A 72,089-nucleotide genomic window follows, 5' to 3' on the forward strand; every position below is an offset into this window, starting at 1 on the left:
TATGGATTTACCAATATTACATGTCAAATTAAATACAAAAATGTAAATGGCTACCAATACAAATGCCTTGGATTGGTGTCCTGTGGATACACATCATACATTCTGACCAATCAATCTTTTTCTGTTTTTTATTTTATTTTATTTTTTAAATAATTACAGCTCCTTCCCTGGTACCTTTTGTAAAGGCCGTGGCCAAGACAAGAGTCTTCCCATTACAGGAACCATGTCAGAGACGTTTGAAGTTCACTTCGTGTTACTGGCCTCAAAATGTGACCGTACTCCATCTCATAATGATGAGCTGGAGCTCAGCCAGGCAGGCTTGGGGAGGAGGTCCTTAGCCATTATGCTTGACTTCAGTCATACAGAGGTGCTATATATATATATATATCATATCATTCTTTTTATATTCAAAAAGCTGTACTGTCTAAAATACAAGCAGCTTACTACTTAAAATTTCCTTTCCCTTATAAGGTGTCCAGGTTATTAGGAACCATTTTTCCAAAACTGAATCAGCTTCAGGACAGATGGCTTCTTTACAAAGCAACAGGTAAGTTGTCACTAAACATATTCCAACAAAAACTAATAGATGAAAAAAGGAAGGAAAAAATACTATACCTCAACATTGTAATTGTGCTACATCCTTTTTTTAAAGGTGGAAAGGGGAGGAAAATGTTTCCAGTCGCTTTGGACCCAACGGGATACACTGGATCTGCTCTCAGAAGTGCCTCAGGAGCGGGGAAAAAAACCCTATATATAGTTCCACTTCAGGATGAATTGGACCTCACTCCGCTGCCACCCGACGCATCAGAGTTTACCCTAAGGCTTGTGAGCTCAAATCTGTAAAAGATTCTCCTTCCATTTGTATAGAGGGTATGCGCATGCACAAAGTGAATGTCAAATCGAGTGGCAGAGTGAGTTTAATGTCATTTAATGCAATCTGATAGGACTTGTCTGTTTGGATGTCGGTGCTGTCAAGGCCAGAGTGTATTTATTTATTTATTTTTTGCCACTCAGTAGGTGTTCCTGCTTAATGGTGTCATGCGCATTCCCTCTATTGTTTTACATTTTTAATTCTTAACCATGTTTAAAGTACAGCAAAACAGATTAATAGGATACATTTTGATGTTTATAGGATGATGCAAAAAGGACTAGGGGTGGTTTCCATTTTGGTCCTAAGGATTCAATTTAATCAAAGTATTAAGGCTCTTTTCCACCGGCAGCGATAACGATGACGATAACGATTTAAAAAAGTGGGTTTTCAATTGAAGTGGATCGGCAGCATCCACCCAACACCGATAAAGACAACGATAGCCGACAACTACATCGTTAGGATCAACAACGATGTGGTTAAGATCACAGTGATATGGAACTGGGTCTCTGACAAACAGCTAGCGATGCGCTCTGCGCGAGCGGCTGTTAATTGGCGCCTCTTCACATTGATGTCCGATAACTTTATCGGACATCAATGTGAAGGCATAATTATCGCTGTGATATTTTATGGCTATCGTCATCGTTATCGCTGCTGGTGGAAAAGGGCCTTTAGAATTGCATACAATAATGCACGTTAAAACTTCAACACTCAATTACATGCATAATATACAAAAACGAGGGTTGTTGTCCCATTTTACAGCAATAGGTAATGTGAACCTCTAGTTCCTGCTGTTTCTGACGGGTACCTTCTACAGGTGCTTGCTTTAGAAGGAATCCCACTTGTTTTAATTGTCTCCACCAGCCGAAGGCATGGGGGAGAATATGTTTTCCCCTCCGTCCGTCCGTGTGTCCGTCCGTCCGTCCGTCCGTCCGTCCGTCCGTGCGTGTGTCCTCGCAGTTTGTGTGCAGCTAATCTCAGTCGCCGTTGGCCCGGTCGCTGCCAAAGTGAGCACACACATTCCCTGGATGCCAATCTAGAACCTCTGCCTTAAATATTTCAAATGGGCTTTTTCTAGCGCCACCTAGTGGCCGATGTTCGCAAGACACATTTCTGTGCACTACTCTTACAGATTTTGTCCATAAATCCTACAAATCGGTAGGCAGTATCTCGACAGTCATATGATCGACACGGATTTGTCCGATTTTTCAGAATTCCATCCTGATTGGCTAAGATTGGCTTCCAAAGTTTGTAGGATTGAGCCATTTGGAACAAAATGCCTCAAATCCCAAACGCAAAGTGCAAGTATCATGAAATCGTGCACACACGTTCCCACTAGGTCGAAGAAGAAATGCCACTTCAAATTTTTGAAATCAGCCTCATGGTGGCGCTATAACAGGCCGATTTGTGGTTTTACCTATAACTCCATCGATCGGTTTCAAACTTTGTAAGCGCATTCCCTAGAGGCCAAGGAAAAACCCTTTCCCTGCATTTTTCACATCAGCCTTTTATAGCGCCACCAGGAGGCCGACTTATGTAAAACACAATTTTTCCTATTATTCCTTGAGATTTTATCCAAAAATCATGCAAATCGGTACACAGTATCTCTATAGTCATGTGATCAAGTCCGATCCGTCTGATATTTCATATTCCATCCTAATTGGCTAATATTGGCTTCCAAAGTTTGCAGGATTGCTCCATTTTTGAACAAAATGCCTCAAATCATCAACACAGCTTGCAATTACCGTGACATTTGCCACACATATTCCCACTATGTCAAGGAAAAAATGCTACCATTTTCACATTAGACTGTTATAGCGCCACCAGCAGATAGACTTTAGCAAAATACATTTTTGGAACACAATGCTTCAAATCATGCATGCAGCGTCCGATTGCCATGAAAGGTCTAAGGTGAAGAACATATGCCACCCTTTTTACATTGGCCTATTATACAGTAGCACCACCAGGACGCAAGGCCTGGTGGAGACCTGTGCTCGGAAGAGCACTGCTTCTAGTTGCTACATGTAGGGCATTCCACATTGAGATGGAATCCGTGTTTTTGGGTGTTTAACCTTGTGTGTGGTCAGTGTAACTTGAGATTGATATTTTCTGAGGAACTCCACCCCAACCTCAGCAAATCTTGTTGTTTTGTTTTACTCCTCTGCTCAGGATGCAGATGTCATGTTCCTGGAAGGGGCCAGAGACTTGTCTGTCAAAGGACCGTGTCCTGAAGAGTCCTGTGGACAAAATTGCTTTCAGCAGGTACAGCAACTGGGTCAAACGTTGACCATATACTGATCCAATCGGCAAGATATCATATGTTATATGTATAAGTTGTTTTACAAACTAGTAAGTCTTACTGCAATTCAAAATGCTTTTATATTTATACCTTCAGTCTACTTTATTTCTTCTGTTTTAGATTGGATATGTCAGTCAGTGGCTGGGTTTTTAGGTAGATTGTCGTGGCTGCGTGAATCGGCGGTGGCTAGGTTTTTTATTTTATTTATTATTTTAGTGGATGGGAATAAGCTTTGGTTTCATAAATGTGTGCATTTCTGATTATCGTTATTTTCCATGTCCCTACATATAGACGTACACGTTCCAAAGTCCCATTTGCACCAGAGGGTTACATGTCTCAGACAACAGAGAACATGCTGCAAGCATCTATGACGAAAGGTGATTGTTTGATGTTATCATAGCTTGGATATTAGGTAGTACAGTTTGGTTTCATTTGGTTCCATCTGTACACTGTCGGAGTGAGACTTTTAACTCTGACTTGAAACCTCCCCCAAAGAAATCCACATTGATTGTAGATTGTAAACTCCATGAGTATATTTACATGACAGGAGTAAATGTATTTTCTTTGTACCTTTAGTATGGGAGAGGACTTTTGCCAACTTGAACCGCTGGAAACGGACGCATGCTTCTGTCCGGAAGATCTGTCTTGCCAGTTTGACACAGAGAACTTGGATTGTGTATCATGGTAAGCAATTTGTTATGTAACATTTCAATACTTAAAGTACAGTGCACTATGTACTTAATTTGAAACTTTCAACAGTGAAGAAGACGTCCTTCGCTTCTTGAAGGCACAGATAGACTCAACGAAGGATTTCAACATCGTTGTGTCAAGAGATAGTATGGAGGAGAGAGGGTTGAAACTGTGGAATCGCCGTAAAAAGAACGGTGGCCCACTGAACCCTCTGAGAGTGACCTTCCTTGGAGAAAAGGGGATAGACACCCGAGCATTAAGAAAGGAGTTCCTGTCCAGTGAGTTGTATTCATATTGCCAATATGTGATACTGGGATATAATATCCTTAGAATAGATTAAATATTTTATGATTGCTACTGTATGTCATTTGGGGAAAAAGATTCTATTTTATTTTAATAGGGTTAGTTTTTATGAGGTTTCCCCATCCATTCCCTAAGATGGAATAACTTAACACAAAGTTGTTTAGCTACAGTAATACTGTTTTATTGTTTATCGTAGCAGTGATGGCTGGTCTTGAGAAGAAGCTCTTATCCCCTAGTATGTAGTATTTACCATAGTAGGTGCTAGTTCCTGATTTACCTATTCACTTGATGCATTACCTCATGTTTACATTGCTTAGTTTTGGTTGCTCTGGAATAAGGACATCTACGGAATGCCTACTGTATTTAATGGCATTAAAAAACTTAGTCTAAGTCTTAGACATCTAGAGCAGGGGTCTTCAACGTTTTCAGGCCAAGGACCCCTTAGTTGATAGAGAGATGAAGCAGGATCTCCACAACCTGTTCATATTATAGTTTCATTGTTTGACAGCACAATCATCAGTGTATTTTGGATTCATGTCAATCTGTGTTTTCAGATATTTAACCACTTGAACCGTCAATACTTAATAAACTTGACCATTCACTCTGTACTTGGTCTGCACTTTTCCTCCCTCTACACCAAAACCAAAAAATAGCTTCTAGATCTGCTATTTTTGGCTAAAGTTCACAGAATATGGATATATCATATATATATATATATCATATTTCATATGATAGATCATATATCATATGGAAAAGGAGATTTATTTTTCCTCTATCACTCAAAGATTTGGAGGACCCCCTGTAGTAACTCTGAGGACCCCCTTGGTGTCCCGGACCCCCAGTTGAAGACCCATGATCTCTAGAGCATTAATATTTATGCAAAAAATGACATGCCTAAAGCTGTAATGCAATTACAACTTAGTTCAGTGACCATCAGAACATGATCCAACACCAAGGAAAAACTCACTTAAAGCTAATAGAACATAATTTGAGGTCAGATCAAAGTGACAAAGTACATTGTACACTGTGTGCTACAATAGATGCAAATTATTTACACAGAGCAACGTGCCCCCTTAAATAAAGATTCATCTATGATAGGGAATATACGGTGAGCATCTCTACTTTGTTGCCATGTATTTACACTGTGGCCAGCATCTGTTGAGGTAGATGTGCTCCGCTACCCGATCGCACATGAAATGAAACATCTTTGGATAGAGAGACGCTTGCAAATTGTATAAAAAAAAAGAAACAGTTCGACACATATTTACATATAATAAACTATTTAAGGTATGACAGTTAGACTGCCCATGAAATGACCATAAAAACAAGTGGAGAAAATTGTACCATTGCCACAATGGTACAATTGGTCACTGAACTAATGACTGATGGTCACTGAACTAAGTTGTAATTGCATTACAGCTTTAGGCATGTAATTTTTTGCATAAATATTAATGCTTTAGAATAGATCATGGGTCTTCAACAGGGGGTAGGAGGAACTTCCCAGGGGCACTTAAGCAACGCAGTCCAACAGAACATTTAGGACCATATGGGGATAAAGACTGGGAATGCATAATAAATAATGTACTGTATATTCTCCATCAGGTGGAAGCCTTGTATGTCCAAAACCTTTACTTCCAGGAAATGGGGGGGAAAATAACCTGTGTTCAAATAGATCCAACATTCAGTCACAAGCCCTTGTTAATACTTTAGATCAAATAGATCTACAAGGCATCACATCCTGGTGCATTTTGAGCTTGTAGATTGTCTTGTACAACAAAGTATGGCATCAATTTATGAAAGAAATATACAAAGATAGGTTTTCTGGCCAATATAACCAGCAAGACTCCCTAATCGGGAGATAAGCGACCATCAGGTCGCATGTATACACTGCAAAAAGCAGTAGGGGCAGTGGCAAAATGTGTTTTGCTGAAATCGGCCACATGGCGGCGCTAGAAGATGCCCATGTGCAGGTAGATGTAAAGATTTTAAGTGGCATGTATGCCTATGTGTTGATGGAATGTGAGTGGCTAATTGCAAAGAAAAGGCAAGTAGTGTTTATGTGCGGAATTGTTTTGAAAAGGGAGCAATCCAGCAAACTTTAGAAGGCAATCGATGCCTGTGTGTGGGTTTCCGTCAAGATTGTGCCACTCCGTTTGAAGCTGTTCATTCCAAGGATATAATTGTTTATCTGTTTGTATACATTTTAAAGAAAAACTATCACAAAATTGTCTTGATTAATTTATTTTATGTGCACTCTTGGATATTCTGCACGAGACCTTTAGAATTTATGTGGGACAGGGTTTTTGACTGACCAGTTTAATATATCAGAAAATATGCTGGAGGTACTAAATGGACAGTGAAGTGCAAAATAAGTCTTTAAAGCCACCTTTTAGACAACCCAGTGGCCTGTTCTCAAGTGCTGCCATTAATTTCCACCTACTCGGGATGGCAGCACTGAATAGCACACAGGTTTAATGATGGGTTTAAAAGAGTATTTTGCAGTTCAATCACTGGATCCCTGAGGCCATGTTAAGCATCACAGGAATGCTTTCAAAAGGTGAAATACGATGCTTTAGGCTGCATTAGCTGGATAGCAGATTTCAAAGAGGCTGCAGTTCAACCCAGTTCACATTAACAAGTGGTCTCATCCCATTGTGCAATTTCTGTACCGTCTATCAGTTCCTTATAAAATAAAATGTACTGTAACCATTTACCCTTTTAGTTGTGTTATTACCAAGAACATCTGCACGTAATATCTGTAATTTGTCTGCTGCAAGTATCCATCCTAACTATTAAGACCAGTGGGCAACTATTGAGCAGGACATCAAGCCTGGGGGAACGGGAAGCGAACAGAAGACTTTCAGATGGCCGTTCTACCTGAGCCTCTGCTGATCTATTTGGCACAAGTTGGGAGACAAAACCAACCTACCCATTTGTTTTTTAAATTGACAATTTGCAAAGAAATTACACAATTTCCACTGGCACATACTAGGGCATTCACGAAAAGTGATTTTTAGTATTCGAATTATTCAACCTCAAAGTATTCGAATAGTCGAGAGGCGAACATTCTAGGCTCACAACGCCTCGCGTTGCGAGGCGTGAGCATGTAGATATGCTATTTTCACAATATTTATCTGCGGAACAGTCACATAATGTAATGCCTACAATTCCAAGTGCTTGTCAGGGTGAGGGTCCCCAGTTCAAATATGTTTATTTTGGGGGTCACAGCATTAACAAATTCATCCACCAGGGGCATTGACAACTCATTCTTATGACTTCCAATATAGCCAAGCTTTATAAACTATATATTTTTTAAAGAGAAAACAATACAACATTTTAAATAAGCGAATATTCTACTTCGGTGAACAACGTCGAATAGTGACTTTGATATTCGAATATTTGGTGAATGCCCTAGCACATACCAATATAAACATTGCTGCACGTGAAATCAAACCGATGGTTTCTTTCTCTTCATTTATTGAAATGAAACTGTTTAACAATACTAGTAGTTGGACTCTTGACAATGTTAACCGTCCGTGTTCAGTCTAGTATCAGGATTCGAGGCATCATCTGGCCTGATCTTGCCTACTGTACATTTGACCACCAATACAGTCTGCTGGTACTCGGGGCAGTGTTCATGTTTAATGTATACAAGCGTTAGATCTTTTTTTTTTTTTTCACTGTTCTGAGGAAAAGCAAGTCCCCCTCAGCATCAAAATCGATCACTGGCTTAAGCTTCCCAGTCTGCTTCATCCTCTGCGATTGGCTGTGGGGCAGGGAGGGGTGGGATGACGTCCGACATGCGGGCAAACGCACTGCCGGTGCCGCTGGGTGCTTCGGCCGACTCCCCGCCTGCTGGACCCTTCCGGAGATACCTGGAAAGAGTACAGAGGAATGGATGTTATATTGCTTAAGCACGATAAGAGTAGAGGGTTATGTGTTATCCGCAACAATAAGTATGAATATAGAGGATGTTATACACTACACTACAGTATACGCATGGTAAGAAATAATAGAAAGAATGTTATACAGACAATGTGTACCGTTCCCTGACTCAGCAGTATCTGGATACAGTATTCCTATTTTAAAGTGGAATGCTTACCTTTCCTACGCATAGCCAGCTTATTGAAGAGATCGGACAAAGTCTCCACCACTGGATGCTGCTCCCACCGCAGAGAGAGAGAAGAGAGAGAGAGAGAGAGACTGTCACTTATAAAACATGCAATCAGGTTGTATTACTCTCCAACTCCTGTTCCCGAGACCCCCTGAGACCTGTGCTTTGCAGCGGAGTGCATTAATTACAGCTCCTATGTTTTGCTAATGAAGATGTCAGCCCTGGCGTGTTAACAACTCTCCACTCCCCAAAAGTGAAATGTTAGGTTGTGACCTGTCCAGCCCACCAGAAAATATTATGGGCTCACAAGCTCACAACGCCCCGCAGAGCAAGGCGTTGTGAGCTTGTAGATCTGCTATTTCTGGATACAGTTATCAGAATATGGCCACTAGGGTTCAAGTTGTTGAATATAAAAAGGATTGCCTGCTTTAAGTATCTCATCTTACATTGAAAGACAGACGGATAGAACATAGTACTTTATCTAGGATAACATCAATTCCAAAAGCAGAAAGAGCATAACATCAAATAAAAAGGCAGGAAAAAAAGGGTTGGGGGGAGCATGTCTTAGTCTATTTACAAGTCACAGGTAGCAGCTGTCTGAAGGTGACTTTTCATACCAATTTTGAAGGAGGCTAGGGATTTGCTCTCCTTTAAGGCTTGTGGAAGGGCGTTCCACATGTTGATGGTATAGCAGAAGAACAGGGTTAGAGCCTTGTTTAGTCTTAAATCTACGTTGATGATTAGTGGAGCTGCCTCTGGTGTTGTGATCGTGAACATCCTTGACCTTTAGGAAGTAGTTTGTCAGGGTATCTTGGAGGTGTAGTGCATCTTGTACACCAGGCCCATTGCAAGATGCTGTACTCCGTCAGCTACTTTCAGCCATCCCACGTTTTCGTGGTGGTGATCGGTAAGGTGGGCCAGAGGAGGAAGACCAAGCACAACCCTAATTAGTTTGTTCTGAGCTGTTTGGAGCTTTAACTTTAAGGCAGCTGGGGCATCGTGATACCAGACAAGGACTCCGTAATCAATGAGGGGCCCAATAAGAGCACCTCCTAGGGTCTTTCGAGATTTAATATTGATCAGCAGTACAACCCTTTGCAAAAAAATGATTTTTTTGGTTGACTTTATTGATCATGTCAACTTTTTACAGCTTTGTTCTCACAAGCCTGGGGTAAAGTGTGATTTTTTCTTACCGGACTTTCTGAGTGAGATGACTGTCCTTTGCACTCCCGATCATGCGGTTCCAGCTCATGCAGCGGCATGCAAGTTGAGCAATGCTTGCACTTCACTTTTGGCATCATGGCGAACTCTGGTGCGTCGAGTGCCAGCGGTGTTAGGTCCAACTTATCTTGAAGAGGAACGATGAATAAGGACTGTTTTCCTCCTGCCGAGAGCGCTCTGAGGACAGTTCCGGTGTATCCGGCTTCGCCATGCACCGGGTACATTTTCCTCCTGCCATTTCCACCTTTAAAAGCATGTAACTCAATTAACCCATTTAGACCTGTGGTCGATTATAACAATGCCTTCTAAAACCATTTAAATTTGTATCAAAAACAAGTTCCATTAATGATGTTAATATATGCATAGCAAATACTAATTCTCAAATACTAATACTGTATTCTCTATCTGATGAACTTTGTTGGAATATGTATAGTGATGACTTAAAAGCACACCTGCTGCCTTGTATAAAAGCCATCTTTCTTGAAGTATGTTTATTTGGGGAAAGGTGCTCCTTAATAAACTTGATAACTGATGAGGGAAAGGAAATAAGATGCTTGTAATTAGACAGTACAATAGTACAATATTTTTACTACACAATATTCTTGATAGATTTGAAAATTCAGACATCACACCTCTGCATGACTTAAGTCGTGGGTTATGGACACTGTACTGTCCTCTTTCCTAGGCCGGCCCGAAGTAGCTCCAGCTCGTCGGGGTGAGTTGGAGTAGTGTCTTGTTTGCTGGCCATTAAATCAAAGGGGGGAAATTCATTCTAACAATTTTATTTTTGTCTTAAGAATGTGACAAATACAAATAATACAATTGAACTCTATGTCTGCAAGGCATAAGTAATCAATAGAAAAAAATCACACCCGTGTGAACTGAGCGGTGGTTTACCCACTGTATACTGTACCTAACTGTACTGTACTGTACATATTCTGTGTTCTATATCTATGAATTCTATGTGTTCTAGATCTATGAATTCTGTCACCCCCCCCCCCCCCAGGCTAGTTTCAACAGCACCCTCTTAAGCTTCCCCCCCCCCCCCTTCCCCCCTGTGTGTGTGTGTGTGTGTGCGCGCGTGTGTGTGTGTGTGTGTGCCTGGCCTGGCCTGAAAACAGCGCCCCTCCCTTAACATGTGTGGTCAAAAAAGGTACAGCAGGCTACATACAGACACGGACGGAGACATACCCACACACATACCCACGCACACGGCCACGTATAGGAGACGGTGTGACCACCGCTCAAAAAGTCATTAAGCCATTAAATGCATTTCATAGCACTTCTGTATAGCAACATTGTACAAACAGCTTGATCTTTACCTGTGCATCAGTGTGTGGCCAGGCATAGGCCAGCTGGCCCTGCTTAGGCCGTAACTAGATGTTGGCTCGTCAAGCTGGAATGACAATTAAGTCGCATAGGTTAATTAAACTAGAACGATACAACAGCCTCACGCATATTTATAATTTGTCTCTGTTGCCCAACTATGACCCGTCCTTACCAGGGCAGGAATTTCAGGGAGGCCATGAAGGCCATGGCCGTCGTTGCCCCTCAGTTTGGCCTTGTGCCCCTCAAACCAATGGCATGACCTGAGGCCACAGTGACCTTAATGCCCCAGCTGACTGTACCACTTTCTCCTCTGTCTCTTTCTGGTCAATATGTAGACAGTCTGACAGTAGACACCGGTGTCTTTTGTTGAGATTCTGAAATCTAAACTCCCCCGCGTCCCCATCTTTAAACCAATCCGGTGACTTTGATTAGTGCAGGGCTGAGCATGGATCAGATTGTAAATACCATCATTTATCTATTATTCCACTGCAGATTAGGTTATCATCCCTAACCCTTAAATTCAACAAATTCTTTCAATGGACTAAAATCTTGTTTTATTTGATGGCCTTCCTGCCCTGGCATTTGTGCCCTCAAAAAACTGAAGACACCAAAGGCCAAGTGGCCTTGCCCCTAAAATGAAAAAATTCCAGGCCTGGTCCTTACATAAGCCTGTGGTCTGACTCTGCGTATATTTACCTGTGCATCGGAGGAGTGTGACCAGGCACAGGCCGGTTGCCCCCGCTAGAGGTTGACTGCTCGTCAAACTGGAATGATAATCAAATCACTACGGTTAATTAAAAGTGTTACAATGAGAGCACAGAGCATAAAACCCATTCATGATTAGTTACAGTCTCTGTTGCCCCACACATGATGAGCAGATGTATGTGAATGAATACGTTATCCATACCCAAGCCTGGGGTGGTCTGACACTGCCTCCTGGTGGGTTCTGCATTCTGCCATGGAGACAAGGAAAAGTTATTGTCGTGAAGTGAAAAGGCAAGACCATAATACATACAGGGCAGTGGTTCTCAAACTTTTTCATGTCAAGATCCCCCAAACTGACACTTAATAGACTGTGGAACCCCATTTGAAAAGATTTGAAAGCGACCCCCATTAGAGAAGGTTTTCACGACTCTAGCAGTGGTTCTCATTTCAAGGGCCCCCAGTTAGACATGCATTAGTCTATGGACCCTTTTTAAGGGTATTTCTCCCTCTAGGATCACAATTTATATTGTAAAATCTACGTTATTTTAATTCTGAGTGTACAAATGGGCTAGCCTCCATTTGGTTCCAGTTTTACATGCATTAGGCTACGGACCCCCATAGTAACATTTCCATCTCTAGGATCCCCCAAAAAGTTGTAAAATCAATGCTAATTTAATGATATGTACATTGTACACAAATGGGTTAGGGTCCATTTGGTTCCAGTTTGACATGCAATAGGCTAGTATGGACCACCATTAAATGGTACCTCTAGGATCCACACTTATATTGTAAAAGCGATTAACATCGCTTAATTACATTAACAAAGTCTACAAATGGATTAATAATAATCATCATTGACTTTATTTGTATAGCACCTTTCATGACATGAAATGCAGCTCAAAGTGCTTTACAGGGAGAAAACGAAGCACAGATGCTTTAACAGAAAAGCAAAAATGATAGGGTCCATTTGGTTCCAGTTTGAAATGCATTAGGCCCCCATTTAATGGCATTTGGGGGACCCCGGGGGGCATTTGTACAGTGTACAGTGTAGTTTGCGTTGGTTATGGTGATTACAGTGTATGGTATAGTCCTACAGCAGCAGAACTTCCATTTCGTTGTGATTATGTTCAGTACTAATACTGGGTTTCCAGAAGAACTATTCTATCAACAAGTTTAGTAAAGTTTGCAACACACGGGGCTATGGATAAAAGTGAAGACGACCTGCACGCTACACATGTGTTTCAGCGCACGGCACATGCAGCGGCCAACTGTAAAAAACTATCATTTAACGAAATAAAATCATACTTACGCATCGACTTTCTGTGTGGAGAGTGGACTGTGGTCGAGTTGAAATAAGCTCCCGCAGCTGCAGCGGGTGGAGGCTGCGTGGGGTCCAAGCAGCAGCAGGAAGTGAAAGAACGCTAGCCTAGCCTAGCATAGGGCTGTAGAGGTGGGACGCTCGCGAACGAATCGAGTCTTTTGAACGGCTGTTTGAAATGAACGATATGATTCGGTTCACAGTAGGGAGCGCCGAGCCGTTCCTTTCTAATGAAACAGTGGTGGGAAAACATGTATATAGGCCGGGGGCCAATTCTGAAATTGGCACAAATTGGTACCACCCAAGGTGACCGTACGTTTTTTACATTTTCGTCTTCGTACATGTCTCTAGTTTACATTTTGGTATGATAACTCTTCCAATCGCCCAGCTTATTGACAGTTATCACTCCCTAAACAAACCAATATCCATATGAAACAGTGATGAGTATATACTGTATAGTGTGGTACGATGTGTACTTCCGTAGGATTTTTGTGCTAATTTTTTATTTTTTTTGCAGATCCTGGTTCTAGAGAGTCCAAACTATGAGAAAATGATGGGTGCCAACTTTTCCGGACGCCCACCCCCTATCTGGGGGTCATCTAGTTTGGGGCCTCCCAGAACAGTACGCCAGCCAGTTAATATCCAATTTTCTTAATATTAGGGTTGTTTTCTAGGTTTTAAAACATTCTGAGTTCATTTATTACAATTTTGAAGCAGCCAGAATAACCTTTCTGACATTTGGTTGGGGTCTTTCCTCACCTGGGACCCCCCAGACGCCGGACCCCTGTGCCTATCTCAGTAATCGCTCTGCTCCTGCTCCAGAACAATGTCATATTAGATCATAATTGAATAAATGTTTTTGTTGCTGGACTCTGAAAACAAAAATGAGTAGTAGCAAATACCAGGGGTCTTCCACAGGGGCTTCGGGACCCCTAGGGGGTCCTCAGAGTTACTACATAGTGTACTTCTAATGATTTTTTTGCGTAACTTTATTTTTTTACTGCTTTGGCTTTTATAGGGACCAAAGTGTCAGAAAATGATGGGTGTCAGATTTTCCCAACCCCTGCTCCTTTTCTGGGGGGTCATCTATTTTAGGACACTGTAGAACAGTATGCCAGCCAGTTAATGTCCAATTTTCATAATATTAGAGTTGTTTTGAAGGTTTTAAAACATTCATATATTGCACTTTTGAAGCAGCCAGAATAAGCTCTCTGACTTTTGGTGGGGGTCTTTCCTCACCTGGGACCCCCGGAATGACTCCTGAGCCTATCTCAGTACTCATTACAGTCCTTGCTCTGCTCCTGCTCCAGAACAGTGTCAAATTAGATCATAACTGAAGCATAAAAGCTTTTGTAGCTGGGCTCTGACAACAAAAATGAGTAGCTAATACCAGGGGTCTTCCACAGGGGGTATGGGACCCCCAGGTGTCCTCAGAGTTACTACAGGGGGCCAGCCAAATCTCTGGTCACCCCAACCTCCCAGTCAGCCAAGACATCTGACTGGAAAATACCCTCCACTCTCTGAATTCCATCCATTTTCTTCAATTGGTGGAAGCTCAGGGCAATTTGTCAAGTATCATTTATACTGCATTGTGATGTAGCTGGCATGGAGGATATGTGGTAGCAGTGCAGCTCCAAGTTCTTTGACTGAAATCCCATCCCATTACCCTGCATTATCACAGATGCGGGGTTGTTGGACCAAAGTGCTCCAATTACTCCAATGTTGATGGAAATAAGTAAGCCTTGCCCAGCCCTGAGGCTCATAGGGCAGGAGTCTATGTCCTGTTTCAGTGAGGCAGCTTGATGTACAAGTACCCCTGGACAGTAGACATAATAATAGTTTGTCACAGGGACATACTAATCCAGCCTTTGATGCTGAGGTCATACATTCAAGATGTATGACAAGATGTCTCTGTGTGTGTGTGTGTGTGTGTGTGTGTGTGTGTGTGTGTGTGTGTGTGTGTGTGTGTGTGTGTGTGTGTGTGTGTGTGTGTGTGTGTGTGTGTGCGTGTGTGTGTGTGTGTGGTAAATGGACACGTTGTTTTGCATGCCCGCTCTGACATCACACTCTGGCTTCACTGTGATGGCACACTAACAGAATCCCTTTTATGACCATATATGGAGTTCCTTGATGTCTTCAATATTAAGCCCATATCTAACAGGACTTCATATGGGAATGCCCATATATGGAGGCCACATCGGCCACATGCCACACTAACAGAATCCATATATGGCCAAGACAGATGGCCAAGACAGCCTATATCTGTTTGACTGGTTCTATAGACAGGGATCTCCATGAAGGGTATTGATGTCAGTTGTCAAATAACTGAGTAAGCATGTTTGGGCTCTCACAGCACATCTCAATATACAGTACATGGATCTGTACATCTGTACACCGATATACATCACTGGTCAGATGCCAAAGAATTGGCACCCTGAGGCATCTTACTAGTAAATAATACTGAGAATACTAATAAACCATCAAGTACACTACATAAACCCAGGATGCATAAAACTAACAGTTTCTAATATTATTCAAAAATAGTTTGCAAATTGCAGAACTGGTTGCAAGAATAGGGCCAAAACTGGAATAGCCATTTGGCTGGCCCCCTGTAGTAACTCTGAGGACACCTGGGGGTCCCAGACCCCCTGTGGAAGACCCCTGGTATTAGCTACTCATTTTTGTTGTCAGAGCCCAGCTACAAAAGCTTTTATACTTCAGTTATGATCTAATTTGACACTGTTCTGGAGCAGGAGCAGAGCAAGGACTGTAATGAGTACTGAGATCGCTCAGGAGTCATTCCGGGGGTCCCAGGTGAGGAAAGACCCCCACCAAAAGTCAGAAAGCTTATTCTGGCTGCTTCAAAAGTGCAATATATGAATGTTTTAAAACCTTCAAAACAACTCTAATATTATGAAAATTGGACATTAACTGGCTGGCATACTGTTCTACAGTGTCCTAAAATAGATGACCCCCCAGAAAAGGGGCAGGGGTTGGGAACATCTGATACCCATCATTTTCTGACACTTTGGTCCCTATAAAAGCCAAAGCAGTAAAAAAATAAAGTTACGCAAAAAAATCATTAGAAGTACACTATGTAGTAACTCTGAGGACCCCCTAGGGGTCCCGAAGCCCCTGTGGAAGACCCCTGGTATTTGCTACTACTCCTTTTTGTTTTCAGAGTCCAGCAACAAAAACATTTATTCAATTATGATCTAATATGACATTGTTCTGGAGCAGGAGCAGAGCGAGCACTGAGATAGGCACTGGGGTCCGGCGTCTGGGGGGTCCCAGGTGAGGAAAGACCCCAACCAGATGTCAGAAAGGTTATTCTGGCTGCTTCAAAATTGTAATAAATGAACTCAGAATGTTTTAAAACCTAGAAAACAACCCTAACGTTAAAACAATTGGATATTAACTGGTTGGCGTACTGTTCTGGGAGGCCCCAAACTAGATGACCCCCAGATAGGGGGTGGGGGTCCGGAAAAGTTGGCACCCATCATTTTCTCATAGTTTGGACTCTCTAGAACCAGGATCTGCAAAAAAAATAAAAAATTAGCACAAAAATCCTACGGAAGTACACATCGTACCACACTATACAGTATATACTCATCACTGTTTCATATGGATATTGGTTTGTTTAGGGAGTGATAACTGTCAATAAGCTGGGCGATTGGAAGAGTTATCATACCAAAATGTAAACTAGAGACATGTACGAAGACGAAAATGTAAAAAACGTACGGTCACCTTGGGTGGTACCAATTTGTGCCAATTTCAGAATTGGCCCCCGGGTTGAAGTTATTTGTAATTATGATCAAAATCTACAAAGTAACCAGTAACTCGAATGAGCCAGTCTTTTGAACGGCTCTTTGAAAGGAACGGATCCCAGAGATCCGGCTCACTTCAAAGAGCCATAAATCCCATCTCTACATGCACTGCAGCACACGGCAGCAGTGCCCTGTCCGTCAGACCCGGTCAGTGACCAATGGAGAAGAGTCTTACATGTAGAAGGCTCTGGGACACGCCTCCTGACCTTGAACTTGCAGAAAATGAATCGCAAACAAAGAAAAAAATTTCGAGACCAAAAACTTAGAAAAAAAAGTCAAAAAAAAAAAAAAATCGCAAAAAATAACTTTATTTCACAAACTGGAAAAACACATTCAAATAATTTGTTTTAGCACACAAAAGTTTTGCTTGATTTTTTCTTTTTAAATATGTTTGCTTAGTTTTAAAAGTTTTGTTCTCAAGTTTTTTTTCTTTATTATTATTATTTTGCTTGCAAATATTGAGTTTAAAATTTTTGTTCTCGATTTTTTTTCTTTATTAGTATTATTATTATTTTTTTGCTTGCAATTATATATTTTTTGATTGCTGTTTGAAATTCTTTGTTTGGATTTATTTATTTTTTGCTTGTGGTTACATTTATTTTGGTCTGTTTTTATTTTTTTTTATCTCTCTGTACTTTTTATTTTGCTTGGATAAAAGTTTTTTGCTCTGTTTTTATTTTTTCTCTCTCGCTTTTTAGTTTTTTGCTCTGTTTTTATTTTTTCTCTCTCAATTTTTATTTGTTTGCTTTTGACATTTTGATACAAAAAAACCTCCATACACGGTGTCCCGCATTCGTCGGCGGGCAGGTAGCCAACGGCGGAGGGCATGGCGCCGGCCTCGCCGCTCACCCGACGGAACATCCAGTCCAGGACGCGGATGTTGTCGCTGAAGCCCGGCCACAGGAAGCCGGCGGTGGGGCTCTTGCGGAACCAGTTGACGTGGAAGATCTTGGGCAGCTTGGCGCCGGGCCGCTCGGCCATGCTGAGCCAGTGGGAGAGGTAGTGGCCGAAGTTGTAGCCGAAGAACGGGCGCATGGCGAAGGGGTCGTGCATGATGACCTTGCCTGGGAGGAACTGAGGGAGAGAGGTTATTAATACTGGGATATTTTTGACCATGTTTTGGTCTCTTATCATCATATTTCTATAAGATTAGCCAATGGGTTTTTGTTGAGATTTGTGTGATATATTCTTTGGTTGAGGCTCTGCTTAGATCTGCTTCGAATCTGAATTCAAGATGCAATAAGCCTGAGTATCTTGCGACTCAATGTTTTGGTTCTAACAATGAAACAATTCCATACCGTTGTAAGTAAATAAGTCTCTCAGACCTTTGGCTCGCACAAGTTTTAACAGAGGATAGTTTAAAAAATGATTTGGAATAGACAAACAGATGACACCTTCCTGTGCAGAACATTTACTAGTCAGCATTACAGACTCTCTGTAGCATTTGAAGAAGAGCTCTGGAAGAGCTGTCTGCCTTGAGAGACTACAAGTAAATTGAGTGATGGTGAATGGTCTCAGACCAGTGTCAGGTACTGACCTTGGTGTTCTGCTGCAGCGGTGGCTTCAGATCTCATTGCTGCTCCCACGAACACTCCATGCTGCCAGCTGAAGGATTCATACACCAGAGGAACTCCTGAACGCACATACACAGAGATAAGGACACGTCAGACTGTGATATCACCTGAGAATAAGCTGCTGCGTTCCACTATAATTACGCCTCAGTCCCCCCAAAATTATATTCTATACTGTTCTGAATATTCTATTGTCTTGTCTCCACTCACCCTCGGGCCTGCGGCCTCCAAAGATGATGGCCTCGATGGGGACGCCCTCTGGGGACTCCCACAGGGGGTCGATGATGGGACACTGGCCAGCGGGGGTGCAGAACCGAGAGTTGGGGTGGGCACTGGGCTCACCTGGAAGAGAGAGAGAGAGGGGGGTTAAGCTTTGTGAAATAATCAACTTTAATTGACTGCACTTCATTGACAGCTATGCTAATAGAATGATGCATTCAGTAATAGTTTGTTTATTCATTGGAGTTTTGGAGTATCTGATCTATTCAGGATCGCATGCATTCTGCCTTGATATTAATCAGTTTTTAACCTGGCGTGACGTCCCTATTTGAGGCTCTGTGTGCTTCTTAAAGGGCCATCATAACCTTATCCATATCCATATCTCCAATCATAACCATAATAATCATACCCATAACCATAAAGATAACCCTAGTGTGAGGAGTAACCACTTCCCAATGTGTTCTACAGTACGTATGTCTTGAGAACACAGTGAAAAGTGTTCGAGACAGACTGCTGGCTCACACATTTTTCATATTGTGAAATGTTGAGTAGAAATGGAAATTATAAAGTTTAGAATCTAAACTATATTGAAGAGTCTGAACGCAGAGCTACAAGGACCCATGGGGGTCCCGGTGTTATAGTTTAAGTCGAGACCAGTTTAACTCGAGACAGCATCAGTCGTCGTCCTAGTAACAGGCTGAAAAATATGGATTTACACATTCCGGAGAGCTTCCTGATGGATAGATAACACTTGGAGCACCTTATATTTTGCATTTGTGCATGTTGTATTTATTTATTAACACTAGCCCTTACCCGTTCAAAGATATGAGCTCCGAAATGATGTGCAGTGTGTGGGTTATGGGATGTGCACTGTGCACAGTATATGAGGGATGGAAAGTAACTTTAACTGGTGCTTGCATGATAATATGTAGGAGCATCAATGTAAGAAATACCCGTTTCCTTTAATGGCTACAAAGATACTGTGTATCCAAGTGTAACCTATCCATCAGGAAGCTCTCCAGAATGTGTAAATCCATATTTTTCAGCGATGGCATGGTCTCCTCAGCCTGTTACTAGGACGAAGACTGATGCCGTCTCGAGTTAAACTGGTCTCGACTTAAACCAGGGGTCTTCAACGTTTTCAGGCCAAGGACCCCTTAGTTGAGAGAAAGATGAAGCAGGGACCCCCACAACCTGTTCATAGATTCCATATAGTTTCATTGTTTGACAGCACAATCGTCAGTGTATTTTGGACTCATGTCAATCTGTGTTTTCAGATATTTAACCACTTGAACCGTCAATACTTAATAAACTTGACCTTTCACTCTGTACTTAATCTGCTCTTTTTCCCCTCGACCCCAAAGCTCTCTTGTGAGCTTGTAGATCTGCTATTTTTGGCAAAAGTTATAGAATAGAATATGGACACTAGGGTTCAAGTGGTTCACAAAAAAGAAGAAAAAAAGTTTCTGTCACTCAAAGATTTGGAGGACCCCCTGTAGTCACTCTGAGGACCCCCTAGGAGTCCTGGGCCCCCTGTTGAAGACCCCTGACTTAAACTATAACACCGGGGTCCAGGGCCGGCCTGAGCAGGTAAACTTATAAAGACACACCAACATTCTGGTGTTAATTTTAAAACCATGGCATGGTTCTGTCATTTTGTGGTGCAGAATGCAGATTAAAGATTTTTTTCTTTTTTTTTTAGAAAGCTAAATGATAATTAGTAACCAAATGGCTATGTATCTCAGACAGTGTAATACAAATGGAACCAAATGGACCCTTATGGGTCCATTTGTACCCTCTCAGAGTAGATTTAACATTGATGAGAAGAGAAGAGAATGCATTAGGCTACAGACAGACCCCGATGTAATGGCATTTCTTTCTCTAAGACTGTGACACCAATTTGTATCGTAAAAGCAATGTTAATTTAACTCTTGAGAGTGTACAAATGGAACCAAATGGACCTGTATTGCTATTAAGCTAATAGCAATGGATAAATGCCCAAAAACCCATAAAGGTCCATTTGGTTCCTAACCTCATTTAGCTGGGGACCCCCTGAAACTTCCTCAAGGGACCCATGGGGGTCCCCGGGGTCTAGGGCCGGCCCGGACCCCACTTTGAGAACCATTGATCCAGAGAGGTTGGATTAGCGTGTCGGCTAAAAGTTGCTTTGTTTGTTTACTTTATCTAATCCTCCGAAATGAAGTAGTATGCAAAGTACAGAAAACAACAACGTTCTAACGCAACCCCAACAACGTTAATAACACCGTGGCCTATTCTGTCATGTTATGGTAAAGTTATTATTACATACCTGCTGCAGAAGAAAGCCAACGCGCATCTGGAAGTATTCACTCTGGTTCACAACAACAACAACGACAACAACTCCAACTCCCAACATGCACTCCATCATGGGAGGAAGGACGTCATTTGATGGGAGGCTAAATCAACAATAATAATTAAAATAACATAGATAACAACAACGTGATGGACCAACTCCGATAACATTCGATATAAATAATGAAACGCAAATTATGGAAACTAAATAAATGTATTATGCACTAAACTAAACGTGTTATTGAGGCGGAAACGGAAACGGATGTGTGAGTTTGTGGGAGCACTTGTCTCGCCATTACATTATCTAGGACAATAAAATATTATTAATTCATTGCTAGATGAGCGCACAGATATAGATCGGTAGATCAATAGATGGATCAATAGATATATAGATATTGACATGAAGAGTGTATGTATATAGACAGACAGATAGATAGATGGATGGATGATAGTTTATTAAATCATTTTGGCAGACCAGTGGTGTAAAGTAACTAAGTACTTTTACTTAAGTACTGTACTTAACTACAGTTTTGACTGAGGTATTTGTACTTTACTTGAGTATTTCCAAATGCAAATACTTTTATTCTACTCCACTACATCTGGGATCCAAATGTTGTACTTTTACTCCACTACATTTATTTGAAAAGTATATAGCCTATAGGTTACTATAGTTACTTTGCTGATATAAATTATAATAAAACATACATATACCACTTTAGCCCTATTTTATACCGTGACTATTCTAAAATAGCCGATCTACAAGCTCACAACGACGCGTTGTGAGCTGCTAGATCTGCTATTTTCAAAGTATTGATACTTTTACTTTAGTAGAAAATGTGAGTACTTTTTCCACCTCTGCTAATGACGTCAGCACGTACACAAGGAATGCGGAAGCAATTTGAAAGTAAAATATAACAACTTCAGAGCTCTAGTTCTCATCCAGTATAAATCAGAGAGTTACCAGCCTGGTATGAAAATGCTCAGAATATTTTTCAGTGTTATCTGGGTGGCAAGGTGTGTTATATAATGCAATCAATCATGTATTTTAACTCACGTTGTGTATTGCTATTGTGTCAATGGGAACCCACGGACAGCACGTGACCGCCGTCGGTCGTCCCTTTAGTCAAACGGTGACTGGTGGGGAGTCAGAATGTGACTCAGCGCCGTTCTGCCCATACGTCAGAATATGACTCCCAGGCAGTGAGACTGTGTTGCACTAAAATCACTTATGAAAGAATAGAAACACTCTAAAAGGGACATTCACTTGCCTATGAAAACAACATTAAGCTTATGTGTGTAATCAGTGGGACAGAGGGACAAGTGTGTGTGTGTGTGTGTGTGTGTGTGTGTGTGTGTGTGTGTGTGTGTGTGTGTGTGTGTGTGTGTGTATTGTATAATTACGTAATTTGTAGCAGGCATGCCTAAGGCTTTCCACACACAGTCAGGCACTAAGCACCCTTATAATACAATGTGGTTGGCTCTTAAAAGAGCCTTTGTGGGTGTGAATATACATAGAACTGACAGTTTACTTCTTTTTGGGTGCTGCCTTCTTTGCCGCCTTGGGTTTGGCAACTTTCTTTGCTGGAGATATCTTGGCTGCTGCGGGCTTCTTTGCCACTTTCTTGGGGCTTTTGGTGGCCTTCTTCGGGCTTTTAGCTGCTACTTTCTTGGCAGCAGGCTTCTTGGCTTTCTTCAGTGATTTCTTGGCAGCTGCTGGCTTCTTTGCTGCCGCCTTCTTGGGCTTCTTGGCCGCTGCAGGCCTCTTGGCAGCAGCGGGCTTCTTTGCTTTAACTGCTTTCTTAGCAGGAGGCTTCTTCGCCTTCACCGCCTCTGCCTTCTTGTTCATCTTGAAAGAACCAGACGCGCCGGTGCCTTTGAGCTGAACCAGGGTGTCTTTAGCGACCAGGCTCTTGATGGCGATCTTGACACGTGCATGCCTTGTTCTTCTCAACATCGTAGCCGCCGGCGGCTAGAGCCTTCTTGACCGCAGCCAGGGACACACCGCTCCGTTCCTTGGAGGCGGAAACTGCCTCGACGACAAGCTCAGCGACGCTGGGGCCGGTCTTCTTGGGTCGGGGTGCTGCCTTCTTCTTGGCTGCTTTGGCTGGGGCGGCGGCAGCTGGAGCTGGGGCGACTTCTGCCATGATTCTCTTCTGGTTGGAGTTTCAAATGCACTGAAAAAAAGTCTGCAGCAGGGGCGGAACTTAAAGTATGTGTGAGAACCATGTAGACTCAACCCACTGGGTCAGTGCTATGTGTGCTGCAGAATACTGAGACAGTTGTGTTTTCTCCCCAACTAAAACCAAATAAAACACAGGCAAATGATTTGATTTAAGTCAAAACAACAGGTGGAGCAGATAGTATACTAGTTGCACATCAGAATCAAATCATGTGGAGCCCTAGGGACTCATGAGTTTTGTTTTGGAATGTTTAAGGCGTCCCATACACATGCAGCTGCGTGAAACATCTTCTCCGTAGGTTGTTTGGTGTTTTGACGTTGCCGTGTCTCTTGGCCAAAAGACAGGCTGTGGTTGAGCTAGAGACACGGCAACGACAAAAAAAAAAACAACCTTCCATTGACAATGCATTAGTACGGCGCTCCCAGTGGCCATTCTCAGACGATACAGAGAAGATGTTTCACGCATTATGTGTGAGTCCAGCCTAAGGTGGCGTACAGACATTTGCGTGAAACATCTTCTCCGTATCGTCTGAGAATGGCCACTGGGAGCGCCGTACTAATGCATTGTCAATGGAAGGTTGTTTGGTGTTTTGCCGTTGCTGTGTCTCTTGGCCAAAAGACAGGCTGCGGTTGAACAAGAGACACGGCAACGACAAAAAACCAAACAACCTTCCATTGACAATGCATTAGTACGGCGCCCCCAGTGGTCATTCTCAGACGATACGGAGAAGATGTTTCACGCATATGTGTGAGTCCAGCCTAAAACCTCGCTACATGGAGAGTTGCTAAATATAGACTAGTGACAATTGACAAAGTATAATAAACATGTAGTGAATCTATATTTTAATTGGAATTATTGTGTATATCATGCCATGCTCCAATATTAAACCAGTTATAACACACACACACACACACACACACACACACACACACACACACACACACACACACACACACACACACACACATACACACGCACACACACACACACACACACACACACACACACACACACACTAACTAACTAACTAACTAACTAACTGCAGACTTAATATTAATTCGACATGATACTTTTTTATGAATCCATGAGTCAGTTTGTACCTCAGAAAGTAATCAAAAACTGCATTTGACCATGTTCATTTTAGCTGGGGTGAGTAGGTGCTTTGTTAATAAGGGTAATAATAATAATAATCATAATAATAAAGCTGTATGTAATTTCACATTATGCAGCATGATAGATAGATAGATAGATAGATGCAGCATGATAGATAGATAGATAGATAGATAGATAGATAGATAGATAGATAGATAGATAGATAGATAGATAGATTAAAGGTAACAGGACAGTAAAAAATAAAAATCACACCTGTGTGAACTGTGCGGTGGTCGTGGAGGCTGTGCAACAGCACTACTGGGTGGGTGCAGCGGGGGTTGCAGTACTTATGGGTCAATGCAGGTTGGAATCCCATTACTGTAAGCCAGGCCTGCTCACACTCTGTTTTCAAAATCAACATTTAAAAATGTCACTCTGACTGTAACAGGCTACTCCTGATATGAGAGAACATAATGGTTATGTATGTGGCCATCCCTGTCAGCCAGTAATCATGTATTACTACACTGTATGCTTTGCTGTCCTATCATGGGACAATAGATCACACAATACATTTATAGCTATGTAATTTCAACAATGTGCCTTTCTTTCCATGTGATGTATTGATGTTTATGTATTTATTTTATTACCATGCTTATTTTCAGTCCTCTGGATTAAGAGTGTCTGCTAAAAGCCTAAATTGAGTGTGGGGAAGGGCGTGTGTGTCATGCAGTTGTGTGTGTGTGTGTGTGTGTGTGTGTGTGTGTGAGTGTGGGGAGCGGGGGGTGGGCCGTGTGTGTGTGCGTTTGTGTAGTGAGTGTGGGTGGGTGGGGGGGGGGGGGGGGGTGTGCGTGTGTGCGTGCGTGCGTGCGTGCGTGTGTGTGAGTGAGTGAGTGTGCCTGAACAACAGCGCCCCTCCCTTAACATGTGTGGTCAGAAAAGGTACAACAGTCTACATACAGACACGGACGGAGACATACCCACACACATACCCATAGGAGACGGTTTGACCACCGCTCAAAAAGAAAAGAACTGTCACTCGGGCACAGCCGAGTGACAAAAACAAACAAGAAAAAATACGAACCAACAATACAGGAGAATCAACCATACAAAGCAATTAAGTAAAAAAAAAAAAAAAATGCAAACTCAAAGAACTTACAATGGTCCAGTCATTCATTCAAACATTAGGAACTACTTATCAACACACTCACAAAGTGCCAAAAATATACACATATACAGTATGCATAAGTGTTTGCACCAAGACAATAATAATAATGCTTAGCCTAAATAAAAGAAAAGGTGCAGAGCCGGAAAAGTGTCCAAAAGTCTGTGCAAAAAGGAAGTGACCATTGTCGAGTCACAACAAAGAAAAAGAAGAAAAAAAACGCAGATATATGCCTCTCTCGCAATACAGGAGGGGGGGGGGGGGGGTAATTTGGATGGCCCGGGATGGAAGTTTGGAACAATATCCTTCGGTCTCCGAGCGTCTCCTCCGCCGTCATGGCCCACGTATGTTATGTGGATCTGACCCAGTTATCAATGACAGATGGAAACTGTTGGGACAGTTTGGACAAATTACGTATTTGTGATCAAACAATAGCAAACAAAACGTTTAAATATTCAATGAACTGTAGGCCTATATGTATTTGATTAGGGAGACATGCTGTAACCAGCACACGTTGCTTTTTGTCATGCTATATATCACATGTTTGTATGATTAATTCACCATTGTGCTCTGTAGGCCTATATCAATCAAATGAAAAGTGGTACTATCGTATTTCTACTGGAAAATGTTATGTCCACCACCTTATACTTATAGCAGCAAGTGACAGAACTGTAATGACAACTGTCACTGCAAACTTTATTGTATTTCATTCAAGGCAGCACAATTTCTCAGCTCAAACTATGGGGGAATGATCTATGTCTGATGTTCATATACCCAGCGGTTATGATGTGGAGAAGAACTCGCGTCAAGATTAGTTATGATGTAACCTATATTGTGATTATACATAGGCAACGCGTTTAAAAAAAAGGCTTAGAGTATATATATATATATATATATATATATGGGTCAGTGACGTGACGCCCCAAAAAACATGTTTTTTAAAAAACTTTAAATAGCAGGCATAAAAATTATTTACTTTTGTTCTACTCACTCTCAACTTTATGGAAACACATTTTGTTTTTAGATATTTTATTGGAATCAGACTTTATTGAGCAGTTTGTTGTACTTGTGCCTAAAACCGTCATCTGGTGTGACATGACAATAATTGTTCATAAAATGAAAATGGAGTACACCTTTCTTAAGTTACTCACTTTATCAAAGTCCTTTATCATAACTAACCTGTGATCCACTATAGTTTTGTGAAAATTAATTGAATCTGTATATTTTTTTCATAATCAACACTCTGTGTGAGGCCCATGTTGTCGATCTTTCAACATATTTTAATTTTATTCTGACAAAAACTTTCTTTAAAATTACACAAATATTTGTGACTCTTCCTGATACTATTTTCTATGTAAACCATACACATTTTTTCGGTTTCATCATTAATAAAGGTATGATTTCTCACTATTTGGAGTGTCACACCAGATGACTTAGTGTCACACCAGATGACCATATCTTCATGTGTCAAAGCAAACTGTGTTTTAACCTACCTATTAGTGAGTACTGAACTTTACTGATTGATTAAACAATTACCCAGGAAAAACAGCAACAGTAAAATTGCTTTAACATTAAATAACATGGCCTTAATATTTCTGAACAGGATAGTATTGTTGGGCCTTAACATAGGATAACAAAGAATTGTAGTAGTAGATGGATGATGAGGATGTGCACAGGAATGCTACGCACACCTAAGTCTTCTGCCGGCCCACGGCAGAAGGATCTTAAAGAGACAATAAGGTGCATAGCCACACTGGGAGCCAAGGCAACATTTTATTAACACCAATTATTGGAAACAACTCAGCATTCAGGTGTATTACTTTTTTCCGAAGTCTCCTGAACTTGAACACAGCATTTTGAGTTGAACAAATTTATTTACGAATCATGTCGTTACACCACATCTCCACTAGCTAAAGAGTGCTGGGTTGTGCAACTCCGAAAATAGCTGATCTACAAGCTCTCGCAGCACAATGCGTTGAGAGCTTGTAGATCAGCTATTTTCGCTATGTTTGTCTCGGGTCCTACCTTACCTCATTGTCCAGTCCAGTGAGTGAAAGTACAAAAGTATTAGATTAGATTAGAATAGACATTTAGACTGCATTGTACATCAGCCAGTCACATTTGGTGAGGGTATAGACATTTAGACTGTATTGTACATCAGCCAGTCACATTTGGTGAGGGTAGCAAACCGTTTGCCCTGTTGCGGTTCTGCTATGCCACAGACAACTTCCTGCTCTTTGTAGAAAATGCAGTCTCGCCCCTTTGGCCAGACAAAACCATTTTTCATTTTTCCAAGTTGATTCATGCAGTTTATCTCTAGCCCCTCCTTATTAATGGTAACAATCTGCCCCACATATGGCTTTCCCTCATATTTGATTATGACAAACTGTCCTTGTGTGTATTCATCTGAGGAGGTGTCTGAATCCTCAGCTTGGGCCTCTCCAATAGATGCACTTGTGTCCAGCACCTGAGTAGAAGACCTTCAGGAGGAGACATTTAAATGTAATTTATTTGTCAGGTAGATTGTTTTTAGTAGTAAAATGTAATTACTAGCAAGTCCTCAAGTTTGCCAAGTATGTTATACTCACTGAAAAGTGTTACCACAATATAAGGTTTAGGTTTCTGTGAAGGGGTTTCTGCTCTGTCTGATGAATTTGCTGTATCACCGAATGAAGCTAAATTAAATTATGTAAAAATGTTTAAAACGTTGTTTTAAACATGTTAAAATGTTTTAAATGGATAAAAGAAACATGGGACTTGTTATTTATTGTTATGTCTGTAGGAAAATACAGTATATATCATCTGGTGTGACAATCAAGTCATCTGGCGTGACAAGCAGATATGTCACACCAGATGACGAAGTGTCACACCAGATGACGTTTTCTGCATTTAGGACTACCTTGAGGCTACCAGGTACACATTAGCATGCTAACAACATGCTAGCTATAACAAAACAACCTAGATTTACATGTAATTATGACCAAAGTTTCAAATAACTTTTGCTTTATTAATGAAAAAGGTGTCACACCAGATGACATCCAGAAGTGCCACACTTGTCAAAGTTTCAACAAGATGGCATTTCATGAAAATGTTAAAATCATAACTCACCTCAGACACCTGTCTTGCAGTTGTGCTGGGAGTGCTGAATAGCCTTACAGAAGAAGGACCTCTCTAGCCCAGTAGGTGTCCAAATTATTGCCTGTTTAATTTTTCCAAACTAGTGTCACACCAGATGATTTTGGTTTGGGGGACAAAATCTTTTTGATCAGAAATGACTGAAAACATTATGCTTGGACTTTGAAAAGATATAGGCTCACAAATAGACATTTTTTTTGCCTAAATTCATTTTTAAATGAATTTTAGCAATTCTTTTTCTTAGTTTTATTCAAGTTCCCACTTTGAGAAACAAGGTCGGGACAGTCACACCAGATGACATTTACCATGTTTGGTTGAAGATTCTGAAGAAATGAGGAATGAAATGTTTTAATCTTGAGTAAGTTCACATAAAGCTTAATGTCCTGCACAATATTCAGAAGGTTTTTGACAAATATATTTTTTATTTATACATGTTTGACACCGAGGACAGCGAAAACGCTACGTCACGTCACCCACCCATATATATATACTGTATAGACCTATATATATATATATATGTCTTTATTTTCTCTATTTCTTTTACATGAGACTGACATCAAAAAGGAATGTAGAACACTGACTGCACACAGATGTGTGAAATTAGTTTTAATGGGGATTGTACCGGTAGCCTATATGTCTGTTTCCTTTCAATGTTTTTGATGCAAATGAGACTACATGCATTTCAATTCAAAGGAGCATTCAACCGTTATTTATTCTTGAAAAATACATTGAGGTTGACCTCATTTGCAGTGCCGTCGATACTTTCACGTGTGTGTGTGTGTGTGTGTGTGTGTGTGTGTGTGTGTGTGTGTGTGTGTGTGTGTGTGTGTGTGTGTGTGTGTGTGTGTGTTCTTCCATAATGCTGCTATTCTACATTTACCCACTAGGCGGGAGTATCTCATAACGTAGCACTGGCTGACCATCCGTGGCTGTCCTGGTCATTTTGATACATGACCTGCTGGCTGAAGTTAATCACTGTATCTATGGGAGGGTGCAGTTTTCTACAGGACCCGGACTCTGCAGGAGAGGATTGAAGGACCGGGAGAGTGGAAGCTATCCATTTTAACTCATGTGTGATGGACTCTACATACCTGTGATTGTGATGCTCTGAGTTGTTGAAAGAGAAGAGAAGTGGTTCAAATACATCATTTTACCGACACACACTACTGGACAGGCAACAACTATCATTTGGAATCACTATCAGAACTTTAAAAAGTCATAGGCCTATATTTTATTTTATTACAGCCTATATATGAATTCATAATGTGTTGATGTGATGCGTTGTGAGCTTGTAATTATAGCAGATCCCTTTTCTTTTGTTGAGCTTTTGGAAGGAGTCCCCATCCAAAAAGTTTATATATCATCACAATCATTTTAACCATTATTTTCCTTCTATATTGGCTAAAAATACTTTGATTAAAAAATGTAAATTCTCTACTTTGGGGCACTTTTTTTTCAGATGGGGAAGGGGTCCTTAGCAAATGAAAAGAAAAGGCTACAGTCGTTTGTTTCATTCTTTGGTTCATGTCTGACCTGAAGAAAAGTCTCTATACCAGGGGTCAGCAATCTTTTTGAAATTATAAGTGCCATGTTTTCATTTTCTAGGTAGTCAGTATGCCATGTCAACATACATTTTAATGACACCCCATCAATATTTCTGACATATTTTGATTGTCAGGACTCTCGGACTTTGTTATAACGACCATTAGAAGCAATAATCCACCTATCTCCCCGACTGTTAAAAGCATATGGTTTTAAAAATGAATTTATTATTTTGATTACGTTGCTGTATGAAGAGTCCACAGTTCAGGTTAATGTAAATGGTGTTTTGACTGAAAGTATTGAAATTAAGGGGCGTAAAACAGGTGTCTGCAGCGCTCTATATTTTGGCTATTAACCCTTTATTAAAAATAATTAAAAATGATAAAAGAAAAACCAGTAGCGGTGAGAGGGTGGTCGGCCTGGCCTACGCTGACGACGTGACCATCACAATTAAAAACCAGTATGAGTTAGACGTTATAAATGAGCACTTGTCACTTTATGAAGAGGCCTCGGGTTCTAAGCTGAATCCAGATAAAACGGAGGGTGTCTGGTTCGGGAGGAGGGAGGCCTTGTCAACAGTAAATATAAAAGACAGTGAAACAATAACAGTCCTGGGTATCAAGTTCAGTAACAGTGATAGCTATGGGAACAATTGGGATGACAAGGACAAAGAGATAAAAGAAGAGCTAGAAAAATGGGAAAACAAATCATATCCTTATAAAACAGATTATAATTATAAAAACATGTATTGTGTCAAAAGTCAAAAATATTATTTAGCAACCATTTTTCCCCCAAAGGACCAGACACTTAAAAAGATAAATATATCACTGGTCAACTTTATTTGGGGAACCACCAGGGAAGTTACTAAAATAAACCTTTTATATAAAAGTAAGCGTTATGGAGGTCTTGGAGCTGTAGACCTGGGACTAAAACTAAAAATCTCCTTGCGTAGAAATGTAGCTGCCGGTTTTAAAAGAAGCGCAGCATGGATTGGCGAGGCTTTAAGCTGGACCAAAAAGAAAGGCTGAGCAAGGAGCTCTTTGCCTTATTTTAAAATAATGTACGGTGATTTGTTGTATTAGTATAATTCTGCTCATCTGAATATCGATTGGACTGAAATTTCGAGCAAGGAAATATGGTGTTATATGTGATGACATGTAATCTGAAATCTGGATGACAATCAGAAGCAGGTGTGTCTAACAAATATTTGGAGTAAAAAAAGAGAGACGTCACGTGGCTGGTGTCTGTAAGACGACTAGCCGTGAGGGCAGTTGTCAAATGAAGTTTTTTTGTAACAACAGTTAAATGCCCTTTTGTGAATTGTGACGAAGATGAAACTATAGAGCACCTGTCCTGCTGGTCGATTGTCTCAGATCGCAATATGTGGGGGAGAATGTCCCGCATTGGTTTTACTGTAAAGTTGACTTATAATGCGGTAATGTATGGTGTATTTGAGGAGAAGCTTTCGACCAAGCTTTTCGATCTAAAGGCTTAGTTTGGACTTGATATTGAACAAAGGGGATTTAAAACGAAAAAAAAAGAAAAAGTAATGCCCTTACATATGTTCTGTACGTGGTTATTATAATGTACTTACATGCCTTTGAATTATATACATGAATGAAAATGCTTAATGATTGTAAACTACAAATCTTCAATAAAGTTTATATAATAAAAAGAGAGGCTCGTTCATTCATTAATTCATTAAGCTAAAAAAACAACTTTTTATTTTATTTTATTAATTATAAGAAACCTGACTTGTTCTAGTTAGTTTCACACCTGTATTGTCCAATTGACAGCAATAATTTAATTTACCATTGCATAGGCCTATGTGTCAAATACAAAATACAGAATTAACATGTGAATGGAGTCAATTAGCGCCAGTCAGCTGCTTTCAAGGAAAAAACTATTATGTGTGAATTGCTCCATGCAGTCAATGGATCAATTAGCTCCCGCTGTGAGATCAAACACATGATGGCCCATGCATCCAAGGATCAAAGGCATTTAAAATGGTTTTGTCGCAACATTTCACAAATCTTGCTGCTGTCATAGATTTCATAGATTTACTGTAACTGCATAGCCTGGATCATCGCAATGCCATGTAGGCCTATTACCTTGCTTATAAATCGCTCTGGCTTAAGAGTGTCTGCTAAATGCAAACATTTTAAATTGTAATGGAATGATCATGCATGTGTGCGTAAATGCGCGCTGCGCATATAGGGTGTGCCAAATGTAGTTCTAAGAGCGGCCATTTCTTGGGTAAACACAGCCTTGCAGGTGTTCTGAGTGGAGTAAAGCATTAGTTCTATGCCATGCATCAAACAATTGAAACACCTGTGTTTTGGCCGTAGCCGCTGGCACACACCTCAGAGCCTTCTACCTATACGGAGAGTTGCGTCACTCCCGTTCACTTCATGGGGCCAGGTATTCTACGCACACATCTATTGGCGTATAGTGACAAATGGCGAACCGTAAGTTTACAAAATGCATTGAAGTCTATGAGGTGTAAAGTGACAATGAACCACGTGACCAGCGCTGTTTCTCACCCCGCAGTGGCAGGACTCTCTGATTAGACGACTCTGGCACACACTATAGACACTTGTCTGATGGTCATCTTCTCCCTGCATGTATGAGCCGGTGATGCAGTCTGTCTGTGTCTCAGTCTAGGTTGGCTATATAATTATTATGTTTGTTATTGAAACTGTCTTTGCCCTGCCGCTCTGTGCCCTCTAGGGAATAACATCACCAAAAAATATCATAATATTAAAGCCCCCAAAATAAATACACAATATTTCCTATAGTCATAATTCATAGCAAATAAATAATAATAACCATAAAGCAAATATTCAAATGGCTTCAACATGATGTGTTTACTGTTTATCGACAGGCTAGCATATAAACACCCCGTGCAGGTTTTCTTTGATGGTGCGCAGGCAGTCTTATTTTCCATTACACCTAGATGTCTGTCTGTCTGTCTGTCTGTCTGTCTGTCTGTCTGTCTGTCTGTCTGTCTGTCTGTCTGTCTGTCTGTCTGTCTGTCTGTCTGTCTGTCTGTCTGTCTCTCTCTCTCTCTCTCTCTCTCTCTCTCTCTCTCTCTCTCTCTGTGTCTCTCTCTCTCTCTCTCTCTCTCTCTCTCTCTCTCTCTCTCTCTCTCTCTCTCTCTCTCTCTCTCTCTCTCTCTCTCTCTCTCAGTGAGCATGCCACTCATTAATCATTGCATGCATGATTGCCATGTTGTGTAGGCTATAATGACAAATTAACTTGTGTGTGATAATTATGTATCCTAGGCCTATAGGCCTAAGACAATCAATGCAACAGCTTTGAGTACAAACGTCATATAGTGTAATGGGAAATAAGACTGCCTGCGCGCCATCAAAGAAAACCTGCATGCATTGCAGGTGTTTATATGCTAGCCTGTCGGTAAACAGTAAACACATCATGTTGAAGCCATTTGAAAGTTGCTTTATTGTTATTATTATTTATTTGCTATGAATTATGACTACATGAAATATTGTGTATTTATTTTTGGGGCTTATTATGATATTGTTGCTGCTATTAGTTATGATGATGTTAATCTATATTCCCTATAGAGGGCACAGAGCGGCAGAGCAAAGACATTTCCAATAACAAACATTATAATAAATAATAAATTACCTTAAATTATATAGCCAACCTAGACTGAGACACAGACAGACTGCATCACCGGCTCTAGTAAGGCTACTCATACAGGGAGAAGATGAACATCAGACAAGTGTCTGATGTGCGTAGAAGTGTCTTACGCACACATGATCATTCCATTACAATTTACAATGTTTGCATTTAGCAGACACTCTTAAGCCAGAGCGATTTATAAGCAAGGTGATGGCATTGCGATCATTCAGGCTATATACAGTATTTTCTGGACTATAAGGCGCACCTGACTATAAGGCGCACTGTCAATGAATGGTCTATTTTCAAACTGTTTTCATATATAAGGCGCACCTGACTATAAGGCGCACATAATAGACGCTACCGTTGCGTTATGCATCCAACAGATGGAGCTGTGCTAAAGGGAATGTCAATGTCAATGAATGATCCATATATAAGGCGCACTGGACTATAAGGCGCACTGTAGTTTTTTGAGAAAATTAAAGGCTTTTAAGTGCGCCTTATAGTCCGGAAAATACGGTAGTTACAGTAGCCTCGGCCTATATGATTATTAATCTATGAAATCTATGACCGCAGCAAGATTTGTGATCTGTTGCGACAAAACCATTTAAATGCCTTTGATCCTTGGATGCATGGGCCATCATGTGTGTTTGTTCTCACAGCGGGAGCTAATTGATCCATTGACGAGCAATTCACACCTATTAGTAGTAATATTTTTTCCTTGAAAGCAGCTGACTGGCGCTAATTGACTCCATTCACGTATGGCACATACATTATTTGTTAATTGTGTCTTTAGTATTTGACCTATGGATGCAATGGGCTTTTTTTTATCAAATACATTTACCACGAGCCCCATTTTGTTTGCAAAAACAGCCTATCTATAAGCTCTCAACACACCACATTGGGATGTGTTGTGAGCTTGTAGATCAGCTCTTTTAGCAAAATTTTCTTTGGATTCCTGGTTAATGAATGTGTGCACCTTTACAACACTTGATTTAAGCTGTGAATAATTTATGTTAGATAAAATGCAGAACAACACATGAGCATTTGAATGAGCAAATATATTTACGTTTACGGTGCAAACATCAACGGTTATCGCTGATTTTAAGGGTGGTTATTAGTATTACATTACACATCGTGCAACTTCTGTCAATGAGTAACACCATAACGTAAACACCGTTTACGTTACAATGCACGCAGTACTCTTTAAAGTCACTTTACAACAGTAAAGCATGTAGTTTTGTTTACTTCATTACAGTTCCGCATCCACCACTGCATCCACCCATCACTAGTCGATTATGGTAAATAGGCTGCTAAAGAAGCTGAGGAGAGGTTTAATGCAGCACTTAAATATAACACTTATTAAAGGGGAAGACCACCCATTTTCAATATTGAACTATGTCATTAATATACCTTAGAGGAGTTGTGTGGAAATAAACAAAAAGTTCCCCCTCTTCTGTGTTGCCTAGAACTGGAGGATTGATTTGGGGGTTTGTATTGCAAATTACAACTTGATGACATCACACATTGTACTTTACAATACAAACCCCAAAATCAATCTTCCAGTTCTAGGCAACACAGAAGAGGGGGAACTTTTTTTTTAATTTCCACACAACTCCTCTAAGGTATATTAATGACATAGTTCAATATTGAAAATGGGTGGTCTTCCCCTTTAAGTTTATCTTAGATACACATTACAAAGTGGGATATAGAATAGCTCTCTGCTCTTTAAATAAGGAGATGGGTGTCTCTTAAAAGAGCCGTTTTGGGGGTTTGGACAGTGACAAAGGTTTAAGCTCGTTCTCCACGGATACGACGGGCCAGCTGGATGTCTTTAGGCATGATGGTCACCCTCTTGGCGTGGATGGCGCACAGGTTGGTGTCCTCGAACAGACCGACCAGATAAGCCTCGGCCGACTCCTGCAGAGCCATGACGGCGGAGCTCTGGAAGCGCAGGTCGGTCTTGAAGTCCTGGGCGATCTCCCTCACCAGGCGCTGGAAGGGCAGCTTGCGGATCAGCAGCTCCCAGCTCGGTGGATTTCTGGTAACGAAGAGCCACTGTACCAGGGCGGTAACGATGAAGCTTCTTCACTCAACCTTTTGGTAGCGAGCAGCTCGCCGAGTCGCTGCGTCGGCTGCGAGCCGCTTCCTGGGCGCTTTACCGCCGGTGGGTGGACTTACGAGCGATCTGCTTGGTTCTTGCCATAGGCTATGTTCTCTCTGCTGAGCCTGTTTGAGCATTTGTAAGTAATTGTGACAGTTTATTTCAGGTGCTCTGAGGCGCCGTCTTTCTCCGATTGGTCTGTGGTCAGGAACCTCCTTGTTTGGGAGGAACCTGAGTTTAGACTGGGAGGAGCCAATCACGCCACTAGTAGTGATTGGTGGGGAGCTCATACACACATTGTTATGATTGGTGGGGCGCACACAGAGTCTGTCCCACCAATGACAGACATGAGCTATTGTCCCGCTAAAATATAGACTAGTGACAAAGAAATACATATAAGGCAGGGGTCTTCAGCAGGGGGTCCGGGACCCCTAGGGGGTCCTCAGAGTTACTACAGGGGGTCCTCCAAATCTTTGTGAGATAGAAACCTTTTTGAACCACTTGAACCCTAACATCCATATTCTGAGAACTTTAGCCAAAAATAGCAGATCTACAAGCTCACATTGGGAGCTTGTAGATCGGTTATTTTAGACAAAGAGGTTTGGTGTAGAGGGGAAAAAGAGCAGACTAAGTACAGAGTGAAAGGTCAAGTTTATTAAGTATTGCCGGAATGCCGGTTCAAGTGGTTAAATATCTGAAAACACAAATTGACATGAACCCAAAATACACTGATGATTGTGCTGTCAAACAATGAAACAATATGGAATCTATGAACAGGTTGTGGGGGTCCCTGCTTCATCTCTCTCTCTCAACTAAGGGGTCCCTGGCCTGAAAACGTTGAAGACCCCTGATGTAGAGTGAATCTACATTTTAATTGGAATCATTATGTATATCATGCCTGCTCCAGTTTCACACACACACACACACACACACACACACACACACGCGCGCGCGCGCGCGATCGCTCGCTCGCTCTCACGCACGCACGCGCACTGGCCAGTTGTGCTTAAAGACATTGGACAATGAATACTTTAAAACAAAAGACTTTGACACATATGTCTTGTTTTACTTTTATTACATTGTCAGACATCTCACCTTGCTGTGCAGTGAATATTGTTCAGGGTAATGTACGTTAAACGTATTTTAAAAGACAAATGACAAATGTCGTTGCTCAACAACATCCATGTATTGAAGATTTAAACGTCCCAAAACAAAACTCAGGAGTCCCTAGGGCTCAAAATGATTTTATTCTGATGTGAAGCTGGTCTGCTATCTGCTCCACTTGTCTATTTGACTATGATACTTTTGTTTGCTGGTGTTTTATTTCGTTTTAGTTGTGGAGAAAACACAAGTGTCTCAATATTCTGCACACATATAGCACTGACCCAGTGTGTTGAGACTACATGGTTCTCATGCTTTGTCAAAGTTCCAGCCCCTTCAGGATGTTCTCCCTTACGTCGTCAGCTCGTGTATAAATATCTGGATATGACTCCGTTAGTGCCACTTATAATTCTTCCTACTTCTGACATTTGGTACCAGAAGACCTTTCCAGAATGGCACGGATGATCGGGCACGAGCACTTCATCATCGAAGCTCTACGCCAAGGCGAAGGCAATAACCTGCCGGTGATGAGATGGGCTGAAATCGTGAGAGAAGCCAACCTGGCGGCTCAAGTCATGGTCCCTGGCTGCGCAGCCCTGGTCGGTGTTGACCTCAGGAACGCCATGAGATCGCTGGTAATGCTTGGTGAAGTCACAATACTACGCCATGGAGAAGATCGCGGCTGGGTATTAGGCGGCCACATCTACTTTGCCAATGATAGATTCTACCTCACCCCCGGCCTCAACATCCACTGATAATTGCCTGAGAAAGCCGCTAAGAACAAAACCAAAGGCTCTTTTAAGAGCCACCTACTGTTTAATTTAAAGATTATTCCTATTCACTTTAATTCTGATCATGGCGCCCAGGAAACAGCTCGCCAGCAAAGCGGCTCGTAGGGCAATGCAGTGACCATCGCTAAAAAGTGGTCCCCAAGAAGAACGATAAAGCCTCCGGCTTCACTATATTTATAACCCCACAAACAGGCTCTTTTACGGGTCACAAACTATGAATACAGTACAAAGGAAGTCTATTATGCCGTCAATACAATGCACATGCACGCAGTTACCGTTGACACTCGACATATTTTAAGTGCTTGTGTGATATATAAGCATACAGTAAGTGGTCGTATTAGATATATTTCTTAGGTAATTGTTATCCTTTACATAATCACACTTCCACTTTGTGTGTGTGTGTGTGTGTGTGTGTGTGTGTGTGTGTGTGTGTGTGTGTGTGTGTGTGTGGGCAGCCTTTCTCTTTATTTTATTTATTCGTGTGGTTTGATTGTTTCACTGATCTTAAATTGAAACATGTCCTTGCTGCTTCTGACGCCGTCAGAGATAACTGATATTCAATATTATAACGCTGTGTGATTATGTATAATCACAATATAGGCTGCCTATCGCAATAATGATGTAATCTTGACGCGGCGAGCCTTGTTCTTCTCCACATCGTAGTCGCCGGCAGCCAGCGCTCTCTTGACCGCAGCCAGGGACACACCGCTCCGCTCCTTGGAGGCGGACACGGCCTTGACGACAAGCTCAGCGACACTGGGCCGGTCTTCTTGGGTCGGGGAGCTGCCTTCTAGGTGTGTGCATAGTGCATACAGATAACGTTGTCCTCTGTAGTGATGATGTTGGGTGCTCGTGAAACATTCATATGAGTAATTTGGGGAAACCACATGGATTTATTTCTATTTCAGTTTCTAAATACAGACTACAGAGACAAACCAAGGTGGGAGGCACACTTTGGTACATTATAATGATAAACAAGCAGAACATGTCTGTGCTATGAATTAGTTATAAAATATATAGAGAGCAATATGAAGCTGATTTATGGTGATGTCTGTTCAAGAGTGGAAAACATAGCTTGGAATTGACATAATCAAGCCATTCCAGATCATAAGAGAGGCACAACAGCTATGAGCCGGTTGTTATTAGCCTGGCCCGGTTTGTCAATGAAGTATCGACCATTTTACGCCAGTCCCGTGGGGGTTCAATAGCCTATCAATTTCCTTTCAGCATACCATTATAACTTTGTTGAAAAGATGGGTGGTCCTTAAAAGGACCGTTGTGTTTAGAGCAGACAGAACAGTTTACTTGGAGCTGGTGTACTTGGTGACAGCCTTGGTGCCCTCAGACACGGCGTGCTTGGCCAGCTCACCGGGGAGCAGCAGGCGGACGGCGGTCTGAATCTCCCTGGATGAGATGGTGGAGCGCTTGTTGTAGTGAGCCAGACGAGAGGCTTCACCTGCGATGCGCTCAAAGATGTCGTTGACAAAGGAGTTCATGATGCCCATGGCCTTGGAAGAGATACCGGTGTCAGGGTGGACCTGCTTCAGAACCTTGTACACGTAGATGGCGTAGCTCTCCTTCCTGGACTTTCTGCGCTTCTTGCCGCCCTTTGCGGCGGTCTTGCTGACGGCTTTCTTGGAGCCCTTCTTGGGCGCTGCTTTCGTACTTCAGGAAGAATGTGTGTGTGTGTGTGTGTGTGTGTGTGTGTGTGTGTGTGTGTGTGTATTATAACCAGGCCCGTCGATAGGGGGGGGTAAAGGGTACTCTTTACCCCGTTCCGGGAGTGGGGGGGCCCCGTGGGTGGGGGGCCCCGGCCCGGGCCCCCTCCCTCCGGCCCGGGCCCCCCTAGGAAAGATTTGCGCACTTACACTGTCAGTTACGGTAGCCGGTAGGCAGGCATTACGTTTCCACTGCGGAATCTTGGAATCTCATTGGGTCAAGATGGCCCACATGACATTTATCTCCTTCGCTATTCGCTCTCATACTAGGACATGCTTTGTTTGCGGAAGAAGCTACAGTGCCGACTGCCGACTCCGAGACAAGTTTGAGTGAACATTAATTTATTGGAAACATATGGATTAACACATGGCGAGGACGAGGAGTTTGCGGGTCGGTAGAAAGAGTTTCAACAATGCGGTGAGCACCTTATATATTGCATAATTGTACATGTTTGGAGCGGCAGTTCATTAATATAAGCGACATCTCTCTCTCTCTTTCTCACTCTCTCTCTCTCTCTCTCTCTCCCTCCCAGAGAGACGCAAGCGAAGCGAAGTTGCACAAAATAAGTTATAGAGTACATATTTCCTTTTAATATTAACCTGAGTAAAATAAGCTAAAATAAGGCTTTGAAATAGGGCACAGTTTAAGTTGCACGTGGACGATGGACAGTCAAATCTGTATTATTAGTTAGAGTATGTTACAGACACTTTGAAACAAGAGGGCACTTGTGTGAGTAAAGTTGGCTAAGTTGTCCAGCCACTGCACACCTATTTGAAGATGGAAAAAAATGGACTGGGCTGTTCCATCCAGAAAGATGAAACACGTTATCATGTGGACAGAGGACACGTTAAAATGTCACCGTGGCTTGAGTGGAATATATCCGAGGAGGCACAAATGCTTATCAACTGAATTGTCCCAAACAGCTGTCCTAAACCAGATGCAGGGACGCCTTTATCTATTACAGTAGCTTGTGAGTAGCCTAAGCCTATATACTTTATTACCTTATGTCAGCTGAAAGCTGAGCCATATTTTGAAGGATTAATCTGAAATACATATTTCTGTGCAGCAGGCTATATGCTTTGTTTCTTATTATGAAGGAAATGTGTTCTCAAAGTAATGCAATGTTCAGGTTATTGAGCAACCATTTACGCACGCCGATGCGCAAATGGTAACATGGTTAATTAATGTATTTGTGCAAGATGGCCCTAACATTTGTGTACATACTTATGTTCAAACAGTACAATCCAACATGTACCGATGGCTCTGGTTCACATTGGCACATTTCACTCAGGGTTTTTCATCTCACTAATGTCACTTTGTCTGCTGACCTCACTCGGCAACAAAATAGCAGTGATCACCCCATGATGTGCACTGCAATGTAGTTTCAAATGCACTGCATTGCAGATGCTTTTTTTTAGAGTAAAAAACTAAAAAAGAAGAAGAAGACACGTGTGGCATACATGATCTGGGCAGATTGCCCAAGGAAATGTGCCAATCTCAACCCAAAACAAAGGTCATGCTTAGGGCTGTGTGCTGCATTTACCCGACCTGCTTGTCATTAAAGGAGCATGAAACACAAAATCACTTTTTCTATAAATATATATTATATAAATGAGTCACTTGTGATAGGGAGCGATAATATGGTTCATTTTGCCCATAGGCTTGGGGTTTCAGAGCTGTCTGCTGGTCTATGCAGCTATTTCTGTTTACTTCCGGTTTCTGGTAGAAAAGAAATCTTTCGCGCCACTCATTACATATTAGCTATCATTGTTCCACGGTGCAATGTGACGTAGGCATATTTAATTAATATTAATGTTTATATCCCATATTTGTATCAAGAGGGCGTGGTTTCATTCTGCCCTCGTCGTGGCGTCCGGTCAGGTGTTGTTCAGAGCATAGACTGTGGGGCTCAGAGCTGTCGCAGACAGCGGGGCACTTGTTGATTAGATTCGGCAACTCCACGTTCTATAACCAGTTAAAATGGGCAAGTATTTTACAAACAAGCTGTCTGAGCTTTTATACATGGACACACTTTCTCCAGCTTTGGACTGTTTACCACGGAACAGAAGAAGAAGGGACGCTAAGCTATCGCCGATAGCTATTTTCTGTGTGTGTGTGTGTGTGTGTGTGTGTGTGTGTGTGCGTCGTGACAACGCCCACACACGAAAAATAGCAGATCTACAAGCTCACAACGCGTCGCTTTCGAGACGTGTTGTGAGCTTGTAGATCGGCTATGTAGCCAAGCTAAATCAGCTAACAGCCGTAGCAGCAGCTTCTCGTGAACACGTTGGTTTCGGCTATTTTGTGACTGTAGTGTGTGTTTGTGCGTGCGTGTGTGCGTGCGTGCGCGCACTGTCACCACACACAAACACGTGTCACACGCACACACACACTACACTGTCACAAAATAGCCGAAACAATTTACATGAGAAGCGGCTACGGCTATTAGCTGATTTAGCTTGGCTATATAGCCGATCTACAAGCTCACAACACGTCTCGAAAGCGACGCGTTGTGAGCTTGTAGATCTGCTATTTTTCGTGTGGACGTTGTGTGTGCGCGCGCACTGTCACGACACACACACACATACACACACACACACACACACACACACATACACACACACAGGCTACACTACACACATACAGAAAATAGCTATCAGCGTTAGCCTAGCGTCCGTCCTTCTCCGGTTCCGTGTAAAACAGTCCAGAGCTGGAGAAAGTTATGTCCATGGATAAAAGCTCAGACGGCTTGTTTGTAAAATACTTGCACATTATAATTCGTTAAAGAACATGGAGTTGCCGAATCTTTATACTTTTTACACCTCCAATGGCTGGTTTTAAAAAATGTTTCCGAAATGGAAACAGCAACTGCCCAGTGCCCACTGCTGACAGCTTCGCTCTGTCTCTCTCTGATTCTGATAGAAGACGCATTACTCCGCCCCCTCCCCCCCACAACGGCAGATAACCACGCCTACATTTTAGAAATCTTTTCATATCTCAAGTCTGATAAAACAAATAAAGAGGCGGGGTTTCTGACCCCTTTAATGCATACAAATATCTATGACCGATATTTTTATCAGATGTCCGGTAAATTTTAACCATGCCAGTTACAGTGATCAACAGTTTAAAACCCAGTTTAAAACCCTAGCACAATCTCTGAACGGTTATGCCGCCATGTAGAACCACTTTTAACCATTTTTTTACTTTGAAAATGAGTAATTTCCTGTGAAATACACGTTATTTCGGCCCGCGCTGCGCGCGGGCCAAAACACGAATACGGGCACGCGTGGAGGGGGGCCCGCGTGGAGGGGGGCCCCGGCCAGCTCTTTGATATTGACCCCCTTGCCAAAAATACTCTCGACGGCCCTGATTATAACTGGTTTTAAATTGTAGCGTGGCATGATAGGTTTATACATAATAATTCCAATTAAAATATAGATTCACCCTACATGTTTATTATACTTTTAACTAGTCTATTATTTTAGCGGGACAATAGATGATTTAGGAGGGAAAACATATAGTGCAGAAACAGACAGTGTAACTCCTCCAGTGAGAGACACATCAAAGCCAATCAAATCATTTCAATTCGCACATAACATTTGCATGGAGCTGCTATAAATACTGGTGCAACGCATACATTCATACATTCGTCTATTCATCCTTGACAACCATGACTGGGCGTGAGATGAACCATTTCGAGCAAGAAATCTTCGGCGTTCTGGAGCTGGATCGTTTCAAGAGTTGGCTTCACATCCAGCAAAACATCATGAAGAATCATGGCGATGCGGTCCCCGAAGGAGGTTGGGCATTCTACATGAGCGCCATGGAGCTTCTAGTAGGGAAGGGCGTGATGCTGGTTCGGCGTCGTCCCGGTGAAGCAGCCAAACTGGGCATGCCACGTGGAGGCCTCAACTACAATCTTCATAGATTCGTCATCAGAGATCCAGCCGTACCCAGGAAGAGGACCCGCTCCTCCCGTGCCGGGCTCCAGTTCCCCGTGGGTCGTGTCCACAGGCTGCTGCGTAAAGGCAATTACGCCCAGCGTATCGGCGCCGGCGCCCCCGTCTATCTGGCGGCTGTGCTCGAGTACCTGACCGCTGAGATCCTGGAGTTGGCTGGAAACGCTGCCAGGGACAACAAGAAGACTCGTATCACCCCCCGTCATCTGCAGCTGGCCGTCCGCAACGACGAGGAGCTCAACAAGCTGTTTGATGGAGTGACTATCGCTCAGGGCGGTGTGCTGCCCAACATCCAGGCTCTTCTGCTGCCCAAGAAGACCAAGAAAGCCGAGAAATAAACCCGCTTCATTCGTTTGACAAACCCCACAAAGGCTCTTTTAAGAGCCACCTACTGTTTCAATATAAAGAGTAATCCTATTTCTATAAATTGAATTTGCATTTCATACCAGCTGATTTCTCAAAAGCAGGAGGTATTTGTAGATTATTCTGTCTTTGAAATGTAGGCAAATACCCGAACAATACAAGATGCATAATAACTTATGAATACTGTGGTCGTAATGATTTGAAGTCTGTTATGTAAAATGACAAGCAAACTAAATTAATAGTCCATATTAGCAGTTCTTGAGGTTAATTTATATAATCTGGAACTGTGAATTGGATGAGTGTAAATTATTTAAAACAAGATAAACCTACTTAATACGTATTCATATACAACAGAACATAATTATATCCCTGTGTCAAGTGTTACTTTTTTCACTTGAATAGAAATGTGTATTTCTTCAACCCATGTCATAAAACATACACAGCAATACATTTTCAGTTTGCTAGAAACTAATAGTCCATAGTATTATCTATTACAGCAGCTCCTATGAGTGTTGGTTCCCCACCAATCGGTAGCCTTGATTTATGGTCCCTCCCAGAGAAGGAGTCTACTGACCAATCAGAGAAAGGCGGCGTCTCACAGACGCAATGAATAGTCGATGTGTGTGTAAAACTGTCTCCGCCCACACAGTGAGGTCTGACTGTCAGTTCACTTCAGAACACACATACTACAAACAACTCATCCACCCACGTTTCTTTTCATAGTTTATGACTTAATAGGCCTTACTCACATATTAAGAACATTCTGTGCATGATCGGTGCTCTTTCAAAGTTGGATCAAAGTCTCTTCCAGAAAATACATATAGGTCTACTTACATAACTTACTGTCATCAACCTACAGCAAACGAAATGTGTTAAAATCTTCAGTCAACTGTAGCATTATCTATGTGATTATGTCACGCATACTTGATGACAATACTGTGAAGGTGTAACTTTGGAACATGTTGTATATTGGCAATTTGTTAAAAAAAGGGAAAAAAAAAAAAATATATATATATATATATATATATATATATATATATATATATATATATATACACACACACACACACATACATGACTTAACTATTAAGTCATGTCATGCTACACAACAATTCAGCAATATCTGGTTTAAGTTATGACTATCATAGTATAGATATGTAAAACAGTTTAATATAAAGACCTGTCTTGAGTGTTTTATTGTCATTCATCATGGTCATTGTCATCTCACATGACAGGCACCAAATAATGTACTACTTTTTGTACTACGTTTTTGGGAGTGAGTCTGTTGTTCTAAGTGCAACAGGGAGTTTATTCACAGTTTGGGAGCCAGGAGGGCAAATTGTCTGACGAGTGGATGTTTGTCCTGAGGTTTTTAGCGAGGGTTCTGTCAGCATCCTTGTCTTCCCTGTCTGTCAGCATCCCTGCCTTAGTCGGTTTACAGGGGAAAAAAAAAAAAAAAGGATCCAAACAAAACTATACATTTCTAAACGATTCCACCCAAAAGCCAAATAAATCTAATAATTATTACTATTATGTATGGATAACACTGTGTCATATATGTAGCACAAGAGGGTTCAATAGTATTAAACCTTGACTTAGACTAAAAACAAAAAAAACAAGTTAGTAAATAATTTGGCCTAAGTCAGTGATTTATGCCATGAAACAAAAACAATCTATTTTGGCCCTCTTTGTCACCTATGGCCTACACCCTACATGTGTGGGAACAGCATGATCCTTTTAGGAATTAGGTGATTATACCAGAGGAGGCCAGTGTCATGAGGAGCTGACTTGGGCAAAATATAATTTTCCTCAAAAGATGACTTAGGTCATTACTTTAATAAGGTGATGGTGTACCACACTATTATTATAGTTGTATAAAGACAGCAAGCCAGCACGAAGCTGAGGTAGGTCTGGTGTTCTTTATTAAAGTGTCCCCCGTTCCAAATACAAAGGTTCCTACAACAAATCCTACCACACAGTGAGCCCACAGGTATCATGGTTGGTATCATGGTTATTATCATGGTCAGTATTGTGTCTCCTAAGGGGGTTCCACACTAGCCGCGGTCACCGCCTCCTAGCAATTCATTTTCAATGGGAGGCGGGCGGCTTTTTCAGCCGCGCAGCGACGTTTTGGGGCGGCGAGGAGAGCGGGCACGGTCCCATGAAATCCCCCGCGAGCGTGCTCGTTTGTGCATGCGTACGCGGGCGGTGAGAGATGGATTGTGTTCATCTTTGTGAAATACTGTGCGGCGTTTACTCACTGAAAGAGTGTGTTTGTGTTTCACCGCGGTGCGGCCACCGCTGATCCTAGCGGCAGCCCCGACGGCAACCGCCTGTAGTGTGTAGGGCACCTTAGTATCATGGTTAATATCATGTCAGTATCATGTTCAGAATCATGGTCAGTGTCATGTCAGTATCATATAGAGAAGAAACAATCTGCACTCACTGTAAAAGTCTAAGGGTCGATTCAGACTCTTATAAGGAGCCTAACTTATTTCGGTTTGGCACTATCTGTCCGGACCCAAATATGTTTTCGACAGAGCTCGTCTCCATCTGGTGCTGCTGGAGCTGCTAACTGGACCTCCAGTCATTCAGCGTGTAGGCACGAGGGCCATTCCGATATGTATCCGCCCTGCAACACTCATTTATCGGCCACAAACGTTTTCATGCCATGGACCTCCAATATTTGCAAGAGACTTCGGTACTAACCCTGGTCACCAGCGTTTTCGCCTATGATTTTTTCGCCTACATGGATTTGGTATTTTCACGTGGCACTTTCGCCGTGGAGGAGAGTGTTTTCACCTAACCTGTCTGGCCGTTTTGCCACCGTTGAAGAGCCATTTCGCCTACGCTCAATTCTGCTGTCAGACTGTCCATGTCCATGTGTCCATGTCCATGTGTCCAGACACCCTCATAGTGACTGCAGTGGTGTCAAACAGGGTAACATGTCATTGGGTTAGGTCGAACACCCTTTGGTCCGACCGCCAAAACCTAACCTTAACCCTAACCCTAACCTCAGTAAAACTATGCCTAACCCTAACCTCAGTAACTGTGACGCTGGTGATTATCTAACCTGCCAACACTGGTGAGTATCTTACCTGCCGACATGGGTGATTTAAAAATAAAAATAAAATAAAGATTTGTTTTTGGGCTTTTTTGCCTTCATTGGATAGGACAGTTAGACTGACAGGAAACAGGAAAGAGACAGGGAGTGACACGCGAAATGGCATTGCCTATATGGTATGCGCCTGGTCCACTAGGCCACCAGGCGCCCATACGGGTGATTAATTTCTAACCCATTTAATTATTTGGACGCACCTGATTCCAATAGCTCTAATCTGTATTAATATGATTTCTATGGAGTGGATCTATAGTGTGTAATAGTCACCGTTTGACAGGTGAGGTGACACCACTGCATGCAAACATGGACAGTCTGAGGGTAGCGAAATGGCTCTTCAACTGAAAAGACTCTCGTCCACGGCGAAAGTGCCACGCGAAAAGACCAAATCCATGTAGGCAAAAAAAATCATAGGCGAATGTGCCTGACACCCTAACGGTCAAGAAAGTATGCATGGACTCCCCCTGAACCTAACTTATTTCGGTTCGGGGAGCCCTCCCGAACCAAAATAAGTTAGGCTCATTATAAGAGTCTGAATCGACCCTAAAGGTGTCAGCAGAGGTATCAATAATACAAATTGCATGTATAAACAGGGCCTATAAAGTGAATATATTGGCCATAGACCTGCCCACTCTCCAAGCGGTTTCTCTCATCAGCTGAGCCTGAAATCAGTCTAGCAAATATAATAAAACTTGGCAATGGTCCATATGTATTTTATATATTAGAAATTCCAATGCCTTGTCTTGTTATGTGACAATGGCGCCGTCTTATGAGTGCATCTGGCCAGAAGATGTCTACCCTTCACACAATTTATCACTCCACAACAATGCAGAAGATAAACTGTTGCAACAGCACTTTATCTGTTGAACAGTTCAAGTCATCTTAAAGCCTTTACATGAGGGTTAGACAAGATAACTAAACAAAGTCATTTGATTAGAATGATTGCGACCGTAGGTCACATTTACCCTGGAAAACCTTGTCGCTTGAGTGACCTTCTGTAATCTTTCTGTACAGGAAGAGATGTCAGTGTGATGTCAGTGAGTTGTGACATCACTTCCTGTACGGGGCGGCTACACAAGACTAAGAAAGACAAAATAAAGAGAAGGATACACAAGACTAAGAAAGACAAAAAAAAGAGAAGAATAGGAGGAGGAGGATAAAGATAGACAGTAGGCCAACTCAATGGACTGAGTCACAGTGATGTAACCAGTACATATTGGATAAATTGAAGAATCTGGAGATTTTCAATGGGTGACATGCTTCCACGAAACAGCTGAGGTACTGCTGGGTCACAACATGACCCAGGAATCACTGAAAATGTTCAAAGAGAATGGCAACACTGCATTTGAAGACATATTGGATAAAGTAATCTCAACAAGTCATGTCTTCATAATCAAAGTCAAGGTGACTACATACCAAAATGAGAAACAAATGAACCACACAGTACTGAAAATCAACTGCTGCTCTGGAACACATGGGTAGTGTTCCAGACATCTAGGCTGATAATCCAGCTTTTGCAGCGTCAGAGGTTCAAGTCCTGACCTGCGACCTCAAGTCCCCATCTCTCTCCTCATTTCCTATCAGCCCACTGTCAATAAAAAGCATAAAAAGCCCCAAAATACTGTCCAAATGACAAAGGCATGGCCCATATCTGTGTGGCTGGTTCAAATAGGGATCTCCATGTATGGGCATAACATATATGGTATGTACATATGGATACATTACTATTAATAAAAGATAAAATAAAAAGTCCATATATGGTCATTCCCAGAAAAAGAAACAACTCTTGCACTGGCCTACTCGGTAACGATGCAACTCATGAACAAAGTTGTACCTGTACAGTATCGCCTAGTATAGTAAACTAGACTCCTCCCTTCTGATATCCTGAAAGGAGAGTCTGGTTTACGAGGCTAGGTCTACCGCCCGTGGAAGAAATGAAGATGACACATTAACAACTTTCCTCTACCCTCTTTTGGCAGTTTAGCATATGCCTATATTTTGTCAAAAATGGTGTGTGGCGTGATGTGTTGTGAATTTCTAGATCTGGTATTAGTCTTACAACGAAGTATAGTCATAATAATAATAACTTGAGCGCTTTTCTAAGAAGGCTACCCAAAATGTGGGGGGCATGAGAAAACAACCAAGGTAAGTAAGGAATTACATGAACAAAATCACCCCTTTTTTATATATATATAATTTTTATCCCACGATTTTGCAACCCATTTTTTCACCCAGTGCTCTGCTCTCCCTCTGCCGCTCCTGGGGAGACAACGGACTGACCTCATGCGTCCTTCAATGCAAACAAACAAACAAAATCACTCCTGTGTGAGGTGATCACTTCACGCGGGTGAAGTGATCATCTTCCTCGAGGGTTTCTGATGAAGATGATGTGGCATTACGCCATGGGATGGGGGGGTCAAATATCACTATTTCACTCCCCATCCAAACACTTGGATATGTGCATAAAACAGTGGGCACCAGATATGTGCTTACAACTAAGCCGTATTAAAGAGCTGGAGAGACAGACCCCTGTTACTGAACAAACAATATATTGCAACTGTAAAAGTATCAATCAATCAAATACATTACGTTTTGGACAGCCTCTGGATCTATAGTGAACTAATTCATGAAGTTGAAGTTGCAGCTGTCAGAACCTTGCTGTATTATGGTTCTTTAATGTCTCTAATCTGGTCCATGGCTGTGTCAGCAACAGTGCATTTCCCATAAACCGTGAAGCGCAATGTCTATCTCTAAACTAAGTGGACACGCTATTGTCATATCAACCAGTTGTATGTGAGTGACTGTGTGACTCTATTGCTCTTCTCTGCCCAGTGAACCAGACCTGCAGAGACCTGACAGGAGAGGAGAGGAGAACAACAGTGGAGATGAACCAGAGGAAGAAGAAAAGGAGGTGGGACTGTTATTACTAGTATAATATTTATATGAAGCTTTACAGCAATAATGTGTTGATAAGCTGCAATACCAGGCAGCACACTTCATACAACAGGTCTCATTCAACAGTAGGTGACCCTGACACACTGACTGACTATTGTAGAAAGAAATGGAAATGCAATATGATAGGCTTCTGTGTTGACCTTGATTGATATCTAAAATATGTGTGAATAGTACTAATAAGTTGATCTTTATTGTCATGTCATGTCATGTCATGTCATGTCATGTCATGTCATGTCATGTCATGTCATGTCATGTCTTGTGTATGCATTGCATGTCCATGTGAGTGAACATAATAGTATTCATATTGTTCAGATAATGTAGCAGTACACACACTATCAGCAGTACACCAGTGTTCCCATTCAGTGTATATGTCACGGTTTGATAGAGAAACAGTACGATCGAGAAATGGAGCGCTCGTCGTGCAGCCCGGGGCGGAACAAGCGGTCGCTTTGATCCACAACAACGTAGCGTCACCGTTAACTCACAGACACAAGACATTTCATACACATTTCCTATTCTTATTAACACAAAGATAGATAGTTCTACCCCATCCTATTCAGCTCTACACAGGAGCAGGAAACCCCGCCTCTTAATTTGTTTTATGGGATTTCAGAACATGAAAAGATATCTAAAATGTAGGTTTGGTTAAATATGTGCAGAGTGTGGGTTGTGGGGAAAGTTACTGTAACTGGTGCGTGCGTGAGAATATGTGGGACAAATGATTTAACATCAAATTTAGGTGAATAGAAGTATGGGGAGGTATGTGCTTGCTCCACACAGTTTTCTCATACCCATTGGAAGATGAGACCCTGAACCATAAGATCCATAAGTCCATATTTCAAAATATTACAAAATTACACAAGACCACTCAAAACACAGATTTATAATAGAAAAATGTCAACTTTCTGAAGTCAGAATTGCTTTAAGTCCAGTGGGAGGTTTCAGAAGTCAGTTATGATTTGGGGTGCTAGGGCATCTGCACTGCTTTTTTCACACAATATTCAAATTTTTTCGAGAAGGATGTTTGTATATATGGAGCTCCATGTACTGTATAAGGAGATATGCAATGGACACGCGCAGCACGCACAGAGCGATCGAAACGCACGCAAACAACATAGGATTTAATATCGGCCGTTATTATCTGGCTTGTTTGAATGCTTGATTCTGATTGGCCAATCGCTGAAATCAGAGGTCCCATATTCCTTGATAACAGACCGCTCCACTCTATAACAGACCTCTGTCTAATCAAACGCTATTATAAACATGTGTGTTATAATATAATCTATATATTGAGGCAGAGAGAGAAAAATATACTTTTGGACACTCTGCCGGTCCGCCCGCCCTCCCATCGGCCAGTTGTAATATAGTAGTGATGTGAATATACTGAACTCCATTGCTTTTTGAAACATACATTTCACACTGGGACGTCTGGGAGGCGTTATAAGTGGGCTCCAACTGTGACCAAATATGGACATTCTAAGACAGCACACTAAATGACATCATAGTACTGACATCATAGACTGGCCTCCTATATAAATGGTCTCGTGTTCAATAAGACTTACAATAAGTCTTACAGCGCAAGGTGGTGAAAGTATAATTTAAAGTATTGTTGTTGCTAATGCTCTGTTAAATGTTGCACTGCACAGTGAAGCTGCAAGCATCCCCAAATATCGCCTATGATGTTGCTGTATCGGTGGGACACAAAGTGTACGCATTTTTTGGAGGTTACGAATTGAAGCCTAGCAGACCAAGAAGAGAAGATCAGATCAAAGTGTACATCTTCAACACAGTGTCTCTGAGATGGAGGACGTTGCCCTCAGTGTTGACTACAACAGGAGAACGACCCCCTGAGGTTCCCTGGAGTCGCCGTTATCACACAGCTGTGCTCATTGAAGATATCGCCTACATCTGGGGAGGAGTGATGGAAGGATTGGTATATTGGGGTGGTAATATTAATAATAATAATGGATTGATTCCTGATTATGACGACAACATTCTTTATGCATTTGATGTTGACACCCTCAGATGGATCATGACTAGGGTTTCTGGGACCATTCCAGAGAGGAGAGATCAGCACTCTGCCTGTGTCTTGGGGAAAGTCATGTATATCCATGGAGGAACGACCCTCTATGAGACTAATGACATCTACAAGCTGGACACCACCACGATGGTCTGGTCCTTCATTAACACCAGAGGCACTCCACCTCCTGCTTCAGTAGGTCACTCTGCCACCATCATCGGGACAAAGATGTTTGTATCTTGTGGCTGGGCCGTCCAGGAAGACAGAGGCATCAACATCAGAGTGTTTGACACGGAGACCGACAGCTGGATGGACACACCTCTTGCACAGCTTCCTGCAGAAGAACGCTGTGATCATTCAGCCTTTGCCTACAATGGAGAGCTGTACATATTTGGTGGTTTGGACTGCAAAGATATGTGGAAATTCAGTCCAGAGACCATCTCCTGGAAGAACATTAAGCCCAAGGTGAATGACTCGTTTTGGAGGATAGAGGGTTGCTGTTGCATGGTGGGAAGTCGTGTCTTCATCTTTGGAGGATATTATTATAAAGACGAATACGGCACATACACACCCACCGATGGCCTGTACATCCTAGACTTGAGTCCTAGTCTTAAGACGCTATGCAAGCTAGCAGTTATTCAGTACGATCTGGAGCAGTCAGAACTCCCACACGACATCAGGTGGGAACTGGCAGCCATAACTTATGGACAGGCCCGTCGCGAGCCTAATCAGCGCTCTATGTGAGCTCTCTCGAATGTGCTCCTCTCCGAAATGCACAATTTCTTTTCGTGCGCGGTATCGCACACAAAAATGTTTTTGCGTTTTTCTTCCATACCTTGGCTACAGTGGAAATTAATAAAATGTACTTCATAAAATAAATCATGCCTATTGCTAAGGATTGAGCCAGAGAGGAGGAAGGTTTTTATTTTATTAGAATTATTTTTTATTTTTTATTAGTTTTGAGGTTTTGTTTTCAATTACAGTTTAGTTTTAATTCGTTTTTAAAGTGAGGTTGCTAGTTTCGTTTCGTTTAAATTTTTTGAAATGCTTAGTTTTAGTTTAGTTTTTATTAGTTTTAGTGTTAGTTTTAGTCGCGGCACCCCAGGGTGCCCCGTCACCCACTTTGAAAACCCCTGGTATACACACACACACACACACAGAGAGAGCTGCAGCCTACTACCGCCACCTGGACAATTACATTACATGGGTTCATATCTAAACCTAAATAGGAAGGATTGTAAAATGAGAATGAAAGACCACTCCGTTAATGAGATACAGCATAGTAGATAGAGATACAGAACACCCTGAAATGATGCCAAGGATACCAAGTTCAACCAATCTTAAGACAGTCAAGTGGAATTGGAAGTGATAAGACAAATACATGCTATTCTACATTTACCCACTAGGTGGGAGCATCTCATAATGTGTGGGAGGGTTCAGGTTAGTAAAACAGGACCCGTGCAGGACTCTGTGGGAGAGGATTGAAGGGCCGGGAGAGTGGATTCTATCCATTATAACTAATTTGTGAGCGATGGAATGTACATAACCGTAATAGTGATGAAGAGAAGTGGTTCACATAGATAATTTTACCAACACTACTGGACAGGCAGCAGCTAAAAGGTGTAATCAGTATCAGAAAGTGAACCACTTAGGTCCTAATAGGCCTATTTTGTTTTACTATAGCCTATTCACAAGACGTGACGTGATGTGATGAGTTCAGTTGTGAGCTTGTAATTATGGTAGATCAGTTTTCTTTTGTTGGAAAGGGTTCCCCAGCAAAAGTAGTTTATATAGCGTCACAATCATTTTAACAATTGTTTTCCATTTATATGTTGGCTATTAAAACATAGCAGATCTACAAGCTCACACTTGTACATCTGCTGTTGTTTACATTATGTATTTTGAAACACTTTTTTTTTTGTTAAATCACAGTAGTTGTTTTCACATATGTTAAGGGTCTTGGAATATATACTGTAGGCTATACATTTTTTTGTTTCCACCAGCCACTGATTTCTTTTAACTATTATTTTGTATTTTTAAATACTGTAATTATTGTTTTCAATATATTTCAATATCTTTGCACTTCTAGAATAATTCACAGTTTGTTTTGTCTGCTTTGGGATCATCTACTTAACATAGGCAGAGGGAGGGTGATCACTGGCACACTTGCATAAGTGTGAGAGAGAGGGTTTTTCTTTAAAAACATTAATATTAAAAGGTATAGTCAGTTAAATTAAGTCCCCTCACACATCTATACAAATTACACCCAGCACATAATTAAACATGAATTTAAACTCCTAACCCTGACTGGGGAGGAAATCTGGGTCTTATGACATTTGAGTCTTATGATCATCACTACATCCTGATGTGAAAGAAAATATTCACAGAAAATGAAAGGTTATGTATAGCCTATTGACCACCACACCACACACACACACACACACACACACACACACACACACACACACACACACACACACACACACACACACACACGCTTGAAGTGTTAGTTCAGCAATTTTTGACATAAAGCTGTGTGAAATACTTGCCATTAAAATAGTGGTTACAAATGTATTAATTGATTACCAGAGTCCCGTGGTCAGAGTTCTGGTCAGTTTCTAATGAATATTAAGTAGGCTAGTTCCAATGGGGTGGGGGCCATTTGGCGTGGCCCAATCATTGAAAATAGATTAATCCACAAAACTAGCGTAATTTGTATTGTTGGCCTATTTCTACCATATAGAGCGAGGTTTCGTTCTGATCAACTGACTGCAAAGCACCTTGTTTTGGGAAAATACGTTGCAGCGGCGTAGTGATACTGGACACAAAAAATAGTACCATGTGACAGAGGGGTCAAAGTTGAACGAAAGTTGGTCTATTTGGTAGAAATAGGTCAACAATACAAATAACGCTATAGTTTTGTGGATTCATCTATTTTTAATGATTGGGCCATGAGCCCCTGCCAAATCACCGGAACTACTTTATATTCATCTAAAACTGACCAGAATTCTGACCACGGGACTCTGGTAATGAATTAATACATTTGTAACCACTATTTTAATGGCAAGTATTTCACACAGCTTTATGTCAAAAATAGCTGAACTAACACTTTAATATGGAAAGTTGTACTTAATATGAAAGCTATCACCATAGTTACATGCAACAATGACCCCCCATGAGAGAGAACGAGGGATATAGAAAGCGAGGAGAGAAATAGAGAGGACATGTTATCATTGCGAACGTCGGTCGCAGTTAACTATGGAAACCGGCACATCTTGTCCACATATCTCTGTCTGTCTGTCTGTCTGTCTGTCTACAGTATCTGTACGTCACGCCTGACACGGTGTTTCCCCTGACACATCACTGTGACATCACAGGCTCAGAGCAGAGATAACGCCTGATACTGTGGTTACCCTGACACATCACTGTGACATCAGGTGACATCACAGTCAGCTACTCAGAGCAGGGATCTCCATATATGGGCATAAACAGGTGACATCACAGTGGTGTGGCTGGTTCAGACAAGGATCTCCATGTATGGGCATAAATGGATTGTATGTTGTGATGTCATGGTCAGCGGCTGCCCCTTCTCAGGGACCTGGTGAGCCAGGCGAGCCAGGAGATTTTCCACCCGGAGCCCCAGCACCTAGACCTGTGGGTCTGGCGCCTGAAGGGGAGAGGCTGAGGGCAGCTGGTCTGGCCCCTGCGGTCATAGACACGATGCAGAGGGCCAGGGCTCCTGGTACACTTGAGGTGTACAGGGGTAAATGGGAGGCCTTCGTCTCGTGGTGCAGGTCTAATCGCCCTTTGGTGGTTCCGGCCTGTGCTTTGATGAATGATCTTCTGGATTTCTTGCAATCTTGCGTGGTCCAGAAGTTGGCAGTCTATACTATTAGAGGCTATGTGGCAGCTATTGATATCTGTCACAACGGTTTCGAGGGTTCTAAGCCTTCTAAGACACCTGCTTCTAATGATATCAACGCACTTAATGCGAAATATTCACGTGCTTTCAGACTCTTCAATGCAGAAAGTATCCAGGATACTTGGATATCCAGTATGCCAATGCAGAGATATTAGTAGTAAAATGTCGACATCTAGTGGTCAACCTCAGAGGAGCGCAAAAATAAAACCTGAGGTGATTCCCAGCCTCGAACCAGATGCCAAGATGCCAAGTATGCTCTGTTCCCCGGTGTAACGCCCCACGCCACAGACCCCGACGGAGCAGCGCGGTATTGGGCGCCGATGACCCCCGTGAGTCGCCACCGAGGCGAGCGCTAGCGAGCCGAGTTGCCGCGACGAGCGGTGGGAACGGCGCCCAATCCCACTCAGCCGCGTTACCGAGTTATGTGCCGTTATGGACAGAATAGTAAATATTCAGTCCCTCACTATCAACATCTACCCCACTATCCACGTCATAGATAAATGCACAAAAAAGGAGTCACTTCATCCGTTCATTAGCTCAGTCAGTAGAGCACGGATGCAACAAACCCACGGTTTGGGTTCGATTCCCCTGAGGGGAACAATATTCAAGGCGAGAGATATCGGCGCATGCGTACTTCAAAGTATCCACGGAGGATACTCCTCCGTGGATACCCAGTGCATATTCTCTGCATTCAAACGTCTGAGAAATGGTGAAAAAGTCGGATTGAATGCGAAGAGAGCAGTCGAAGCCGGTGTCTAAGAACCCTTGGGTGTCACCGTTTTTGGCAGGGGTCAAACGGGACACCGTCTCGGCTAGACCCTTGGTCCCCTCCTGGGATTTGGAGGTGGTCTTAAGGGGTCTTAGTCAGGCTCCCTTTGAGCCTTTGGAGAGTATTTCTTTGAAGCTCCTTAGCTTCAAGACTGCTCTTCTCCTGGCCTTGACTACGGCCAAGAGGGTTAGTGACCTTCATGCTCTCTCTGTGGCTGAAGGTTGCATGAGGTTTTCTGGGGACGACCGTAAGGTCTTACTCAAACCTCACCTCCGGTTCTTACCTAAGAACGGGGTGGTACAGGAAGTTCCGGTGGAACTTCTGGCCTTCCACCCTCCGCCCTTTGCCTCGGAGGAGGAGAGAAGGCTGAACTGTCTTTGCCCTAGTCAGGGCGCTGAGAGTTTACTGTGAGAGGACTGAAGACCGAAGGCGGTCGAGTAGTCTGTTTGTCTCACATGGTAAGTCCACTGGCAAGACAGAGATCGTTAAGTCGACTCTTTCTGGGTGGATTGTGGAAGCCATTATTTTGGCTCATGACAGTGCGAAGGTGGCTAGGCCCTTCGGCCTGAAAGCCCATTCGACGAGGGGAGTTTCCTCTTCTTGGGGTCTCGCTAAGGGGACCTCCATTCAAGAGGTGTGTATGGCGGCTATTTGGAAGTCGCCGTCCACTTATGCGGCTTACTATCACCTGGACCTGGCGCCTCGCTCCTTGGCGCATTCTGTCCTTCAGGTGGCCACTTCCTCCCCTTCCTTCTGAGGTGAGACTCATAGTAGTGTTCTCCCATCGGTTTGGTTTTGTAAGTGTTTTTACACTTTTTCTTCCTCCGCCCGGACCAGAGGGTAGTGGTCGTGGTGGAGGGGGACCCTTTTCCTGGGTTAACCCTTCGGTTATACTTGGGGCAGACTAGGTTTGAGGTGGGTTCCGGTGGGCCTAGTCTGTTCTGTTCCTTAATTCTTTTTTGATCGTTTCCGCTACCGGGAGTTTATGTTTCCCATAGGAATGGAGTGCTGACTGGAGATTCGTAAACAAACACAAGTGTTTCGTATGAAACACCTGTTTGTTAAGAATCGGAAGGAAGCACTCCATTCCGCTTAGGACCCTGTTCGTATCGTTACGCAGGGCTCTCAAGAGGGGGAACATCCGGTGGATGTGGAATTTATAGGGGCCCGCCTCGAGCGGGCACGTCATTTGATTGACAAACCCTTCGGCCAATGAGAATTGTCCTACGGGAGTTTATGTGAGTGATTCTGTTATCTTGGCTGCGCATTAGCGACACCCATAGGAATGGAGTGCTTCCTTCCGATTCTTAAAAAACAGGTGTTTCATACGAAACACTTGTGATTATATTTATGGTAAAGTGTGTGGGTCATAGACAAAATGTCTCAAGGAAAAACATCAGAAGGGCCCCCACAGCCAAAGGAAACCCCTGGTTTGCCAAATGCTCAATCCGAACCACTTAAAACAAAGGAATCAGTGCCACCAGAGTCTACAAAATCTGTTAAAGATGCAGGAACTGTTATTGAGAAACAAAACTTGGAACCTCGCAGAGGACAAAGAGGTCGCACTTTGACTGAAAAAGGAAAAGGGTTGCAAACCAATAAGTTAAAGGGATTGTTGTATATTTTTGATGGTGTTTATGAGTATTGGAAAATACAAGCAAAGAGAATTAAAAGGACTGTAATTAACCAGGCTCCCCCTGAAGTACTGGAACAAGAGATCAATGCGGTTGAGAAATACCAGAAAGAACTAAATGGCACTTATAACGAATATCGAACCATTGATGCTCCACCTAATGACCTGCATCGCAGAATTGACAAGAGCAATCAAGTGCAAATGTTGTGCAGAATGCACAAGTTCTCATTCAAGAGACAGGAGAAGATATTGAATGGGCAGAAGTAAGCACAGTTTTTGACACCACCACTGCTACAACTCCATCTTTACCAGCAACACACCATGGTCAAGAGGATGAGCAAACCCAACAAGAGGAACCAAAAGACCATGCTGCTGAGAACCAAGCCACCCAGAACTTCGGCTGAGCAGGAACTGCAACAACAGAGGCTAAATCAAATGCGTGTATGTGTCTCCAGGAGGGATTGAGGCCGATCGCCCCCCGCTACCCCCGCCTCCCCGTTTTTTGCTCCCAGACCACGCCCCCGACCGTCGCGATTGGCCGGCTGTACTGCTGTACTTCCTGGCCATGTCCAAGGAATGTTAGGCAGGAACAGACAACACCCGAAAGTTGGCACACCATGGGACACCGCCATGACACTTTTGGGTGGCGGAAGTGACGAAGTGCTCATAGACGCTAATGTTATTTTGGGTGGCCACCGGACGTGGCCACCCGCCACCCATGGAGCCTAGATGACGTTGGTGACTGTTCTTAGCTGAGACCTTCTTTGGCCATGTCCAAGGAAGATCACAGAATGTCCTGTGTGTTACTGTTGTTGTCGCGTCGCACTAGTGCTGTCACGCGTAGAAGGATGTTTGAGAGAGATGAGATTCAATTTATTGTCAGTGTACAGTACAGTACAGTACAGCGAAAAGTATTTTCACATCTCATACGTGGAGACGTTTGAATACGCGGAGACGTTTGGACTTTTGTAAAAATGAAAATGCGCGTGATTTACAACGCAGCCGACCGACCGATGACAATATTGTTGTTGTACCGTCGCTAAATACCATCTAATGATGTAAAGTTCGATTACTGTACCACATGAATAGCGTGGCATTACTGCCCACAGAAAAGCAGTGTGACTGCAGGTTTGGGAAGAGAGGGAGAGGGGGAAAAACGTCTGGAGACTGATGCTTTAGTCTAAAGTAGCCAGCGTGGAATCAGACTATTTTGAGTTATTTTGTTATTATTATCATTATTATGAAGGACCGACTGTGGGGGAAAAAATAATAATAATTGCACACCATAGCCTACCACAAGAGATAAAGCATTTACATTTTTTATTTGACAAGCTTGGGAGAGAAGACTTGTAATTGAACGTATGGGTAGCCTAGTAAATACATAGAGATGATTAATGAGGTGTTATATTGATGCTAATTCTACACCACCTGAAAGGTAGATATATGAGCCATCAGAATTCCATCCATTCCTCCTCCTCCTACATTATTCTATAGGCCTATTGTCTGCATGACATCATTGTTAGTAGAGATGCTTGATGAGGCGTTACATTAGATCAGACAAATATACTTCAAAAGGTAAAGGTACATAATGTTCGAAAATAGCAGATCTACAAGCTCACAACGCGTCGTTGCAACCCCTGCTAAATACATAAATTGTACTGTGTGAAGTGCTCTCCTGAGTGATCACTTCATCAATGCAGTGGGAGCAGTGTGGGACTAAAAAGTACTAGAATAGTATACATTGTTTATATAGTATACAAACATAAATGAGGGGACATTAGTTCAGTTTTGATACACTTTAATGTAAAATTCACAGTAAAAATGAATGTGCAGTTACAACTGTTATACCAGGGCAGTGCAACAAAAAGTTTCAACTTCAAATAAAGTGGCAGTAAAAGTTAAAATGAATGTGCAGTTACAACTGTTATACCAGGGCAGTGGAATACAAATGACAAATATACAATAAAAAGGTGTATTTAGCAGTATCTTCAGCAGCAGTGTCACAATGTGAAAATGAAGCAGAAAAGGCAGGCAGAATAATTCACTCATATTCACTTGTAATTCAGTCCATATTTCCAGAGGAGTCGATGAAACAAAGTTCCACCAGTTGAACAGTAAAGTAAAAATGTTGTGAAGAAAGTTACTATAGCAACGACGCGTTGTGAGCTTGTAGATCTGCTATTTTCGAACATTATGTACCTTTACCTTTTGAAGTATATTTGTCTGATCTAATGTAACGCCTCATCAAGCATCTCTACTAACAATGATGTCATGCAGACAATAGGCCTATAGAATAATGTAGGAGGAGGAGGAATGGATGGAATTCTGATGGCTCATATATCTACCTTTCAGGTGGTGTAGAATTAGCATCAATATAACACCTCATTAATCATCTCTATGTATACTAGGCTACCCATACGTTCAATTACAAGTCTTCTCTCCCAAGCTTGTCAAATAAAAAATGTAAATGCTTTATCTCTTGTGGTAGGCTATGGTGTGCAATTATTATTATTTTTCCCCCACAGTCGGTCCTTCATAATAATGATAATAATAACAAAATAACTCAAAATAGTCTGATTCCACGCTGGCTACTTTAGACTAAAGCATCAGTCTCCAGACGTTTTTCCCCCTCTCCCTCTCTTCCCAAACCTGCAGTCACACTGCTTTTCTGTGGGCAGTAATGCCACGCTATTCATGTGGTACAGTAATCGAACTTTACATCATTAGATGGTATTTAGCGACGGTCCAACAACAATATTGTCATCGGTCGGTCGGCTGCGTTGTAAATCACGCGCATTTTCATTTTTACAAAAGTCCAAACGTCTCCGCGTATTCAAACGTCTCCACGTATGAGATGTGAAAATACTTTTCGCTGTACTGTACTGTACTGTACTGTACTTGTACTGTACACTGACAATAAATTGAATCTCATCTCTCTCAAACATCCTTCTACGCGTGACAGCACTAGTGCGACGCGACAACAACAGTAACACACAGGACATTCTGTGATCTTCCTTGGACATGGCCGACATGGCCAGGAAGTACAGCAGTACAGCCGGCCAATCGCGACGGTCGGGGGCGTGGTCTGGGAGCAAAAAACGGGGAGGCGGGGGTAGCGGGGGGCGATCGGCCTCAATCCCTCCTGGAGACACATACACGCAAATCAAATGGAGGCTGAGAACCTCACACAGGTATAGGCCTACAAGAAATGGAAAAGATCAAAATGGAGGTGGAGCGTCTGGAGCAACTCAAAAGGCTAAATGCTGCTAAAGCTAATCTAAAGGTTCCTCAAGCTAATTCAACCCCAGACAATATGAGTCAGCATTATCTACCACCACAAGAGGGTGTCAACGTGTCAGACTTGGTTAAAGTGCTGGCTGAAGCCATTACATAGACTACCCATACCTGAGCCTGCCGTTTTTACTGGTGATCCTTTAAAGTATAACCTATGGAAAACTTCTTTTCAGACCTTAATTGAACGAAAACAATGTACCAACAGCCGAGAAATTCTTTTTCTTACAAAGGTATATTGGAGGTGCTGCCAAGGAGGCTATTGAGGGTTACTTTTTAATGGAAACCAATGAGGCTTATCATGCTGCATGGGACCTATTGGAGGAGAGGTATGGGGACCCTTTTATAATTGCAAAAGCCTATCGTGACAAATTACAAAGCTGGCCAAAAATAAGAGATGGTGTTGAATTGCGCAAATATGTTGATTTCTTGAGGAGCTGCCAATCAGCCATATCTCACAATGCCCATTTACAGATTTTGCAATGGAAAATCAAAGGCTCGCAACAAAACTGCCAGACTGGCTAGTTAATGGATGGAATCGCACTGTGACTAATTACCAACTGCAAAACGGACATTTTCAAAAATTTAAGCCATTTTGTTACATTTCTCAATCTAGAATCCAGTATCGCCTGCAATCCTATCACTTCATATAATGCACTGCGTCAAAGTGAGACTGACGATTGCAATAAAGCCAGGAATCAAACTGTCACCTTCAAAAGGCCAACAACAAATGCTAAAGTATTTGCCACCACTATTGAAAGGCAAACTAACACCTGCTTCCTCTGTAATAAACAGGGACACAACTGTCGCAACTTTATCATCATAATTTACATTTATTTTGGTTCCTTTGCCTTGGCCTTTTTAGGAGTTTAGAACTCTTTTATATTGTTCTACTCCTATGTGATTGGATTGGATCCCAACACCCTGTTTAATACAAAAATGCCTTTGGCCCTGTTGCCTCTTAAAATCTGTTTACATGTTTACATGTCTAACTATATTTATCTAAAACTAATCTGCTTACATGTTTACATGTCAAATTATGTTTATCTAAAACTACTATACTGTCTGACATTACAGATTTTCCCCTGTAGATGGGGTGGGTGTGCTATTGATCCTCATGACACACAGCTGTCACCAATCTGAGACTCATCCACACTTGTATTTAACACGCCTACTATGTGCATTGTAACCATACCTGAAGAAGACCCGCTGGGGTTGAAACGTTGTTCTTTTTGAAATAAAAGTTGTCGCTGGAGTGTCTAAACAGTGTGCGGACTTCCTTCTCTTTTCATTGTTATTGATTAGACATCAGAATGTCAAAGATGTATGATTAATGTCAATGTTTCTAAGCCTGTACTGAATATACCACAAATGACAAATATTAAGTTTAAAGGTTTAATTCCAATGTGCTTTCTCTCCCAGCTCAAAGGAAAGTGGGGACACAAGGTATGTTTTGAAAAGTACAGCAATGTTCTCAATGGTGACTGTGAGTTAATGAAAATACAAATGTCTTTATTCTCCGCTCCCAAATAGCAAATAGTGGCAAGAAGACTCCAGTCCGCTCCTACAGACAGGAATTAAGTCATTTTTGTATGTGCTATCTCTCTCAGCAGATAATGGAGGGCACACCAGCCCAGTAGTCTCTGGGAGGGCCAAGACCCGGCCCCGCAGCCCTCGAGGCCGGCTCAGGGTAACATTTTATTCATTATTGCATTGATCACAATGGTGACTGTAAATGAGACTATAATTATCTCTGTTGCCCCCGCGTTCATTGTTATAGATTTGACATCGGAATGAGAAAGATGTATGGTTAATAATGACCATGTTTTTAAGCCTATACCATTTTGTCGTATATGCTGAAAGAAAGTGAAAAGATTTCATTTCAATCCGCTCTCTCTCAGCAGTTAATCGACGGCAGACCACCCCCAATGACCCTGGTAGGGGAAAGACCCGGGTCAGAACGCCACAGGGTAAAACTTTATTGATTTATAGTGTTGATCACAATGGTGACTGTAAATGAGACATTTAATTGCCCTTGCTGACCCTGCCTCTGTGTACATTGTAATAGATTAGATTTTAATAGATTAGATTAGACATTTGAAGGAGAAAGATGTCAGATTAATGACATTGGTTTTAAACCTGTAGAGCATATACCATAAATGGTGTAATTGAAAACGTTTTATTTCAATGCGCTTTCTCTCCCAGTAGATAAACGCAAGGGCACTCCGCCAGTACCCATTGTCCGCAGGACACAAGGTATGTTTTGAGTACAGCACTGTTCAAATGGTGAACGTCTGAGTTAGTGAAAAAAAAGAAAAAATGTATCCCCTGCTCCCAAGTAGCAAATAGTAGTGGCAAGAAGAAACCAGTCCACGCTTACAGCCAGCAATTAAGTCATTATATTTTGTCTCCCAGCAGATAATCGAAGGCAGACCACCCCAAAAGTGCCTGGGAGGGGCAAGACCCGGTCCCCACAGGGTAAACATTATTGATTAAAGCATTGATCACAATGGTGACTGTTAATGAGACATTTAATTGCATATGCTGAGATTAGACATTTTAGGGTGAAAGATGTTTTCAGAATGACATCGTTTTTAAGCCTGTAGAGCAAATACCACAAATGACGAGTGAAACGGTTTGTGTTTTCTCTCTCAGCATCTGATGGAGGAAAATCTAAATCCCGGAAGCCACCGGGTAACACTTTATTGATTATAGCAGTGATTTATATTGGCAATGATCACACAGAGTTTATAACTGAGAAATTCAGCAACCAGCAACACCGGCCGCACCCAAGCAGCAACCACAGCAGCAGCAGCCTCCAGCACCTCATAAGGAACCAGATGGCTTCAGTTTCCATCGGGTGAAGACCTTAATTGGCCTTCTCTGCTCTGCGTGGGGCTGTGAAGACTGGGGTGTGGCCAGATCCTATGGGTGGGCTTAAAGGCCTCAGACTGCGCGGAGCTGTTAGACACCACGGCTGCGCCAGGAGAGGGGGGAGGTAATGTGGCAATTCCTTGCACCATACAACCAAATTCTCGAAGAATTTGGTTTCCTTGTCAAGTCTAGGAAAATCTACAAAGTGGAGAAGATCACAGAGGCCACACCATCATACAAGCATAATCCAAAATAATTTGGATTCCTTCTCTGATTTGGTCCAACTGCAGTGTAAAAAGTTGTTAGTGTTTGCAGTATTTGGAGGGGTTAAAATCCATTTGGCTCATGTTAGAGGAGCAATGGAGCATTGTTATTTTTATTATTTTTTTCTCATCATTTTTTTACTGAAATGATATCATCTTTAAGGAGTAGATTAAGTGAATATTATAATATTGATGGTACTTCCAAATCCTCCCAGAAAAACTTGCTCCGATTTAAAATGTAGATTTTACCAGTAGATGTGTTTTCTATACATTCTGATTTTGCCTTTCTTCCCCTCATAGTATGCCCTCCTTGGGCGCCTTGCCCCTGAAATGATATCATTACCTGCTCAAAGCAGGGTGACCCGGTCCATGATTGCATATCACACTGTACCCAGAATTAATATGAAACATCTTTTTGCTTGCATGTGGTACCTTGACTGGTCTTTTTAGGGGTGGGGAAAATGTTTGAATTATTACCCCTTCCATTAGCTTGGGATCATTTAAATGGTTGTAGTTTATTGGTTGATGTTAACCACTTAACCCTATAGGCTTAGTAGACTATAACACAAATGTGCTATTACAAACACAAACACAACTACAAACTGCCTAGTTTTTTTTTTTTTTTTTTTTATATACTTTAGTCAGAAATGTAAGACATTAAGGCTAAAAGGATTATGCAACGCCCCGTCCTTTTTGCCTGTCAGAAATAGCTGAAGTATAAGCATACAACGCATTATGTTGTGAGCTCGTAGATTTTATTTTATTGGCTGCCGAGAATGACGTAGTCATTCTGTTTGTTGATTTAATGATGTATTACCATGTGCTGTCCTTGCTTGGTTTAAAGCGCTCTGGATTAAGAGCTTCAGCAAAATGCCTTATTTAACTGTAAAACATAATTCTTGTTGTTGGCCCAGATAACCCCTCGGAAGAGCTTTTTGATCCTCAGTCTGAAACGTCAGCTAAACACTCAAAATGTAAGAGTAGTGTCATATTTGAAGTTGTATGATTAAAAAAGAAATGGTCAAAGGTGAACATTTCTTTCCCCCCTTTTTATTAGTTTGGAATCCACAATCTGAGGAAGAATCAGAGGATTCAGTTACAGAGTTGTCCAGTAAGTTTGTAATCTTAAATCTTTATTCATTGTATTTTGTCCATTAATACTTGTCCTTATTTAAATTATCACTAAATGCATCCTGCAACCACAGCAGCAGCAGCCTCCAGCACCTCATAAGGAACCAGATGGCTTCAGTTTCCATCGGGTGAAGACCTTGGCCTTCTCTGCTCTGCGTGGGGCTGTGAAGACTGGGGTGTGGCCAGATCCTATGGGTGGGCTTAAAGGCCTCAGACTGCGCGGAGCTGTTAGACACCACGGCTGCGCCAGGAGAGGGGGGAGGTAATGTGGCAATTCCTTGCACCATACAACCAAATTCTCGAAGAATTTGGTTTCCTTGTCAAGTCTAGGAAAATCTACAAAGCGGAGAAGATCACAGAGGCCACACCATCATACAAGCGTAATCCAAAATAATTTGGATTCCTTCTCTGATTTGGTCCAACTGCAGTGTAAAAAGTTGTTAGTGTTTGCAGTATTTGGAGGGGTTAAAATCCATTTGGCTCATGTTAGAGGAGCAATGGAGCATTGTTATTTTTATTATTTTTTTACTGAAATGATATCATCTTTAAGGAGTAGATTAAGTGAATATTATAATATTGATGGTACTTCCAAATCCTCCCAGAAAAACCTGCTCCGATTTAAAATGTAGATTTTACCAGTAGATGTGTTTTCTATACATTCTGATTTTGCCTTTCTTCCCCTCATAGTATGCCCTCCTTGGGCACCTTGCCCGTGAGGTTGGCTGGAAGTACAAGGCTATCACAGATAACCTGGAGAATGAGAGGAAGAAGAAGTCCAAGATATTCTACAAAGACAAAAGGGCCCTGATCACCATGAGAAAGAAAGCGGAGAAGATCGCAGAGGCCAAGCTTGCACCATATAACCAAATTCTCGAAGAATTTGGTGTCCTTGCCAAGTCTAGGAACATCTACAAATGGCAGAAAGGGCAGAAGATCGGAGGCCACACCATACAAGCGTAATCCAAAATAATTTGGATTCCTTGTCTGATTTGGTGGCAGACGACATCGACCTCATGGGTAAAAGCGAAGCCGAACTCCAGGAACTCACCGGTTACATGTCTCCATTCAGACATGTCTCCTTTCCGACATGTCTCCATTAGTGTCGCCACTTCGGCAATAAGAAGTCACTGTCGGAGTGGAGATATGTCTGAATGGAGACATGTTCCCTTGAAGACGCACATGTTCGGGGAGACCTCCTCTTCCACAGCACACTCTTCGCTAAGTGGGAGAGGCGGCATTGCAAGTGCTGTTGGCGATCCAGTGCAGCCAGGCGCACAAAAAGACACTTTTTTGGACTCTAGTGAGCGCTGGACAGGAGGCGGCTCTTTGCGTTGGCACTTTGAACACACGCACGTGTTCGGGGAGACCTCCTCTTCCACTTCACAGAGCTTGCAGCTCAAACTGAAGCCCCTTCACATTCACAACACTTCTTCTTTGAATGTTATGGCTGTTATGGTGGGTTACAACCTTTCTTTTAGGTGTATACCGCCACCTACTGTACCGGAGTATTTAGTGTGACTCCTGCACTACTTGATTACTTGGTACAATCCCCTGATCTCTCTGTTCTGCACTGCACACCCTCATCAGCATCATCTTCATCCCATCAGCAGTACTGATGGACAGACTCTGGCCTTTACTCCAAATCCTTCCCTTCATGTCCCCTCCACATCACCTTTTGCAATCCACCCATCATCATCACCTCTGCTTTTGAAGTTATAAAGCGGTAATCTGGAAGTGTTTTGGGGGAAGTATCTAAAGGAGTAGTTCACCCCCAAAATGACTTTTTGTCTATCGATTACTCACCTTGGGGTGTTTGTCACATTCCTAAGCCAATAATTTGAGGAGACTCTTTGTAGGCCCAGTGATTCCGGATGGAGACCCAAATGCATGAAAGGAGTTCAGGTCCACTCAGTGTATGGTGAGGGATGTCCAGAATGAAAGGAGATAAGGTCCAGAGACAACACAGCCTGCAGGTTAATGATCACACAGCCAGGACCTCTCCATCTGCTCTGGTTGCTTCATTGGACTGCCTGTTATCACCAGCGTGCATGCACGCACACGCACACACACACACACACACACACACACACACACACACACACACAGTTCTACTACTGGTAAGACGAGGGCGAGATCTGGCCATTGATGTATAGCGGACCAGTTACCCATATATGGAGATCCATGTACTGTATAGTACATCCCTTTTATGCCCATACATGGAGATCCCTGTCTGAACCAGCCACACAGATATGGGCTATCATTCTGCATATATGGGCATTCCCATTTGAAGTCCTATTAGATATGGGCTTAATGTTGATGACACCCTGGTCCATATGGGAATGGTTCCCATAGACTGTCAAAATGTGTACACACCGCGTCTACACATGGACAAGCTGTGACATTTCTCATGGTAAACTAGTTTTAAACTAATTAAAACTAGTTTCACCAGTTTGGTGAAAAATCATAGACACAAAGAGAAAAATAAAGGCTCTTTCCCACTGGCCGCGATAACAATAAAAAAACATCAAAACGTTTGAGAACCCCTACACTAGTACATACTATAAACATTTGTTTGTTACATTATAAAAAGTGGAAAACATTGCACAGCACTGCCTGGGTTAAATCACAGTGGCTCAAAACAGGTGCTCTTCAGTGTAATACGTATAGGCATAGAAGTAAAGGAAGACACATTTCTGTTTGTGGTGAGGCAGACTGTAGGGGGAAACATATTTTAAGACTGTATGATACCCTCTGATTGGAGTGAATGTTCCTCATGCAAATTCCCAAACAAAGCTTCAAAATAATCTGTAAGGCTTCCCGCCTGTCTTAACAATCATGTGCTGCTTCAGAGTTTAGTTTAGAATGAAGCTGAAAAAAAGGTACAGCTAGGGCTTTTCCCCCTGTTTGAATCTGCATGGGCAACTCCAGGTGATATTTTAGGAAGATGGCACAAAATGACCGTTGTCCAATGTATCCTGATTCCAAGCTTTTATTTTTTTTATTTTCAAACTGTAAAACACTGCAAGTGTATACATTTCTTTTATTTGTTACATTATAAAAAGTGGAAAACATTGCCGCTCTGATTAGAGTGAACAAACCAAACAAAATTCCCAAAAGCTTCAAAATAATGTACACATGTGAGGCTTCCCGCCTGTCTGAACAATCATGTACCGAGTTTAGATTAGAATGAACCCTTTTTGACTAAAGCTGTTGCCACAATCTACTGTTAACGGGCTTTCCCATGTATGAATTCTCATGTGCTGCTTCAGATGACCCTTTTGACTAAAGACAATTGGGGTAAAGTGAGACATTTAGGCAAACTAAACGATATAACTGTAAACACACATTTCCCATTAATTCTGGATGTTTCCTAACAATGGAAATGATCAGATGTCAGGTCACTTTACTCCAAAGCATTTGTCTCACTTCACCCCACAGCCACATTTGGGGGGAAAAGGACAACACTTAGCAATTCACAGTATCTTCAGCTAGCATATATCACATGGATGTATGTGTTGGTAGTTCATCAACATGTGTGATATAAGTTGTTCTACCTGAATCAGGTAGAAATAACCATGTTTACCACAGCAACATGAGGTCCTCTCCTTCATGGCAAGGGGGAAAATGGGGGGGTCTTGAAAATATAATGGTCACATGACCACAAATCAAATGTGACTATAGAAAGAGGGGGTGTCTCACTTTACCCAGTGTCTCACATTACCCCACTCTCCCCCTACAGCCAAAAGGCCTTTCACCTGTATGAATCCTTGTGTGCTGCTTTAGAGAACTATTTTGACTTAATCTGTTGCCACAAATTGCACAGCTGAAGGTTTTTTTCCAGTGTGACTCTTCATGTGCAGCTTCAGACGAACCTTTTGACTAAAACCTTTGCCACAATCTGTACAACTGAAGGATTTTTCCCCTGTATGAATCTTCATGTGGTTCTTCAGAGTGTTACTGCGACTAAAGCTACCGCCACATTCTGTACAGCTAAATGGCTTTTCTCCTGTATGAACCTTCATGTGCTTCATCAGACAACTTCTATCTCTACAATTGTAGCCACAATATGTACAGCTAAAGGGCTTTTCCCCTGTATGAATCCTCATGTGCCCCTTCAGATGACTTGCTTGACTAAAGCTGTTGCCACACACTGTACAGCTGAAGGGCTTTTCTCCTGAATGAATCTTCATGTGGTCCTTCAGAGTGTTACTGCGACTAAAGCTGTTGCCACAAACTGTACAGCTAAAGGGCTTTTCTCCTGAATGAATCCTCATGTGGTCCTTCAGAGTGTTACTGCGACTAAAGCTGTTGCCACAAACTGTACAGCTAAAGGGCTTTTCCCCTGTATGAATCCTCATGTGGTCCTTCAGAGTCTTACTGTGACTAAAGGTACTGTCACAGACTGTACAGCTGAAGGGCTTTTCCCCTGTATGAATCCCCATGTGCTGCTTCATAGCACGCTTTTGACTAAAGTTGTTCCCACAAAGTGTACAGATATGAGACTTTGTTGTTGGATTTTGTTTTGGTGATTTCACACCCTGGGACAGCGTGTTGCTCATTGACACTCTTTGTTCTTCCACATGGTGTGTCTTGTATGATTGCAGTGTGTTTAAAACTGTCCGGGCTTCCCTGGACTCCTCCCACTCATCACTGTCATCAGTGTCAGATTCAGAACAGTGTGAAGAGAGGAGCTGAGCATCTCTAGTTGGTTTAGATCTTTCACAGTCATCTGCACCAGCTTGTAGTTGTTTGTGTGCAGGTGAGGTGCTGGCTGGAGGGTCTGATTCTGTATTTTCAACACGTTCACTTTTCACTTTTAGTAATGTCAACATTGTCTCATCAGCCTCTAATGGGGCGTCCTGTTGTGTTCTGAACAGCTCCTCCTGTTCCTCTTTAATCTGTGGTTGTGTTTGGAATATCTCCTCCTGTTCCTCTTTAATCTGTGGATGTGTTTGGAACAGCTCCTCCTGTTCCTCTTTAATCTGTGGATGTGTTCGGAATAGCTCCTCCTGTTCCTCTTTAATCTGTGGTTGTGTTTGGAATATCTCCTCCTGTTCCTCTTTAATCTGTGGATGTGTTTGGAACAGCTCCTCCTGTTCCTCTTTAATCTGTGGTTGTGTTTGGATCAGCTCCTCCTGTTCCTCTTTAATATGTGGATGTGTTTGGATCAGCTCATCCTGTTCCTCTTTAATATGTGGATGTGTTTGGAATAGCTCATCCTTTTCCTCTTTAATATGTGGATGTTCTGGTTCATTCTGGATCAGTCTGGGAACCCCCTCCTTCTGTTCAGGTGAAGACTCTTCTTTACACACAGGGAGACAGTCTAGGTGGAGGAAAATTATGTTGATGGTTAAATGTCAGTTTAGAGTGATTTGTGTGAGTACAGGAGTAACACTTTTTGATCATTCCCTTCCTGTTTACACAATGAGTTTAGCAGCAACTAAGGCTGGGCAATATATCAACATTTTACCTTCATCAAGGTATCAACATGCGAGGTATGTACATACCAAAGAAGACGGCTTGAAATTAGGTATTGGTGTATGTGTGACATTAATTAACAGACACACGATGCATGCATATAGCACATGCAAAAAGCAGTCCATCTGTAACCAGATGTGGTTATTTCAATAAAACCACTGTTAGGCAGGGTTAGGCAGGTAGTGGATGTCAGCAATCAATTAATTTACCTCTGAAATCAATGGTCTCACTCTGAAATCAGTCCCAGCAACAACAGCCGACTGCACATGTTTTATGAAAACAAGTAAGCCTATTAAGAACATCACTCTCACCTTCTGTGTTTCTTGTGCACGGCATATGAAGATTTATAACCAGTTTCACATCCCTGGCAGCTGATGGCTTTGATGTCACCTCCACAACACCTGGTGTTGACACCACCTAGGGTGGAAAATACAGGTTAAGGAACTGTGTGGAAATCTTTTTTCAGATGTTAAATTATTGCCAGCATCCTCTCAGAGGCAGGCGATTTCTGTTGATCTCCTACATTTAGTTTCTTAATTTGTAAGAAAAACAACATTAATATTATGGGCCACAAAAACTAGGCTAAACATCCTATAGATTTCATTGACTGGTGTTCCACAGATACTTGGTCTTGAACTGTTCATATCGCTTCATCGACCATGACTTATCTACAAGCTTACAACACGTTTACACACAGCCACGCTAATAGATGACAAATTGTATTAGTTATGTAATAATGCAAACATTACAAACCTGGTGCACAATCTTCCTCCTTTTGGGTTCTCTACAGGACTGCTCAACTCCCCCCGGTTGGTCCATCTGTAATGACACATGGCTTGGCATTAAATACATTTAAAAGAGATAAAGGTTGCACAGCTTGTATCCACAGTGTAAAGGTGTACTATTGTATTTTAGATAAATACAAACATTTCCGCAAATGTCTTCTTCAAGTTAATAGTTTGCATTAAACAATAGCCTACATAGGCCCATTATTTGACTATTTGCTAAAGTGAAACCTCTTACCTTCTTGTTCTATTCTTCCTCAAA

At 42.1% G+C, this 72,089-nt stretch overlaps 1 protein-coding gene and 2 pseudogenes across 3 annotated transcripts; 1 reads left to right on the forward strand and 2 right to left on the reverse strand.

Moving 5' to 3' along the window:
* Window positions 1-22,320: 22,320 nt before the first annotated feature.
* Window positions 22,321-22,939, reverse strand: LOC308284291 (histone H1-like; annotated as a pseudogene). The gene has a single exon. The product of its transcript is annotated as a histone H1-like (transcript).
* Window positions 22,940-38,848: 15,909 nt separating this feature from the next.
* LOC308283030 (histone H2B-like) lies at window positions 38,849-39,222 on the reverse strand (annotated as a pseudogene). Its single transcript has one exon. The product of its transcript is annotated as a histone H2B-like (transcript).
* A 3,714-nt stretch (window positions 39,223-42,936) lies between these two features.
* LOC308283031 (histone H2A-like) lies at window positions 42,937-43,563 on the forward strand (the record flags this gene model as incomplete). The annotated part of the gene is made up of 1 exon (XM_080723416.1): window positions 42,937-43,563. One exon carries the CDS (start codon window positions 42,937-42,939, stop codon window positions 43,561-43,563), a length of 627 nt encoding a protein of 208 aa, XP_080579542.1.
* Between the last annotated feature and the right edge of the window lie 28,526 nt (window positions 43,564-72,089).

Source organism: Nannobrachium achirus (assembly GCF_963921795.1).
Source record: "Nannobrachium achirus genome assembly, chromosome: 4".
In the NCBI taxonomy this organism is placed as follows: Eukaryota; Metazoa; Chordata; class Actinopteri; order Myctophiformes; family Myctophidae; genus Nannobrachium; species Nannobrachium achirus.